This window comes from Euphorbia lathyris, chromosome 7 (assembly GCF_963576675.1).
Source record: "Euphorbia lathyris chromosome 7, ddEupLath1.1, whole genome shotgun sequence".
Taxonomy (NCBI): Eukaryota; Viridiplantae; Streptophyta; class Magnoliopsida; order Malpighiales; family Euphorbiaceae; genus Euphorbia; species Euphorbia lathyris.
Window position 1 is genome coordinate 47,060,334 of NC_088916.1, and position 64,071 is coordinate 47,124,404.

Sequence of the window (64,071 nt, forward strand, 5' to 3'; positions counted from 1 at the left end):
CGGTTGCTAAAAGATGAACTGCCACTAGAAGACAAACCTGCAGAAAAAGACAAGCCTGACATCTGCCTGATTCAGACGACAAGATTGGCCGGCACACTGAAGCTGACTAGAACGTTGTCTGAAGATAGAGCCGTTTGGATTCAACGGAAAGATCTTGTTAAAACACCTTTCCACAAGATTTTGATTTGACAAAATCATCCATGATTAATAGGCAATTAAATTTCGATGCTTTGATTTAATTGTACTAATATGTTTGTTATATATTGAGTGCAAAAATACATAAAGTAAAGACAGGACAAAAGTCAGCACAAGCGAAGCTGAGTAGAACGGAACTCAGCATGACAGAATGGAAGCTGAGTGGAGTAAAATTCAGAAACAAAACGAAGCTGACTAAAGTTGAAGATTTCTTCAAAAGCGGTTAAACAAATTGGAGCTGACCTAGAAGGAACTCAGCATGAACATTGAATACTCGAAGAGAACAAATGAAGCTGAGTGACAGTCAGGACAGCATAAAGGATCCATTCACTAAAGGACAAAGTCTGCCAATCCTCTGCACCAATAATTGGAACCTCGAAGACACCTAAAAGACTAATTCCAAGAGTCATGGGACGTTGGATTATTGGAAACAGACAACTGGCACAAAAAGACAAACCAGACGCTAGAAGACAAACCTGACGCCTGAAGAAAACAGAGAAAGGGAATGGCGGTGCAGTCTGAAGATGTCCATAAATTGTTCCCCAAAAGAGCCGTTTTGGTGTTAAGGGCTAAGACATTTCAAAACGATCAAATCTACAGATTTCCTTCTATAAAAGGACAATCGATGAACTTGGATCACAACCGAAGCATCGAAAGAAAAATACAATAGAGAAAGTTTCAAAAGCACTCAAATACAAAAAGGATCTTACACCAACTTTTCTATTCTATGTGTAAATGCTAGATTGATTTGTAATCATCTAAAGTGTTCTTTAGTTCAAAAAGAACAAGTCTGTGATCAATAGGAATATTGAGAGTGTTAAGCTGAGTGCTTGGCTGTAAGCATTTCAGTGGTAGAGAAATCTAGGTGCTGGGTTGTAGCACTTAGTAGGAGTTGAGTAGACGAATAGAGGAAGGTACTCTTGCATATTCAACTGCCTTGTAATTGGTTTGTGCTCTACCTTTAAAGAGCTCAGTATTGGATTCAAAAAGCCCGGAGGACTCTGGGGACTGGACGTAGGCAGAGAGGCCGAACCAGGATAAGTGATACTGAGTAATCTCTAAACTCTCTCTTATAATTGCATGTGTTGTTTGTTTTATTTACTCAGCATATATAAATTGCCTAAGCTGATCTTGAGTAAGTAAGTGGTGCTGAGTTAGAAGCTGACCTCCAAGAGTGTCAATTCTTAACTCTCAAGAAAACAACTTTGGTCAACATCTGACTAAAGCTGTCCTGAGATATATCTCACCAAGCTGACCAAAGGCTAAGTTAATAAATTCTCAAAATAACTTCCAGTCAGCTTAATTAAAACCCGAAAAAGTTATATTAGTTCCTAACCCCCCCCCCTTGGAACTAATTACCAGGGACCAACAAGTGGTATCAGAGCCTAAGCTAACTACTCAAAGATTTAACAATCTTGAGCTGATCCCTAAAAATGGGTGAGAATAGCACTCGATTCCTTCCAGGAAACCAAACAACACAGATACTCCCTGAGGGACTATCAATCACTAGACCTCCCCTATTCTTTGGGTCAAATTATACATTCTGGAAGAATAGGATGAAAAACTTTATTCAAGCCACAAACATGAGTGCATGGCTTGCAATTGTTCAAGGTCCACATGTGCCATACAAAACGGTTAACGATGAGAAAATTGTTAAAAGTGAGGCTGAGTGGACAGAGGATGGCCTCAGAAAATTACAAAATAATGCTTCGGCTATAAACATGCTTCACTGTGCGTTAGATGCTGCAGAATACAATAAGATTTCAGGTTGCGAGTCAGCACAGGAGATTTGGAAGATGCTTGAAGTAACCTATGAAGGCACAAGCAAAGTTAAGGAGTCTAAAGTCAACCAACATATGAGACTCTACGAGCTGTTTGAGATGAAGGAGAATGAAGACATCTCAGAGATGAATGCAAGGTTCATAAACATTATAAATGAGCTAAAAAGGCTTGGAAAGAACTTCACTGAAGAAGAACATGTGAAGAAAATTCTAAGAAGTCTGCCCAAGAGCTGGCAAGCAAAGAAAACAGCCGTAGAAAAAGCCCAAGACTTGACTACCTACAAATATGATGAGCTGATCGGATCCCTGCTGACCCATGAAATCTTTATGAAAAACTTTGAAGCCAAAGAGAAAGAAAAATCAGAAGATAAGAAACAAAAATCCCTTGTCATAAAAGCTGACTCAACTGAAGCGGAGTCAACTGATGATGAGGAACTGGCCATGTTCACTAGAAAGATGAAAAAGCTGTTCAGGAGAAATGACAGAAACGGCAAAAGATCATTTAGAAGAAATGATAAGTACAAAGCTGAGTCAAGTGACAAGTATAAGAAGGACAACTCGAAATCTGTCACATGTTTTGAGTGTCATCAAACCGGGCACATCAAGTCAAGCTGTCCCAACCTCAAGAAAGAGAAGAAGGGAAGCAAAAAGGCTATGGTAGCCACATGGAGTGACAGTGATGAGTCAACATCATCTGAAGCTAAGCAAAATGAAACAGCCAACATATGTTTTATGGCAGATGATGGAGCTGACCAATCCCAATCTGAGCATGCTGACCTCTCTGATGAAACTGACCAGAAGAGTCACAACATTGAGGTAACATCCTTACTTTTGCTTAAAAACGAAATGGTAAATGCCCTGAGTGACTTATATACACTAACTAAGAAGTGTAACAAAAAGATTAAGGCACTCAGCAGGCGTTGTGATGAGATTGAAGAGGTCAAGCTGAGTGACCTCCGATATCTTCTCCAGGACAACTCTAACTTGCATACCAACATGCAAATCTTACATAAGTTTGTCACGGAGGTTTAATCTGAGTCAAAGAAACTTACAAAGGATATCACAATGTTACAAAGTCAAGGGAAGGGCTCAAATAGAAATAAACCCTGTGCTGAGTACGCAAATACTAGTCAGCATAAGCAATTCACTCAATGTGAGTGTTGTGGAAAAAGGGGACACACAAAGGATGTGTGTTGGCATAACAGGCGGACTGTCCAATGTGACTTCTGCGGAAGAAAAGGGCATACCACAAAAGTATGTTGGCATGCCCAACACAATAATGCTGACCATACTCAGTTCAACCCACAAAGGGTACCTTTTTGTGATTTCTGTGGTAAGCCAGGCCACACCATAAAAGTATGCCGTCACAAGTTAAAATATGACTTTGCACCTGTTTACACTAACAAGAAAGGACCCAAAAGGAATTGGGTACCTAAAAATGAATAGTTTAAAATGCAGGTCAGCTTGACATGCGTGGAGAAGTCAAAACTATGGTATATAGACAGCGCATTCTCAAGGCATATGACAGGTGATGAAACTCAGTTCATCACACTAGAGCTTAAACGAGGTGGAAGTGTAAGCTTTGGAGACAACAAGAAGGGTAAGATAGTCGGCTCAGGTACTATCGGAGGTAACCCAACTATTGAGTATGTCTCCTTAGTTAAAGGTCTCAAATACAATCTGCTGAGTGTAGCCCAGCTTTGCAAGAGCGGCAGAAGGGTTGTATTTGATGATACTAAGTGTCAAATACTCGAGGGAAATACAAATGAGTTAATTTTAACTGCCCCTCGTGTAGAAAATGTATACATGTTAAACTTAGAAAAACAGTTTTCTAAAAACATATGCTTAGTGTCTAAAGAGGACAACTCCTGGCTATGGCATAGAAGACTTGGGCATGTCAGCATGGACCTTCTTGCCAAATTAGCTAGAAAGCAATTAGTTGAGGGATTACCCAAATTAAAGTTTGAAAAAGATCAACTGTGTAAAGCTTGTCAGCAAGGCAAACAAACTAAAAAATCATTTCATAGCAAAAATATTGTCTCAACCAAAAGACCATTGGAATTACTACACTTGGATCTTTTCGGACCTATCCAACCACTCAGCTTGGGAGGTAAGAAATTTTCCTTGGTTATTGTAGATGATTTCTCTCGGTACACTTGGATCATCTTGCTGAGTAGCAAGGATGAAACCTTTGAGATGTTTACCACATTGATCAAAAAGCTTGAAAATAACTAAGACCTAAGAGTAGCTCACATTAGAAGCGACAATGGTGGAGAATTCAAAAACCAACAGTTTGATGAATTCTGTGAAATCAGTGGTATTGACCACAACTTCTCTGCTCCTAGAACACCTCAACAAAATGGGGTCGTTGAAAGGAAAAATATAACCATTGTCAAAATAGCTAGGACAATGCTGAGTGAAAATAGGCTTCTAAAGTACTTCTGGGGAGAAGCTGTTCACACGGCATGTTACATACTGAATAGGGCTCTAGTGAGACCTATACTTAAGAAAACCCCATATGAACTTTGGAAAGGTCGAAAGCCCAACATTGGATACTTTCGTGCCTTTGGGTGTAAATGCTTTATACTCAATACAAAAGACAACCTTGCTAAATTTGATGCTAAAGCTGACGAGGCGATCTTTTTAGGGTACTCAACAAACAGTAAAGCATATAGAGTATTTAACAAAAGAACTCAGGTTGTAGAAGAGTCTGTACATGTTGAGTTCGATGAAACTGATCCTACAGGTAAGTCAGCTCAGCCTGAAGAAGATGAACCAGGCTCAGCTTCCGCTGATCAACTAGAAGCCTCTGTGTCAACTATACAGGAGCTGACCCAAGGTAAGCAAGAAATTGAAATATCATTTGCTGACCAATCTATTCCTGTAGAGATTGTAGAAACACCTCTTCCAAACAACTCAACATTGCCCAAGGAAATAAAGATCCCAAGAGGACATACAGAACAAGCCATTCTTGATGCCGCCAACAACAAATTAATGACCAGAGATCAGCTTAGAAAATACCTCAGCAATGTTGCATTCGTCTCAATACATGAGCCAAAGAACTTTGCGGATGCTGAGCAAGATGAATATTTGATCAATGCTATGCAAGAAGAGCTTGACCAATTTACCAGAAATGAGGTATGGGATTCAGTACCTAAACCTAGGAATCAAAAGCCCATAGGAACCAAGTGGGTCTTTAGAAATAAGCTAGATGAGCATGGAAATGTGATTAGAAACAAAGCTCGACTTGTAGCCCAAGGCTATAGTCAGCAAGAGGGTATAGACTATGGAGAAACATTTGCTCCTGTTGCTAGATTAGAAGCTATACGTATATTGTGTGCCTATGCTAGTTACATGAATTTTAAACTATATCAAATGGATGTGAAAAGTGCATTTCTTAATGGCTTTATAAACGAAGAGGTATATGTTAATCAACTTCCTGGGTTTGAAGATCCAAAATTTCCAAACCACGTTTATAAACTCAAAAAGGCCCTGTACGGCCTAAAGCAAGCTCCAAGAGCTTGGTATGAGAGGTTGACCAACTTTCTGCTGACTAGGAACTATGTCAGGGGAAAAGCTGACACAACCTTGTTTATTAAGAAAAAGGGTAAACATACCCTACTTGCACAGATATATGTAGATGATATAATTTTTGGTGCTACTGACGAATCTTTGTGCAAAGAATTTAGCCAACAGATGCAAACTGAGTTCGAAATGTCCATGATGGGTGAACTCAACTTCTTCCTTGGACTTAAAATCAAGCAAGGAAAGAATGACATCTTTATAAATCAGTCTAAGTACACCAAGGAAATGTTAAAGAAATTCAGCATGGTAGATTGCAAACCAATATCAACCCCCATGGGTACTGATACTGTCCTATGCAAAGATGAGAAGAGTAAGTCAGTTGATAGTAAACTCTATCGAGGTATGATAGGTTCTTTACTCTATCTCACTGCCAGTAGACCAGACATTCATTACTCAGTATGCTATTGCGCTAGATATCAAGCTGACCCCAGGGAATCTCATCTAATTGCTGTAAAAAGAATTTTTAGATACTTGCAAAGCTCAGTTGATGCAGGTCTATGGTATCCAACCTCAAATGACTTCACACTCATTGGATATACTGATGCTGACTATGGACGAGATAAGCTAGAACGGAAGAGTACTTCAGGAGGATGTCATTTCCTTGGAAGCTGTCTAGTATCTTGGTTCAGCAAGAAGCAATCATCCGTAGCTCTGTCTACAACTGAAGCTGAGTACGTGGCTGCTGGAAGTTGTGTTGCACAAGTCCTATGGATAAAGCAACAGCTTGAGGATTACGGAGTCAAAACAAAGACAATAGAGATCAAATGCGACAACAAAAGTGTCATTGATCTATCTAAAAATCCAGTTCAACACAGCAGGATGAAGCATGTTAGCATAAGGCATCACTTCATCAGAGACCATGTACTAAAAGATGAGATCAAGCTGACCTACGTGCCAACAAATGATCAGCTTGCAGATATCTTCACAAAGCCCTTAGCACGAGAACAATTCAACACACTAAGGGAAGCAATTGGTATATCAAATCCACTCTAACTAAATCTGTATTGAATAATTGTCATATGAGTGGAACTTTGAATAATTGTGCAAATGCCATGTTGAGTAAAATATCACTCCTTACTAAGCTTGAAAATGAAAAAGCCACCCTATGCTGAATTGACATATATATGAGTGATGATACTGAGCAGGCATAAAAGCTGAGTAAACATCCTATGCTGAGTAGATAAACATATTGAGTAATCACTCTATGCTGAGTAAATACACATGCTGAGTGAGTAACTTATGTTGAGTTAATCAGAAATAGAGAAATTATCTTCACAGAAGTTAGGCAATCAATATCGTGGATGCTTCGAATTCTAGCAAAACCTAGTAAAAACCCACTCGCGTAAAGAGAACCTACACGTGTAACCTCTGGCACCTTGGGAAGATGCACATTAATGGCAAATCCCATGTGCCGAAGATGTCATAATTGACAGAATTTTTATCGGTTGAACGTCCCTAGGTAAAAACGGCTAGTTAATGATTAAGGGCCGACGTAAATTTATATAAAAAGTGGAAGAATCCCCACTCTTCATTCCTTACGCCTGTAATCTCCTGAAATCGAACTTCTTTTTCTCTAAGAACTTCAAAACCTTCAAAAATGGCTCCAGGCAAAAACCAAACCCCTAAAACTCAAACCACAGATAAACCCACTGACCACGCGGGTCCTTCGATGGAAATAGAAAGGAAAATGATCAAGGTACACTCAAAGGTCAACAATCTGGAGGTTTTAAAATGCCGATGGTTTTCTCCAAGTTTTGTCTCGTCTGAGAAACCATTCTATGAATGGATCGAGAAGAACAAGTGGAAAGGTCTCTTCTCTCTTTCAGGAACAACCTATCCCAGGTTAGTACGGGAATTCTACTCGAATCTACGTGTTGATGCAGATGACTGACTATTTGGAGAACACTGTTAAAGGTCAGAAAATCATTGTCACCCCTGCCTATCTAGCAACATTGCTAGACTTACCAGACGAAGGAATTCAATTTAGAACGACAAAGGAGAAAATACAAAAAGCCACAACTGAGAAGCTAAAGGGGTTCTGTAAACCCAAAGATCATAAGGGGGAAATACCCAGCACCTGTATGGGTAAAGAACAAAAGATGGTCCACTTCATGCTGACCAACTTTATCTTCCCCAAACTCAGCTCAGCTTCATCCGCATCAAACTTCGAACAGTGCTTCATCTGGCACATGTTGACCTACACTCCGTTCAATCTTCCCGTCTTTCTAGTTGGAGCACTTCAACGAAGTGGTAAGAAACTTCTCTTGGGCTCACTCATTACAAAAATTATTCAGGACAAGCAAATAGAGACGGTGAATGAAATGAGTACATTAGGAAGTGAAATCACTGCAGTTCTACTAGATGGACTGTTGTACAATCAACCTTTGAAGGGATATGAAGGAGCTGGAGATGCTGAGGAAGATGAAGAAGCTGAGCAATAAGAAATTGAGCCTGAAGCTGAGCCTGCAAAAGATGTTGAGGCTCATGCTGAGTCACCTGAGACAGCTCAGCCTGAGAGGCGGAAGAATAGGAAGGCTGTAGAAACCTGCTCAAAAGACATTCATGTTGTCCCCAAGAAAGTAAGGCTATCATCAAAAGAAAAAGCTAAAGCTAACAAGGCTAAGGAGCAAGCTGAGTTAGCTGAGAAAAGAAAGAGGCAAGAAGAGCCTGAGGACGAGGAAGAAGATACTTCAGAATCCCCTTTAAAGAAAAGGAAAAAGGGTAACTCCTTAAAGATAGTGGAAGCTGTCCCACTAGCCTCTACTCAACCTGAAGGTCATGGAACTGACCTAGAAAAGGATGTTGTAGGAGAAACTGAGCAACATGCTGAGCACCAAGAAGCAAATACTGAGCAGGAAGAATATCCCAATGTTGAAAAATCTCAGGATGATGCTGAGCAGAGAGAAAAAGAAAGTAATGATGTTGAGGGTTCTGTTGAGCAACTTGTAGAAGAGGCAGTTGCTACTGAGTCCAGTGAAGGTATTCGAACTGACCATTCACCGCCAAGAGCTGAGACACGGCGAAGACTCAAAAAGAAAACGCAAAAGCAAATTGATCTCATGGATGACTTTCCCATTAATGAGCTTTAAACTGACCTCTCTACAATTCAGTTCCAGTACTTCTCCAATGAAACTGAGTCACCACTAGAAAATCCAGTGGAAAAGCAAGCCTCTGTTACTCAGGATGAGGAACAAGCCAAAAACCCTGCAGATCCAATTCAGACTACTCAAGTTGAGCCAACTCATGTCTCAACTCCACCTCCAACACAACATGTTGATGACTCAGCTCATCCAATCAATCAAAATCCAGGTACCAATCAAGGTACTCAATCTGGCAGAGAACCAACTCCTCCACCTCCATCAAACTCTGTACCAGCCTCTGAGTCTAATACTGCTAAATTTGCATACTTGAATGCTACTGAGTCTGGCCGACGGGTCATTGCTTCTGCTCAGTCCTTGCTTCAAGATTTCCATACTACTCAAGCTGATGGTCACCAATCTACTCAAGCTGAGTCCTCCCACCTGTCAAGTATTACTCAGCTTCTGAATGAACTTCGAGGACTAAAGGATCTGGTTAGCGTTATCACTGCGGTTCAAACTCAGTAACGAAATCAAGAGCAAATAGCAAAACTAACTGAACTAGTGCTTACAATGGCCACCCATATGAATTCGCTTGAAGGCAAAACTACTTTGTTAAGCTAGCAGCGGAACTGACCACCTTTAGAGCAACTGCCAATCCTGAGTCTGTTACGTATGCTGAATTGCAAGACTGTTTTACCAAATTGAATGCTGGGCTGACCAAATTAAGTCCATCCGGCAATGCTGAGTTTGCCACCTCTGCCGAACTTCAAAAATGTTTCACCCAGTTTCATACTGAGCTGACCAGTACACGTGACTTAGTATCCTCCTCTTCTCAGTGTACTATTGACCAATTAAGTGAAGCAGTCAGACTACTCAACATCGACAGAGCCCAGATGGATGTTGATCCCATCTCCAACACTGAACTCATGAGCTTTTCACAAGCTATCATGAAGGCAATGCGCATCAACAATGGCCAGTGTTGGTCCCTTGTAAGGTTGCAAGTATAGTTCCAAGGGGGGGTTAGGAACTATTTAAACTTTTTCTAAATTAGGGCAGACTTCTTTTTCTAAGGAAAAAGGTTTTAACAGCGGCGCTGAGTAAACAACAAGATACTGGCTTAGTCAACTGGTGACTAGATCAGTTTCTTAGCTTGAGTCAGGAGATAGCACTTAGAGTCTATTCCTGAGCTCAGATGTTCAACACGCACAACTCAACTTGACCTCTTTACTTAGTCAGTTTTTGGTTATTTTAAGCAAGCAATATATATAAGGAGTTAAAGGTAAGAAATACTTTACTCAGCAGATTTATCCAGGTTCGGCTTCTTCTAAGCCTACGTCCTGTCCCCGGAACACGTTCCGAGATTTCGAATCCTCTACTGAGCTCTTTAAAGGTAGAGCCTCAAACCTTTTACAATCTTAGCAACTGAGTATGACAAGAGTACCTTCATCTATACCTCTACTCAATCCTAATCTCTTGCTGAGTACTATAACCGAGTACTCAGCATCTCCTTTCTATTCTCTAGAAATGATAAGTGTTTTGTCCTATACAATGATTTGTTAAGACACTTTAGACGATTGAAATAATCACTCTAGACTTTTACACAAATGTATGAATTGTAGTGTAAGATTTGCTTTGCTTCTTGCTTGCAGAACTTGTGTAGAAATTTGGTCAGCGTAATGGCTTGATCAAGTTCTGTGTTGAATGAAGCTTCTGATGGCCCTATTTATATAGACGTCTGGGCATCGGTCATTTCGAATTTCGAAATAACCGTTGGAGGGAAACAGCTTCCTGTCGTTGTCATCCTGACTTGCTCAGAGCTCTCAGCCAATCAGATTTGTGTATCTTCTGTCCTCGGTCAGCTCAGCAGACTGTCTCTCCTTTTATGGTAAAGTCAACTAGACAGCATACTGTGTCGTCTGAACTTTACCCAAAGTAGAAATACTTTATCTGGAAGTTTTCCTTAACCAGCTGCTGTCTTATACGCTTTGTCGAGTCTACTCAGCAGCTTCATCTTGAAGTTGTTCTCGAAGGTCTTCTAGATCCTTCTCTTGCTGAGTTGCGTTTTGTCCAAAGCGACAACGTTTTAATAAACGCGGGCCGAGTTGTACTGAGTTGTTTGACTTGGGCATTGACTTCCGTATTGGGCTTGGGCCTTTTAATTTGTGTCTTATAAACAATTTTAACTCAACATTGAACAAACACATTAGTAGAATAAATCAAAGCATTTAAACTTAGTGTGTTTTAGAATATGTATTTCAATTATACTTAAACAATTTTGTCAAATCAAAATTATGTGGAAAGGTGTTTCAACAAACTCCCCCATTTTGATGTTGGCAAAACTATTCAGCGAGGAACTCAGTATTGAGCTCCCCCATTATAGTTGACCTAGTATAACTTAGCAAACTCCCCCGTAAGGGTTGAGCTACTGACTTAGTTTTACTCTAAACATTTAACGGTTTGATCGAGTAAGTCTAAGGTCAGTTTTCAGATATAGGTCAACTTATTCAACATATTCTATTTACTCAGTATTAAGCAGAAGGTTTAATCATTTAGAGTGCGCTGAGTAATTTGTTGGTTCAATGAGTTTTATAAGACAATGTTTTATAAACATATAGGTCAATGTCAAACATGTTATCAGCATTTGATTCAATCAATAAGTTTTATAAGTATTAAACATGGCTGATTAATTGAAGATACATAATGACTTAATACTTGGCATCAAGGTAAAATAACTCATAACTCATATAATGAACGATGCAAGTAATTATATAAGTAGTCAGTGCATTAGAAATAACAGAAATAGGTACAAGGGATAACATAAAAAAACGTTCTAGTTCTAGCCTATCTCTATTACTTTTTCTTTTGTTGAGACTGACTACGCTCATGCTGAGCTCTAACTGCTTGTTCTTTCTTCCCCATTTTGTCAGCATCAGGAGGAGGAAGTCTGAAGGCATCAGTTAAGATAGCTCGAGTCAGTTCTTGGGACAGCGCCTTAAGTTTCTCAGCGCTTTCATTGACGCCGTCAAAAATTGCAACTCCATCAGTGGATACCTCTTCGGGTATGTTGAGTTCAGCAGCACTGATCATGTTGACGTTAAACGCCTGAGCTTTGCCTTGCCAGATGAGTGCTTCAGTAAGACCAGCAAAGACTTGGTGAAAGGTCTTTAAAAGGGCTGTGTCGTAATACTAACGTTGAATATTGGTATGACGAATGTGGTTGAAGGTTTGTCGTGTGATAGACAGCATCTCATTCTGTTTCATTGCGTCAGTATCCATCTCTTGCTTATTCAGATTCAGCAAGCGAATAGCCTCACCAATTTGCTCTACTGAGCACTGATTGTAAGAAACCATTTGCTCATTGGTCTTGAGTTGCTCTTTGTGAAGCTGAGCAAAGAGCATATTGACTTCAGATGAAGTGGCATAGTCGGGGTTCACAGCTGACAAGTTCTGAATTTGTTGTTGTAAAGAGTTCAAGTGTTGCACAGTTGTCAGTTGGATCTCAGCCAGCTTGGCGATTGAATCCTGCTTAGCTTGATGTGCTTGAAAAGAAATGATGATGTTCAGCAGGTCCTTGAGTCCCTTAACTTCGTTGAGAAGCTGAGTGACCTGGGAAAGCTGAGTAGTCTCAAGAGTTGATAATCCAGCGGCAGGAGGAGTAGATTGTTGAAGGTCTCTGATCAACGCTTGCACTGAGTCAATTATCCTTTTGCCAGACTCAGTGGCATTCAAATAGCTTTGAGAGCCTTCAGGGACATCAGTGTGACCGGAAGGAAGAGGAGTGAAAGGAGTGACCTGGTCAGTGGCTGGAATAGCGTTTTCAATCTGCACTTGAGTTTCAGGTATAGTTGATTGATCGACAGATAGATGAGTTGAAGAAGTAGTAACTCGAATACTGTCTGTGCTGACGGGGGCAGATATGTTTGGAGTCAGCACCATGCTTGGAGTAATAGCATTAACAGTAATCGGCTCAACCTGACTTGTTGAGGTGGCAGAGGCATTTTGGTCGGCATGTTCCTGTTGAGAAGCAACAGAGGCTTGCTTTTCTAAGGACGCCGATGCTGTAGAGGTTTGTTGGCGTTTGAAAAATTTCAGTTTGACTGTAGAGGGGTCCTTAGTTGGCTTTGAAATAACAAAGTCAAGAAGAGTTGGTGGTGGCACAGGAGGTTCACTGACAGGCTTCTCACTGGCCTTAACCAACTTTCTTCTTCTACGAGGTGGAGTGACAGTTTGACTAGGATCTCTTGAGTGAGAAGGAGAAGATTCTTGTTGCTCATTATGAGGCTGGTCAGCTTGCACTTGGACTTGATCAAAATTGTGTTGGTCAAGTACTTGCTCTTCTCCAGCAGCCAACACAGTATTGGCCTGCTCAGTCTCATGTTCACTAGCTATCTCCTCAGTGTCCTCAGTGTCATCCTGACCGCTGGCCTCTTCTTCTTCTTCTTCTTCTGTACTGTCACCGTCGAGTTCTTCCTCTACTTGGGAGATGAAATGATCATCCAGTTGTACCTCATGTTCGTCATGCTCAGCTACTGTACCTTGACACTGGGTGAAGTGGGAGTCACCAGGTACAACAAAGTCTGTAGGTATGGCATTGAGGGGAGTCAATGTAGAAGGCTTCTGCTTCTTCTGAGGTTGCTCAGTAGTTTCCTCAGTTCCAGGCTCACCTTGCCTGTTTCGTTTCTCAGCTAACTTACCAGCTGACTTCTGCCTTTTAGCTGGAGACTCAAGATCTTTGGAAGGAGTCTCAGCAGCCTTTCTTTTTCGGGAAGCTGGGGCCTTAGTCCTTCTCCCTTTCTTTGGGACAACAGTTTCCTCAGCTTGTCCAGCAGCAGCAGCAGCTTTACCTTTCTTCAAAGGCTGTCCAAATTTTAATGCTCTCAGCGAAGCCGCTGTGATCTCAGATCCTCGAGTCATCTCCTCATCGACAAGATCAACTTTGTGGTCAATGAGGATTCTTGTGATGATTGATCGTAGCCTCAGTGTACCAGTACTCCATAGGAAGCCAGCGACAAGAAAGACTGGCATATTGATTGGTGTGTACGTCAGCATATGCCATATAAAGCATTGCTCGAAGTTCGTTGCTGAGGTAGTGCAGTTGATCTTCGGGTAGATGAAGTAGGTCAGCAAGTAATGAGCCATCTTCTGGTGCTGACCCATAGATGAAGCTGAGACTTCTCCTGAGTGACCCTCAGGTTTACAGAAGTTAGTTGCATACCCAGTTCCATCCTGATCTCCAGATCTCCTCAGCCTTGCTCCCTCGATTTTTAATTTGAGCAGATTTCCTAAGTAGAGAGGGTTGATGAAGATGGTTTTCTCTTTCACCACTGTACACAGATAGTCGGGATTGTCATTTGCAACACGGAGGTTGTGGTAAAATTCCTTTACCAGGTTAGGATAGGTGTAATCCCTAATCGAAAACAGCTCAGTCCATCCATTCTGTGAAATCCACTCACAGAAGGGTTGTTCGTTCTGTACGAAGGCTTCAGATACCCATCTTGAGGGCTCAACTTTCCATTCCCGTACGTTTTCGAAGACCTTTGTATAGGTCCTGACATTCTTGCCCTTACCAGAAGAGGAATGGCCAGCTTTTCCTTTGCTGGGTGTGGGAGGATTCCATGTAGGTTCACCGGAGCTGGACTTTTGGTGGCCGGCACCGGAGATGTTGTAGGAAACCTTAGTCATAGTTGAGGATGGGAAAGCTTAGAGGGGTTTTTAGAGAGAAAGAATTTCTTTGCGAGAGAGTTCGATAAGCGTAAAGAATAAAAATGGGGAATTACCCATTATTTATAGAGGTGAGGAATGGATCTTATCGAATCCATGTATCAGTTTTGCCTCGGGATTGTGAACCGACAATAATCCTGGCATTTATGACACATTCGGCGCGTACGTCATCCTAGGTGGCTATACGCGTGCTTTTGCAATTATTCTAACGGATCTAACACTCAACGTTTAGAATGCCAAGCGTTTGATATTCTAAGTGGTCAGTATTGCATAAAGGGATGATTTCTAAGTTTTAAGACTAACTAACTCAATGTGCAAGTTTACTCAGTATTTGCTGTTTAATTGATTTCAATGAGTACACAGCAAAAACAATCATTCAGCATAGTAATTCACTCAGCATGCATATTCATTTAGTTCAGGAATTTACTGAAGAGGATTAAACATACCAATAGCTTCTCTCAGTATGCTGAACTGCTCACGGGCCAGTGGCTTCGTGAAGATATCCGCAAGCTGCTCGTCCGTTGGGACAAAGGTCGGCTTGATCTCACCTTTGAGTACATGGTCTCTAATGAAGTGATGTATGATGCTGACATGCTTCATTCTGCTGTGTTGAATTGGGTTCTTTGAAAGATCAATTGCACTTTTGTTGTCACATTTGACTTCAATTGTCTTCGTTTGAACACCATAGTCTTCAAGCTGTTGCTTAATCCATAGGACTTGAGCAACACAATGACCAGCAGCAATGTACTCAGCTTCAGTGGTAGACAAGGCTACTGACGCCTGCTTTTTGCTGAACCAGGATACAAGACAGCTTCCTAAGAAGTGACATCCTCCAGAGGTGCTTTTACATTCCAGCTTATCCCGTCCATAGTCAGCGTCAGTGTATCCGATGAGTGTGAAATCATGAGTATTGGGATACCATAAACCTGCGTTCACTGACCTTTGCAAATATCTAAGGATTCTTTTTACAGCAATGTAATGAGATTCCTTAGGGTTAGATTGATATCTAGCACAGTAGCATACTGAAAACTGAATGTCTGGTCTACTGGCTGTTAAGTAAAGTAGAGAGCCTATCATACCTCGATATAATTTGCTGTCTACTGACTTACCATTCTCGTCAGCGCAGAGGACAGTGTCAGTGCCCATAGGAGTGGATATTGGCTTGCAATTCTCCAAGTCATATTTCTTTAATATCTCCTTGACATATTTGGCTTGACTGATGAAGATGCCATTCTTTCCTTGTTTAATTTGAAGACCGAGGAAGAAGTTGAGTTCTCCCATCATGGACATTTCAAACTCAGTCTGCATTTGTTTGCTAAACTCCTTGCACATTGATTCGTTAGTTGCACCAAATATTATATCATCAACATAAATTTGGGCCAGCAGGGTATCTTTACCCTTTCTCTTAATGAATAAGGTTTAATCAGCTTTGCCCCTAACGTAATTTCTAGTCAGCAGGAAACTGGTCAGCCTCTCATACCAAGCACGTGGTGCTTGCTTGAGGCCGTACAGAGCCTTTTTGAGTTTGTAAACATGGTTAGGGAACTTATGGTCCTCAAAACCTGGAGGTTGATTAACATAAACCTCCTCGTTTATAACTCCATTAAGAAATGCACTTTTGACATCCATTTGGAATAATTTAAAGTTCATGTAAGATGCATATGCACATGGAATAATTTATAACTCCTCGTTTATAACTCTAGCCTTGCCACTGGGGCAAAGGTCTCACCATAGTTAATACCTTCTTGCTGACTGTAGCCCTGAGCTACAAGCCTTGCTTTGTTCCTGACTACATTTCCTTGTTCATCCAACTTGTTCCTGAAGACCCATCTTGTTCCAATGGTCTTTTGACTCTTTGGATGAGGCACTAGCTCCCATACATCGTTTCTTCTGAATTGATCGAGCTCCTCTTGCATTGCGTTCATCCAGAATTCATCGTACTCAGCTTCAACGAAATTCTTCGGTTCTTGAACTGAGACGAAAGCAACATTGCTGAGGTACTTCCTGAGTTGATTCCTCGTCATCAGGGTATTCCCAGCAGAATCAATGATTGCACTTTCTGAGTGCCCTCTTGGAATCCTTATCTCTTTAGGTAGATTTATGTCTTGTGCTGTCTGTGTTTCAACAATCTCTGCAGAAGTAGATGGGTCAGTAAAAGTAATCTTAGGTTCACTCTTACTCTTGGTCAGCCTTTTCGTGAACGACTCAGTAGCTGGTTCTTGGTCAGCGGTTACTGAGTGTGGATCATCTTCGGTCAGCGGCTGGTATCTACCTGCAGGGTTAGTTTCGTCGAACTCTACATGTACTGACTCTTCTTAAACTTGAGTTCGCTTATTAAAAACTCTGTATGCTTTGCTGTTTGTTGAGTAGCCCAAAAAGATAGCCTCATCAGCTTTTGAGTCAAACTTTGCTAAGCTATCTTTGGTATTTAAAATAAAACATTTACAGCCAAAGGCACGAAAGTATCCAATATTGGGCTTTCGTCCTTTCCAAAGTTCATAGGGGGTTTTCTTGAGTATAGGTCTAACTAGAGCCCTATTAAGAATATAGCACGCTGTGTTAACAGCCTCTCCCCAAAAATACTTTGGAACCCTATGCTCATCCAGCATTGTCCTGGCTATTTCAACCAGAGTTCTGTTCTTCCTTTCTACAACCCCATTTTGTTGAGGTGTTCTAGGAGCAGAAAAATTGTGGTCAATGCCGCTGGCTTCACAGAATTCAACAAACTTTTGGTTTTTGAATTCTCCACCATTATCACTACGGATGTGAGCTAATTTTAGGTCTTTATCATTTTCAATTTTTCTAACCAAATTTGAATTTTTCTCAAAGGTCTCATCCTTGCAGGTCAGCAAGATGACCCACGTGTACCGAGAGAAGTCATCTATAATGACAAAGGAAAATCTTCTTCCACCCAGACTCAGCGGCTGGACTGGACCAAAGAGATCCAAGTGTAGTAACTCTAACGGACGCTTAGTTGAGACAATATTTTTGCTGTGAAAAGATTGTTTGGTTTGTTTTCCAGCTTGGCAAGCGTGGCATAATTGATCTTTTTCAAATTTAAGTTCAGGGAGTCCCTCAACCAATTGCTTTCTTGCTAGTTTGGCCAGGAGGTCCATGCTTACATGACCAAGTCTCCTGTGCCATAGCCAGGAATTCTCTTCCTTTGATACTAAGCACACAGTTTTTGAAAACTTTTTCTCTAAATCTAGCATAAAGACATTATCTATGCGAGGGGCAGTTAAGATTAACTCATTTGTTTTACCCTCGTATATTTTACATCCAGTAGCATCAAATATAACTTTTCTCCCATTATCACATAGCTGAGCTACGCTGAGTAAGTTATATTTGAGTCCGCTGACTAGGGAGACAGATTCAATAGTAGGATTACCTCCGATGGTTCCTGACCCTACTATCTTACCCTTCTTGTTGTCTCCAAAACTTACACTTCCTCCTCGTTTACGCTCAAACGTGATGAAATGAGTTTCATCACCAGTCATATGCCTTGAGCATGCACTGTCAATATACCACATCTTTGACTTCTCGGCACATCTCAGGCTTACCTGCATTGTAATTAGTTACTTTTAGGTACCCAATTCTTTTTGGGTCCTTGCTTGTTAGGTGCAATAGGTAAAGCATCATATTTTATTTTATGGCGACATACTTGGACAGTATGGCCATTCTTTCCACAGAAGTCACAGCTGACCTTCTGTTTAGGATGTTTCACTGACTTGTCAGCACCCCAGTGCTGAGCGTGCCAGCACACCTTAGTGGTGTGTCCTTTCTTCTCACAAAAGTCACACTGGACTTTTCGCTGGGGATTCCATCTCTGCTGAGTACCTTGGTACTGAGTTCTCAGAGGACTGTTTCTTTTATTTGGAACCTTTAGTTGGTTATGGATAGTTGTGACGTCCTTTCTCAATTTCTTTGAAACTGATTGGACTTCAGAGACAGACTCATGTATGATCTTCATGTTATCATGCAGAGTTGAATTGTCCTGAAGAAGGAATCTGAGGTCGCTCAGTTTGACCTCTTCCACTTCATCACAGCGCCTGCTGAGTGCTCTAACTTTCTTATTACACTTCTTGACAAGTGTGTAGAGATCACTCAGGGCATTAACCATATCGTTTCTGAGCTGGGGAAGAGTAATTACCTCATTTGATTGCTCTTCATCATCTGATGCAACGGATGGGTCAGCATGCTCAGGGACGCACGACTCAGCAAGTTCGTCAGCCATGAAGCATATCTTCGCTGACTCGGTGGCCTCAGTTTCCGTAGATGAAGACTCATCACTGTCGCTCCATGTAGCCACCATTGCCTTTTTGTCGTTCTTCTTGTCTTTCCTCAGTGTGGGGCAGCTTGACTTAATATGGCCGGTTTGATGGCACTCAAAGCATGTAATGGGCTTTGAGCTGTCCTTTTTGTATTTGCTGTCGCTTGAGTCAGCTTTATACTTATCAATCTTTCTGTAAGGCTTCTTAGAGTATTTGTCATTCTTCCTGAATAGCCTTTTCATATTCCTTGTGAACATGGCCATCTCCTCATCATCAGTTGAGCTCCCGTCAGTGGAGTCAGCTTTCATGACAAGGGATTTCTGCTTCTTGTCTTCAAATTTTTCCTTCACCTCGAAGTTTTTCATAGATATCTCATGCGTCAGCAACGAGCCGATGAGTTCGTCATATTTGTAGGTGGTTAAATCCTGAGCTTCCTCAACGGCTGTCTTCTTTGCTTGCCAGTCTTTAGGAAGACTCCTGAGAATCTTTTTGACTTGTTCTTCCTCAGTGAAGACTTTCCCAAGTCTCTTGAGCTCATTAATGATGTTGGTAAACCTTGCATTCATGTCTGAAATGCCCTCATCATTGTTCATCTCGAACAGCTCGTACAGTCTCATCTGCTGATTCACCTTGGACTCCTTTACTTTATTGGTTCCCTCGTAGGTGACTTCCAGCTTTTTCCAGATCTCTTGCGTCGACTCACAACCTAAGATTTTATTATATTCTGCAGCATCGAGCGCAAAGTGAAGCATATTGATAGCCGAAGCATGATTTTGGAGCTTCTTAAGATCATCCTCTGTCCATTTGGCCTCAGCTTTTACAACTGTTTGGCCAGCCACAACTTCGACAAGTACAGATGGGCCTTGGACTATAGATAGCCAGGCACTCATGTTTGTAGCCTGAATGAAATTTTTCATCCTATTCTTCCAGAAGGTATAGTTTGACCCGAAGAATAGGGGAGGCCTAGTAATGGATAGCCCCTCAGGCAATATCTGAGTTGTTTGGTTTCTAGGGAGAAACCGAGTGCTGTTTTCGCCCATAGTAGGGATCAGCTCAAGGTTGTTAGACCTTTTACAGTGAGCTTTTAGGGCTCTGATACCACTTGTTGGTCCCTTGTAAGGTTGCAAGTATAGTTCCAAAGGGGGGTTAGGAACTATTTAAACTTTTTCTAAATTAGGGCAGACTTCTTTTTCTAAGGAAAAAGGTTTTAACAGCGGCGCTGAGTAAACAGCAAGATACTGGCTTAGTCAACTGGTGACTAGGTCAGTTTCTTAGCTTGAGTCAGGAGATAGCACTTAGAGTCTATTCCTGAGCTCAGATGTTCAACACGCACAACTCAACTTGACCTCTTTACTTAGTCAGTTTTTGGTTATTTTAAGCAAGCAATATAAATAAGGAGTTAAAGGTAAGAAATACTTTATTCAGCAGATTTATCCAGGTTCGGCTTCTTCTAAGCCTACATCCTGTCCCCGGAACACGTTCCGAGATTTCGAATCCTCTACTGAGCTCTTTAAAGGTAGAGCCTCAAACCTTTTACAATCTTAGCAACTGAGTATGACAAGAGTACCTTCCTCTATACCTCTACTCAATCCTAATCTCTTGCTGAGTACTATAACCGAGTACTCAACCTCTCCTTTCTATTCTCTAGAAATGATAAGTGTTTTGTCCTATACAATGATTTGCTAAGACACTTTAGACGATTGAAATAATCACTCTAGACTTTTACACAAATGTATGAATTGTAGTGTAAGATTTGCTTTGCTTCTTGCTTACAGAACTTGTGTAGAAATTTGGTCAGCATAATGTCTTGATCAAGTTCTGTGTTGAATGAAGCTTCTGATGGCCCTATTTATAGAGACGTTTGGGCATCGGTCATTTTGAATTTCGAAATAACCGTTGGAGGGAAACGGCTTCCTGTCGTTGTCATCCTAACTTGCTCAGAGCTCTCGGCCAATCAGATTTGTGTATCTTCTGTCCTCGGTCAGCTCAGCAGACTGTCTCTCCTTTTATGGTAAAGTCAACTAGACAGCATACTGTGTCGTCTGAACTTTACCCTAAGTAAAAATACTTTGTCTGGAAGTTTTCCTTAGCCAGCTGTTGTCTTGTACGCTTTGTCGAGTCTACTTAGCAGCTTCATCTTGAAGTTGTTCCCGAAGGTCTTCTAGATCCTTCTCTTGCTGAGTTGCGTTTTGTCCAAAGCGACAACGTTTTAACAAACGCGGGCCCAGTTGTACTGAGTTGTTTGACTTGGGCCTTGACTTCCGTATTGGGCTTGGGCCTTTTAATTCTTGTGTCTTATAAACAATTTTAACTCAACATTGAACAAACACATTAGTAGAATAAATCAAAGCATTTAAACTTAGTGTGTTTTAGAATATGTATTTCAATTATACTTAAACAATTTTGTCAAATCAAAATTATGTGGAAAGGTGTTTCAATAGCCAGCGCATGTTTTATGATTCTGCTCTGCTCAAGCTGTTCCATCAAGCTTTTGGTCAGATCACAAGCTCCCTCAGCTGCCTGAGCAAATCTCATGAATGCCTCCTCAGCATGATCAGTAGCTCTCTTCGGGTTCCTCGGCATATCCAAGACGATAGTGTGCCAGTAATTGATGGCTTGGGAGAAAGCACCAAAAGGCTCCAGCGCTACTCTCATTATCTCTCCTCCGCAGCACGGAATGAAACTTTCCTCTACAAACCCGATGCTGGCAAAACGGGGGAGACGAGTCAAGGAGGAACTCAAGAAGGAACTCAGCCTGCAGGTTATGCTTCTGGAAGCAAAGAGAAAGAGAAAGGAAAAGGCATTGCTCACGCTGATCTCTCAGCTCAGAGAAAGAAAAAGTAAAACCAGCTTAAGACTTAGCTTCTAGCTTAAGACTTAGCTTCATATCCTGTCTTTAAATCCTTGGTTGTTTGTTGTTTAGGTTAATATGTTTTTTTTGTTGCTTAAATCAATATAACATGTATTAGTTTTCTTCCTGATCTGACTAATCAAGTTTGAACAAACAAATCAAGAAGTTAAAAACACTCAGTATGCATTAACACCAAAACACATTAAAAATAAACTGAGAGACAGCATACTTCCAAAACTGACTTAAATCCAAACTAAAGCTTAGTCAGTATACACAAATGTCTTAAGTCTAAATCAAATTAGATCTTGGAATGTTAATAATAAAGTTAAGACAAAATGTGTGCAACCCTTACAGGGGAGTCATCTCAAAAATATCAATCATAGGGCAACTTATAACTGAGTTCCGTAATTATGTATTTTGCCAACATCAAAATGGGGGAGTTTGTTGAAACACCTTTCCACAAGATTTTGATTTGACAAAATCATCCATGATTAAGAGGCAATTAAATTTAGATGCTTTGATTTAATTGTACTAATATGTTTGTTATATATTGAGTGCAAAAATACATAAAGTAAAGACAGGACAAAAGTCAGCACAAGCGAAGCTGAGTAGAACGGAACTCAACATGACAGAATGGAAGCTGAGAATTCAGAAACAAAACGAAGCTGACTAAAGTTGAAGATGTCTTCAAAAGCGGTTAAACAAAACGGAGCTGACCTAGAAGGAACTCAGCATGAACGTTGAATACTCGAAGAGAACAAACGAAGCTGAGTGACAGTCAGGACAGCATAAAGGATCCGTTCACTAAAGGACAAAGTCTGCCAATCCTCTGCACCAATAATTGGAACCTTGAAGACACCTAAAAGACTAATTCCAAGAGTCATGGGACGTTGGATTATTGGAAACAGACAACTGGCACAAAAAGACAAACCAGACGCTAGAAGACAAATCTGACGCCTGAAGAAAACAGAGAAAGGGAATGGCGGTGCAGTCTGAAGATGTCCAGAAATTGTTCCCCAAAAGAGCCGTTTTGGTGTTAACGGCTAAGACATTTCAAAATGATCAAATCTACAGATTTCCTTCTATAAAAAGACAATCGACGAACTTGGATCACAACCGAAGCATCGAAAGAAAAATACAAGAGAGAAAGTTTCAAAAGCACTCAAATACAAAAAGGATCTTACACCAACTTTTCTATTCTATGTGTAAATGCTAGATTGATTTGTAATCATCTAAAGTGTTCTTTAGTTCAAAAAGAACAAGTCTGTGATCAATAGGAATATTGAGAGTGTTAAGCTGAGTGCTTGGCTGTAAGCATTTCAGTGGTAGAGAAATCTAGGTGCTGGGTTGTAGCACTTAGTAGGAGTTGAGTAGACGAATAGAGGAAGGTACTCTTGCATATTCAACTGCCTTGTAATTGGTTTGTGCTCTACCTTTAAAGAGCTCAGTATTGGATTTAAAAAGCCCGGAGGACTCTGGGGACTGGACGTAGGCAGAGAGGCCGAACCAGGATAAGTGATACTGAGTAATCTCTAAACTCTCTCTTATAATTGCATGTGTTGTTTGCTTTATTTACTCAGCATATATAAATTGCCTAAGCTGATCTTGAGTAAGTAAGTGGTGCTGAGAAGCTAGAGTGAATTTGTATTCATCTAAAGTGTTCTTCTTCCAGCAAGAACAGTTTTTGTATCAATTGTAAAGATTGAGAGAGTCAAGCTGAGTACTCGGTTTTTGTACTCAGTGGTAGAGAAAATCTGAGTGTTCGGTTATAGCATTCAGTAGGATTGAGTAGACGAATAGAGGACGGTACTCTTGCATACTCAATTGCTTGTAAAGGGTTTGTGCTCTACCTTTAAAGAGCTCAGTATTGGATTCTAAAAGCCCGGAGGAGTCTGGGGACTGGACGTAGGCGAAGAGGCCGAACCAGGATAAGTCATACTGAGTAATTTTTAACTCTCTTAATATATATATGTGCTTGTGTTGCTTGTTATATTTACTCAGGATATAAACTGTTTAAAGCTGGCACTGAGTAAATTAGAGTGCTGAGTTCGAAGCTGACCACAAAAGTGTCAATTCCCAACTCACAAGTGAAACAGTCTTAGTCAACATCTGACTAAAGCTGTCTTACACTAAGATCGGCCAAACTGACCAAAGTTGAGTTAATAAACTCACTAAAATTATCAAGTCAGCAAGATTAATTAACGAAAAAGTTACATTAGTTCCTAACCCCCCCTTAGAACTAATCACACGGGACCAACAAGTGGTATCAGAGCCATAATAGCTCACTAACTCAAAGATCTAACAATCTTGAGCTGATCCCGAATAAATGGATGAGAACAGCACTCGTTTCCTTCCCGGGAATCAAACAACATAGATACTCCCTAAGGGATTATCAATTAGTCGGCCTCCCCTATTCTTTGGATCTAATTATACATTCTGGAAGAATATAATGAAGAACTTTATTCAAGCCACAAATATGAGTACATGGCTTGCAATAGTTCAAGGCCCATACGTGCCATATAAAACTATTAACAATGAGAAAGTTGTTAAGAGTGAAACTGAGTGGTCAGAAGATGACCTTAGAAAACTTCAAAACAATGCTTCGGCTATCAATATGCTTCACTGTGCTTTAGATGCTGCAGAATACAATAAGATTTCAGGTTGCGAGTCAGCACAGGAGATTTGGAAAAAGCTTGAAGTAACCTACGAAGGCACAAGCAAGGTCAAGGAATCAAAAGTAAATCAGCATATGAGATTATACGAGTTGTTCGAGATGAATGATAATGAGGACATCTCGAGAATGAACGCTAGATTTATCAACATTATAAATGAGCTGAAAAGACTTGGAAAGAACTTCACCGAGGAAGAACAAGTGAAGAAGATCTTAAGAAGTCTTCCCAAAAGCTGGCAGGCCAAAAAGACTGCAGTGGAGGAAGCTCAGGACCTGACTACGTATAACTATGATGAGCTGATCGAATCATTGCTAACTCATGAGATATCAATGAAAAACTTTGAAGAAAAAGAGAAGTCAGAAGACAAGAAACTAAAATCACTTGTCATGAAAGCCGACTCCACCGAAGCTGACTCATCTGATGATGAGGAAATGGCAATGTTCACGAGGAAGATGAAGAAGCTGTTCAGGAAGAATGATAGGAACAGCAAAAGGTCATTCAGAAGAAATGACAAATACAAAACTGAGCCCAGTGACAACAAATATAAGAAGGACAACTCAAAGCCTGTCACATGTTTCGAGTGCCACCAAACTGGGCACATTAAGTCAAGCTGTCCCATGCTGAAGAAAGACAATAAGGGCAGCAGAAAGGCTATGGTAGCCACATGGAGTGATAGTGATGAGTCAACCTCATCAGAAGCTGATGCAAATGAAACAACAAATATATGCTTCATGGCCGATGATGCTGATCGCACTTATTCTGAGCAAGCTGACCTCTCTGATGAAACTGACCAGGAGGAACACAATAATAAGGTAACATCCTTACTTTTGCTTAGAAATGAGATGATAAACGCCCTGAGTGACTTATATGTGCTAACTAAAAAGTGCAATAAGATAGTAAAGGCACTCAGCAGGCGGTGTGATGAGATTGAAGAGGTCAAGCTCAGTGACCTCCGATATCTTCTCCAAGACAATTCAACTTTGCACAGTAACATAGAACTTATGCATAAGTTTGTCTCGGAGGTTCAATCAGATTCAAAGAAACTGAAAAAGGATGTCACTACCCTACAGAGCAAAATAAGAGGCTCAAATAAAAATAAATCCCATGCTGAGTACTCAAGTACTAGTCAGCATAAACAGTTCACGCAGTGTGACTGTTGCGGAAAAAAGGGGCACACAAGAGAAGTGTGTTGGTACAATAAGCGGATTGTCCAATGTGACTTCTGTGGAAAGAAAGGACATACCACTAAGGTATGTTGGCATGCTCAGCACAATAATGCTGACCTCACTCAACATCACCCTCAAAGGAAAATTCACTGTGACTTCTGTGGTAAAAGTGGCCACACTATAAAAGTATATCGTCACAAATTAAAATATGACTTTGCACCTGTTTATGCTAACAAACGAGGACCCAAAAAGAATTGGGTACCTAAAGATGAATAGTCTAAAATACAGGTGAGCCTGAGATGCGTGGAGAAATCAAAACTGTGGTACATAGACAGCGCATGCTCGAGGCACATGACTGGTGATGAAACTCAATTCATCACACTAGAGCTTAAACGAGGTGGAAGTGTAAGCTTTGGAGACAATAAGAATGGTAAGATAGTCGGCTCAGGTACTATCGGAGGTAACCCTACTATTGAGTCAGTCTCCTTAGTTAAAGGTCTCAAATACAATCTGCTGAGTGTAGCTCAGCTTTGCAAGAACGACATAAAGGTTGTATTTGATGATACTCAGTGTCAAATACTCGAGGGAAAAACAAACGAATTGATTTTAACTGCCCCTCGTGTAGACAATGTATACATGCTGAGTTTAGAAAAACAGTTTTCTAAAAATATATGCTTAGTGTTAGTATAATAGATTTATGCTAGTTTGTTATGGTTAAAAGTACCCGATGCGGAGGAAAATGATGAGGGAAAATGATATGGGAAAAAACTAATAAGTGTTTGGTATGTACATAATAAAAAAAATTTAGAAAGAAAAAAATAAAAAGAAATTGTAAATTATGTTATATTAAAAGTGAGAATCATTTTTGTAACAAAAAAAAATTAATATAAGTTTTTCTCGATAAGTTGTGAAAACTACTTTATCAAAAGATTACAAATTGTAGCGTTTTTAAAAAATATTTTTTCTAGCTTTCTCAACTTTTAAGAAAAATAATTTTACAATTACCAAACACCATTTTTAAATAGAAAATATGGAAAACTATTTTTAAGAGTGAAAATTATAAAATTGGGTTAAATGGGAAACATATTTACATATTAAACCCATTTACTCAACCTACTACATATCTAAACTATTTTTATATGATTTTTTCAAAATACCCTTACCCTTTCATCTTTCCCCTTCCCCTTTCTCTTTCTTGGCGCACGGTTTCTCTTCCCCGGGAGATTCCCAGACTTTTGATCTTCCTCTTTTCCTTTATATTGCGAAATTTGCACCATTTCTCTTCATCACAATGTCTTTCTCTTCTTCCTCTTTTGATTCTCCATCTTCATATTGCTAGAAAATTAAGCCATGGTTCTTCATCTTCCTCTTTCTGTTCGCCTCTTGGTTTCTTTCTTATTGTGCGGATCGAAGAAATCGTTATCTTATATTATTTTCATCGTTTTTCTGCGTTTACCATATGGTTATTGACGATTTTAATGGTAAAAGGTGGAAAAATGTAAGTATACTGTTTTCTCTTCGTTTTTTTTCTTCAGAAAATCACTTCGCATAATCTGGTTTCGTGAAGGTATGCGAGGAGAAAGAGTTTGAAACAGACAATTTTACTTCGCGAAAACGGATTATGCGAAGTCTGCGAAGAGAAATGTTCATGATTTTTACCTTCGCAGACTCCGCATAACCTGTTTTCACGAAGTAAAATCATCACATTTCTCCTCACAAACTTCGTGAAATCCTCTTTTCGCAAAGCCAAATCGTCATTTTTCTTCCTAACACGATTAAATTTTTCTGAAAGTGGTTGAATACATAACATCCCTTTCAAGAAGGCGGTTGTAGAGGAGAAATTTTTCTTGGATTCTCTTCTGATACTGGGAGAAATTTCCATCAAAACTGGTCACGTTGACTTTGAAAAGATTGTAATGTTGTTATTGTGACAATCTTATTGTAAATTTTGATAATGTTATGATTTTAATGGTGTTATTGTTGCAATCTTGTTGTAAAGTTTGAAAATGTTATGATTTTAATGTTAGAATCCCTTGTTGTTATGTCTTTTTCTTATATACCACTTCGCAGATTTCACAATATGCGAAATCTGCGAAGATAATACTGCTTAAAAATATGTCTTTTATCTTCGCAGACTTCGTATATTGCAAAATCTGCGAATTAAAATCATCTACTGAACCAAACATTATATTCGCAGGCTTCGCATATTACGAAATCTGCGAAGTCAGACGGAAGGGAGAAAGAAGAAAGACTAAAAAATTTCTAAATGTTATGTATATTAAGGGTATTTTGAGAAAGTCATACAAAAATAATCTAGATATATTATAGGTTGAGTAAATAGGTTAAATGTGTAAATGAGTCTTCCATTGAACCCAATTTTGTAATTTTCTCTTTTTAAGATCTAAAAAAGCAGTATTAAACAAATTTTAAGCAAGTTGAAATGTGTATTAGCAATTTCAGCCCATTCAATCAATTTAAACAAGGTTAAAATTAAGTTCAGAAACCTAACTAAGAAATTTAAAAAAATCAGGCATTTCATCATTTTTTTTTTCTAAAAAGAGAATAGAATTATCAACCTTTTTTTTTTTTAGAAAAAAGAAAATAAACACAAAACAAACACTTAAGAATTACCAACCTACTAGCATAACAGCTTTGATATTAACATCAATGTATTTTTAATTTATTAATATTAAATTTATTAATTTAATTTTTTTAAAATATTATTGATTGATGTTAAGAGACTTTTTTAATATTTTGATTCTGTTTGGTAAATAGCTTTTTGAGATAGAATTAGAGGTTTGTATCACTTTAGAGGTTTTGACTAGTCAAACCTCTAATAATGGTGTATGATGAAAAGATGTTTTGAAAGAGTTGATTGAGTTCATAAAACTAATTTTGAAAGTGTTTATGAGTTTTTCAATTAGTTTAGGGTTAAGGTGCAAAAATACTCATAACGTTTTTGGTTAGGAGCAATTTTACCCCTAACGTTTAAAATGGTGCAATTTTACATCTATCGTTAGAAGCCGATAGCAATTTTACCCATAATGTTGATAAATTAGGTCAATTTCATAAATAATTCATCAAACTATCTTCTCGATAATGAATTTTGGCATCTACACTTCACAAATGCGTCATTTTATCAGTAACAAATTACAAACATATGTTGGGATATGAAAAAATAATAAAAAATATACTATGTTTTTGTACGAATTAGACAAAAAAAATTTCCAAAAATTCACCGAATTTATAAATATTAATCTCCAATTCTATTTTTAAATTATAAAAAACATGAAATCATTTTTTTTAGAATAAATTGTTATGCAATTGGTACCAAATAAGGAATAAAAATATATGTGTTTTATAATAGTGTCTGAAATTGATCCAATTTATCAACGCTAGGGGTAAAATTGTTATTGGCTTCCAACGTCAGGGGTAAAATTACACCATTTTAGACGTTAAGGGTAAAATTACTCTTGACCCAAAACGTTAAGGGTATTTTTGCACCTTAACCCATTAGTTTATTTCTCCAGCTTTTTTGAAGGACATTTTTTACCCCTAATTACTACCATTTAACCCCAAATAAACTCTTTATCACTTTAGATAAACAACTATCTCCAATGGTTTATACACACAACCACTCAATATATACGCCACATCATCAATTCATTATTTTATTAAACTATCCAACTCCAGTGGTTAAACTCTATAACACTCAATCATAATGGATCTACCAATCACAAAGAATCCACCAATTAATTAAATCAATCGTAATGAATCCATCAATTAATTAAGCCAATCATATTATTTTAAAAATAAAAAAATATATATAACTAATCAAAAGCTGAATAAACATTAAGTGATTGATAAAAACTCAATGTATTAAACTCATTCTAAGAGCATCTCTAATGGTTGATACTCACAACCACTCAATATACATGCCACATCATCCATTTAATAAATATCATTTTATTAAACTATCTTTTTTTTGGTGAAATTTTATTAAACTATCTAACTCCAATGGTTAAACTCTATAACCACTCAATCAGAATGGATTCACCAATCACAAAAAATCTACCAATTAATTAAACCAATTGATGCGCCCTCACCTAACTCGAGATGAGAACTAACTAAGGGATAAGTGTACCCTGTCGTTATCAAGTAATAAATTTCTGGTTTAAGTCCAGGTTATCGTCCACAGGATTTATTTCTGCAAGTACCGAGCTACTCGATCTCGGATGTTATCTAGGCTTAGGGGGTTTTGAGTTTGTTTGATTAAATTAGTCTACTCCTAGGTTGAATTACGCTACTCCTAGCTAAGTTATCCAATTCTAACTAAGTTATTCTACGCCTAATTAAGTTACTCTACCCCTAATTAAGTTAAACTACTCCTAAGTGATCTTTTACCAATGCAATTAACCGAAGGAACATGAAGGGATACGATGATAATGAAAATATAATGTTTAAACAATTGAATTGAAACCTAAGTCACTTGTGTCCAAGGCGATTAACCCGACCTATCCTCCTAAAGTCCCTAGTTCGTGATTCCCTTGTAAGGCCGAAACTAGCTCTAAGGCTCAGTAATTTGGGCTTAATCTTCTATAGGGTCGTCAATCCTATAGGCACTGACTAGGTCAGATTCAGCTCGAAATATGTGCCAACCTAATTTTGGGATTATCGAATGAGTTAAACCAATCAGACAAAGCGTAAGACAAAGATTAAAACATCAAAACAATTGAATAAACAAGAACTATAGTATATATCAAAGATGGAAACATTGTCACGAAGTTACAATAAACCTAGAATTCATAGCATGTATTAGAGGCTAGACAGAATGTAAAAGAAGAAAAATCCCTTTCAGGGAACCTGTCTACCAATGCATGCGTCTTTCTAGGATTTAAGGATGAAGCTTGAACAATCCTCGGTGAATGGAGCTTCGAAGGTGTCTTCAATGGAGGTTTGAAGGATATGGAGGAGGTGGAGAAGATTTCTCAAGGTGAAAAGCTAAGAAAATTACAAAGGAAAAAGATATATAAATTACAATGGAAAAATCCTATTTATAGACGCGGCTCGGGCCTCGTTTTGACCTATTTTCGTGTCCTTATTGGTGTAGGAAGACGTGGGGCCAATCGTGGCTTCGTGGGGGCGGAATTGGTCTTTTTGACCAATTCCCGCAGGGCTGCTCGGCGAGCAGAAATGGCCCACGGGGCCCTGCTCGTCAAGCGTTTTCGCCCGGAATGCTCCCGAAGCGTGCCGAACAACCTCGATGTCCTTTTTCGCCCGAATTTACACCTGCGCACGTATAGAAACTCCAGATAACATTAGTCCAAAAGCTAAATTGATCCGTCAATCGCTTATTTTGAGTAAACGCTTCGTTTGGTGCTACTTTTGACGGACCAATTAGCTTCAAAAGATAACGGAATTATACTATGCATGTTATTTCGGTCCTATTTGCCTAAATTGATCACAAAACGAGCCTAAATGGCGAAAAGTAAATAGAACGTTTCCAATTTCTAACTTACTCACACAAAAGCATTTAAATGCGAGAATTGCTCGCTTATTAACTAAATAACTCTATCCTAAAACCGTACCCAAAGATAGGGGTTTTTGACCCCTATCACCAATCATAATGGATCCACCAAATTAATTAAACCAATCATATTATTTTACAAATAAAAAATATATAATCAAAAGCTCAATAAATATTGAGTGGTTGATAAGTGCTCAATATATTAAACGCACTCCAATGGGAAAGAGTTTAATAAAAGAGTATAATGAGTGGTTCATTATACTCCATTGGAGATGCTCAATCAGCTAAGTTTTACCAAACAAGTTTACATAACTAGCTAATTAAATCAGCTAATAAAAAAAAGTAATCAGTTACCAGCTATTTGTCAAATATGCCATTTGTGTAATTTCATTCTCTTCCTTTGGATTGATATTAAAAAAATATTATTATTAATACTAACTTTTATTACTCATTTTAGGGTTAATACACATATTTATCATTGTTTTTGTCCGTTTTAGCACATATACCCCTATATCAAATAAACATGCAAATATATCCTTATATTTTTCAAATAACACCAAAAATACCCTAATCTAACAGACATCCTATTTGGATAACACTGTTTTTTTCGAGGGTTGTGTTTTGCTGATATGTAAGAATAATTTTTTTTAGATAAAAACGTCTTTGGTTGTAATCAGAATTTAAATGTGTAATTGTAATACTTAGTTTTGTAAATAAAATATACTACAGACATTTATTGGTAAACTTTTAAACCACATATCTCTGTTTGTAAGTTGGGCAAACGACAAACATTTTTTTCATACTTTTCCCTAAAAAATATGAAATAAGAATATTTGATAAAATACCACAATTGTTTTGAAATGGGGAGACTAAAATATTTTAATATCTTATACTAATAATTTTTACATAATTTTGTAAACTTATAGAACGAATAAACTTTGATTGAAATTGATGGATTGAATAATTTTGAGACCCGCGCTGGCTTGTCCAGTTGTTTTAAGGCGGTATCCAAACAAAATGAAATTAAGAGAAGCCAGCGCGGGTCTCAAAATGTAAAAGAAATTGAAATAATAAATGTAAAAATTTCAGTTTCAGATTGGAATTTCAAGACTGAAAAGGCGAACCCCCTCTTCCAAAATTCAAAGCCTCCAAAATTCACTGAAACCTATACAAACAAGCGCCAATTTCCCAGCTTTTCAAAAACAAAAATGGCGCTCCCTCCTTCAGTTTCATTCCTTCCCCTCCCTCTCTCTCCTCCATTACATATTCCCGACTCATCTCCACCCCATTTACCTCAACCTCTTTCCCTCACTCTCTATTTCCAAACCTCATCACCACTCAGGAAATAGAGAGCGATTCATTCCATGGCTGACCAGGAGAACTGTGTTCGTCTCACTCGTGCTGCCAGAAAGAGGGCTGCTTCCGGTTCTTCATCCTTTGACCAACCCCTCTCTAAGAAGAGGGTTGTTTTAGGAGAGCTGTCTAGCCTCTCAAACGTTGTCGTTCTGGACTATGTTACTGCTTCTGCTGCCGCTCCTCGCAAGAAGATTACCAGAGCTAAGCCAAAGGCTAAAAAGGCTACTGTAGCCAAGAAGGATGATGTTTCAAAGATCAATGCTTCCAAGGATCATACTGATGGAACCCTTGATGATCCTCAAAATTGTGGACCTTATGCATCTGACATTTATGAATATCTTCATAAATTGGAGGTAATTTGTTCTGCATTGCCCAATTGGAACTTTTAGATTTATAGATACATCTTATTTTCTTATGCATGTAGTTTCTCAAGTGAATCGACACTGCTTCAGTCATTTTTTCGTTTATATCTGGAAATGGCTACAACAATTAGGAAATAGAAATGACTATAGGAACTGGCTTTCTTGGAAAACAACTTCACTAATTTTAAAGCCTAATTCTAGGGCTGATGTTTATGTCAATTGGGGGTTAATTGATGGATTGTATTTTCAGGCGGATCCAAAGAAGAGGCCATTGCCTGATTATATTGAAAAAGTCCAAAAGGATGTTAACCCCAATATGAGAGGGGTTTTGGTGGATTGGTTGGTGGAGGTTGCTGAGGAGTACAAGCTTGTGCCAGATACTCTATATATGACTATTTCCTATGTTGATAGATTCTTGTCCTTGAATGTCCTTAAAAGGCAAAGGCTCCAGCTTCTAGGTGTTTCCTCAATGCTCATTGCATCGTAAGAGCTTGCCTTTCTTTTTTTTTTTTTTTTTGGTTTTTGGGTATCATTTTTCAATTGGTGTGTGCATAGTTTACTTATTTCATTATTCACTCTGGTTGCAACATCAGAAAGTATGAAGAAATTAATCCTCCAAATGTGGAAGACTTTTGCTATATAACCGACAATACATACACTAAGGAAGAGGTATTTTCTTTCATCCTTTTGTCATGCATTGTGCTTCTTCTTCCAAATTGTTGTTCCCTTTTTTTTTTTTTTTGAGTAAAAAATTGTTGTTCCCTTTTGCTATAATTAATGGTTGCTTATTATGTAGGTTGTGAAGATGGAGGCTGACATACTCAAGTCTTTGAAATTCGAATTGGGCAGTCCCACAATAAAGACATTCCTTAGGAAACACACTAGAGTTGCACAAGAAGATTACAAGGTAGGCATAGTTTCCATGGAGCTTTAATTAGAACGTTATTATATTTGTTTCTGTTTTACATCCAACAAATTTCGGGAATACACGTTTCTAAGTCTGTCTTCGTTCTCTTGCAGAGCTCAAATTTGCAGCTTGAGTTCATGGGATACTACCTTGGGGAGTTAAGTTTGTTGGAGTACAATTGTGTGAAATTCTTGCCATCTTTGGTGGCTGCATCTGCTATCTTTCTTGCAAGATTCATGATTAGACCAAAGATGCATCCCTGGGTAAGGATTCTTGTTTTGGATAGCATTGTCATTTTTTTTTGTTCATACTTAGTGAGTAATTCTTCATACTAATTTATGGTTGTGCAGAGTACTTCCCTTGAACAGTGCACTGGATACAAGTCATGTGACTTGAAGGAATGTGTTCATATCATACATGACTTGGTTTTGAGTAGAAGAGGAGGTGGACTACAAGCTATAAGAGACAAATACAAGCAGCATAAGGTAACATTTCAGTTCGGCATACATAGCATTTTGATTTGATTTATGATCACCAAAATTGCAATCTTATTTACATCAACTTGCTTTCTTGGGACAGTTCAAATGTGTTGCTATCATGCCATCACCTCCTGAGATCCCAGCTAGTTTTTTTGAAGGTGTTAAAGAATGAATATAGATTGGTATTTAATGTTCAGTAAGTCCACAAGTGGCAATAGACCTTGTTCTGCAGAATGTTGGAGGAAGAAGGATCCTTTCACCATCGACATGACATTGGTTTGTGACCTTCAAGTGGACTTCTGCCATGATTTTTTGGCTTGGAGGTTTATAATTCCGATGAAGAATAGCATTTGCTGATACAAGTAGCTGTTGACTGCGACTTTTTTTGCTTTAGAATCTAGAAATCTGAATTCGTATAGGAAAAATATTGTAAATATGGTTGATAAATTTAGTTTGTCATCATAGATGCAAAGAATAGTAAGCAATGAGCCATTGAGATAGTTTTTCTTTTGTTCAAATATGTTACTGAATAACTTGTTCACATTTGAGCTACAAGAGAAGTTTTTATAGTGAAAGTCTCTATATATTTTTCCAATAGATGGATTTTGAGTTTTTCCACAAGGATATTTTGTAGTAGTGATTTTTGAGCAAAGCAAGTGAAAATTAAGTCCTTAAAGCCCTGTGGTTATTTGATTGCCTTACATTCTGTTCCTCGTCATCTGAAGAAAAATAAGTGGAAGTGTTCATTTGAAAGAGTCTGTCTTTTCTCTTCAATGGGTTTCAATCATATTACTCAGCTGTTAAAGTAGTCTGAACTAATGAAATAGGTATGTGAGCAGCTGAGATGGACATACATACTAAAGCTTTAGGGTCAAGTCAAGTTGAAGGTCTAATGGCTGTTTGTGATGATCTGAGGGCAAGCGAGAACTTCCGGCCACTTTGCCATTGTCTCTTTAGGTAGAACCGCTGTCCATTGAATTTGAAATTCTAGCTTTGTGTCCATGTTTCGTTTTTGAATAAGTGAATGTGCCGAACTCCAAGTGAGAGTGCCATTGTGTTTTCTAGCATAGAAACAATTTGCTGTCATTTGTTTCTCATATTCGACTTTTCTATATCTTACCTTTTATTTAATTAGCTTTTATCTATGATTAACAAGCCTTCATTTAATTAATTATGTAAATGTAATAATTTCCGTAACAGTGTTTACAGAGAGTGAACAATCTTAAAAAAAAGCAAAACTTTAGATTATATTTGGTTTTAGCACAAGCTTTCTCATTTGTAGATGTACACTTCTGATACGTAGTGAACATCTTGAATTCCATTGACTTTACTGATGTGAATGACTGAACCTGAAGTGTTGGATTTCATAGGTTTTTTTTTTTATTTTCATTTTCATCTTCCTTCAGACTCCAGCTGCTGAATGCTAAATCTACTGATATATATTACTTTTAGTTAAAAATGCTAACTTCCCTGTGCTAGACTTCACTCTATTTTCTTACAATGTTTCATTTTCTTTTTGTGGTGATTTTTCTTTCTTATGGTTTTAGTGGAACAGCGTTGCCTGCAGTAGTTGTAGGTCCTTTTCTTATAGGTGAGTCATCATTGCAACCGATTTCTGATCATCATGAAGTAAGTTTTTCTTTCTTTTTCCTTCTGTGTTTGTAATATTTGGAAAGTACCTGCAATGCGAACAATGTAGCTATAAGAAACTCCCATGGCACTTGAATAGCCAAGGGATAACTTCTGGATGAATTTATGCAGACCTACCACATTGAGCTAAATAGAGCTTAAACCTCACTGATTTGTTAATGTATGCTTTAGGCTGTATGATACAATTTCGAACTGTCACATTAATGTTACAGTTCAATTTTCCATTAAATCTCCAATAATTTTATTCCCTTTTCAGAAATTGTGCTCAGCAACTGTTTTTATAGGTCTTTCCATGCGATTGGTTTCAATTTCAAGAGATTTATTCAATTAAGTTAGCTATCCAGGGAGCTTTGATTGTAGCCTCAACCTCAAATATATAAATCGTCCTGGGTTTGCCAGGTTCATTCCTATATATTAAAGTATCTCTTCATGTTAAAATTTAAAATGAAAAATTTATGAATTTACCAGTGATGATATCCTCTGTGCAACAATTCTATTATATGCAGTAGTTGTATTTAGATAGAGGCCATTATATTCTGGTACGCCATAGCTTTACTGTCTCTTGTACATTTGTCTGAGAAAAAAACTGCATTTCTTTCATGTTATGGTTAATTTTGCGTATCAACTACCCATACACTATATTCCACTCTGCTTTTCCTTATTGTTTGTATCTGGACATATAACATGGCTTTTATGAAAGAAGATTTGATGTGTGATGACTGCTAGAAAGATGTCAAATCCTAGAAAATGAATTAGCTTAACTCTTTTTTGTTTGTTAGACATCTGCTTTTGTTATACATTTAATTAGTCTCACCCTTGCACTGCACGATTTTACTACTCATTTTGGCTATAACATGTTCAGCTCCACTATGAAAATCTGCGTGTCCTTAAAAGTTGCACATAAATTTACAAGGAGTAATTGGTTATTGACCTCTTTGGCACCAGGCATAGATTTCAGTTTCTAGATGGCAATTTTTATTATAGTGAGAATCATAAAGTATGGATGTAACTTTAGCACTTATAATAATTACTTTTAATTGTTAATTAATAGATTGTTAATGTAATATAGGTAACAGTCCTTTCAATCCAAATTTTTATTTATTTTAAATTAAGGAATGTTTTTATTTCAAGTAATTACTTTCAATCAGAAAAGAATTAACAGCATCCAGTTACTGAAATTCGGTTGGTGATATAACCGACCAAATTTTGGTTGTAGTCGATAATGACTGGTGTTTGTCGCCAACCAAGTGAACACCGGTCACGCACCGATTTTTTTGCATTACAAATCGAATTTTTGTGCATCACTAATTTAAATTTCAGAAGGTAGTGTCACAATTCATGATACAAATCACAGACAAACCCATTATATTATATTTTATAAGAATTGAACTTAAAATTATCAACCTCGAAAGTAATTGGAAGTATAGTTGTTAAAGGCACGCCTGAGGCAAGGCTCATGGGTCAGCACCTCTCTGTGGGTGAGGCAGGCGATGTCAGCCAGGTGCATCCCTTTGTGCGCCTTGAGTGGGGGTGAGGCGGGCGATGTCAGTCATAGAAAGTCTTTGTGATGAAGGGCTCAGATTAAGTTAGAAAAAGAAAAAAATGAAAGGAAAGGAAAGGAAAGGAAAGAAAAGGAAAGAGATGACCTGCAATTCTAAGGGACAGAAAACGCAAAACAAACAAACACACAATGAACTTGAGAATGAGAACCTTGAAAAAGAATTTGATGATGGAGATGAAGTGATGGCGACTTTGATGATGATTAGGGACTAAAGACTAAAGAGTTTAACCTTGCTTAAGGAAAAGTAGTTATTATTAGACTATTAGTTATTAACTTAGTGTTTAGTTGAAGTTGAATTTGAATTTTGTCTTTAGATTTAAATTTTATCATGAATATAATTATGTTTTAGTAGTTAATTAGAATTTATCTCATGCATTTTATGGTTAAGATTGTTGTTATTTGACTATATGTGTCATTTTAGAAATAGTAAGTGTTGCTATTTATAATTTTATATGTTATTTTGTTTTAGTGTGACTTATGTCGCGCAGGTGCGTGCAGCCCTTGCGCCGAGGCTCCAAGACCTCCTTGGGCCTTAGTTCGTCTTGCGCCATTCACAACTATGATTGGAAGGTTTTTATCTGATACATATTTATATACTCATATGAAGCAAGTGAGGTTCGGTTGCTCGTTTGATAAAATTGTCTCCAGTATAACAAATTTAAAGAAAAACTTATAGTATGGTTGGAAAATAGATAATTTATGAACCTAATTTTACAATTAAAGTTGTAACGTTATTTGTTAATTTCATGAAATTAACTCGGACGAATTTGTCAATCTCAGGTTCCCTGTATCTTTGGCATGATGAACAATAACTATAGCTCATTAAGGACATGAATCAAGGACTCGTGTGGTTTGCATAACGCTTCCAATGGCTGAGCTTTAGGCATGGTGAGTCCTGTTCCTTCAGACATATCTACTTGCTCATCACTAAGTCTTTTCCACTGAAAGCATTGAATTAATGCAGCTAATGTCCAAGCCACCACTCTATTTGCAAGGCCAGCTCCAGGGCAAGCCCTCCTACCCATCCCGAATGGAACAAATTTATAAGTTTCGGTATCTAAACCTTCAAATCTTTCCGGCTTGAAACTTGTAGGATCATCCCAAACAGTTGGATCCCTATGAAGGGCCCAAGCATTGACCAACAACATTGTTCCTGCCGGTATGTCATAGCCACCAATTGTGCAGTCTGCTGATGATTCATGCGGTACTAGAAGTGGTGTTACTGGATATAGTCGAAGAGTCTCGTTAATTATACTATGCAGATATGGAAGTCTTGAACAATCAGACTCATCCACTAGTCGATCTTTGCCAACAACTTTGTCTAGCTCTTTTCTGGCCTTCTGTAGCACCTCTGGATGGTTCAGCAGAAGTGACATAGCCCACTCTAGTGTTGCTGCTGATGTATCTGTGCCTGCAGCTACCATTATCTATTTACAGAGGTAACTTAAACTTACTCAAGGAAAATTAAGCAATTTGGGCAAATTGAAAAATTATACTTAGCTAGAGACAACATACCAGTATTTGGCCTTTGATGATTTTGTCAGAATAGGTTTCAGGTTCAGATTCTTGCAAAGATAGCATGTTATCAATGACAGTGTTGGTTCCTTGTCCGAGATTCCTCTTTCTCCGATGCTCATCTATCAGACCTTGGCATAATTCATCTGATATTTTCTCCAATCTCAGGACCCTTTTCTTTGCTCCTTGATAATCAATCCAGCGAAGGAAAGGCAGAAAATCACCTGGATCTGATGTTCCACCTACTAGGAAAAACTCTTTTAAAAAATCTCTGAAACGCTTAGCCTCCTCCAAATTTTCCACTTCTGCACCAAAATACCGTTTGCCTGAAATCATCCTCATGATGATATTAAAGGAAAGTTCTGATAGTCTTGACTGCATCTCAATCTTAGCAAAACTTCTGCCAGAATTTTCATAAAGACCTCTCAGCAAGACTTTAACTTCGTCCGCTCTAATGCTTACAAAAGAGTTGAGTTTATTAGTCGATAACGTTTCAACTGTAGTAAGGCGACGGAGGTTACGCCAGTGATTGCCATAGGAGCAAGCACCTAGAGTGGTATAGTTATAATTAAGGTGTTTGCCTACGAGAAGACGAGGCCTATTGGCAAAGATAATGTCATTTTTAGTGAAACATTCGTGGACTAAGATAGGCGATGAAACTATGAGGACCTTGCGCGAACCAAATAAGAGAGTTAAGATTGGACCATACTGAATTGATAAATTTTCTAAAGTTCTATGAACAGGTTCTTTTAAGAGATGGAGATGGCCAATTATGGGAAATGCAGGTGGGCTTGGTGGTACATTTTTGTGCCGTTGTTTCGATAAAAAGAGCTTCTGCAGCTGAAATATAAGCAAGAAAATGGCGGTAGAGAGGAAGTAAAACCATGTAGCTTGATCCATGTTCATCACATTCAGAGCTATCTGGTATGTTTATTGGTATGAAGGAACCTACAACTTATATATTTTTCTGGTAAACACCTACACTACATATATATTATTTTGGTAAACACCTATACTATATAAATATATATATAGTTCTGTTATGATCATTGGTTAATTTCCATCACAAAGGAATTACATCATCTTCTAGCTTTTTATGTCTATTTAACAAAAAGATATTCAATTTACCTTTCGTCATTCACTGGTGGCTAACGAGTTGAAGAATTAAAGCAAGATCTTATATATATAACATAAATTCTTCAACTTCTCACCAAATTATAAATATAAAATGCTCAAGTTAATTATGCATTTTTAGCATAATTGATGTTGAAGTTTCTCCTAACAAAGTTGAGCATTCAAAATGTTTATATTCAATTTTCAGTTCCCCTGCTTTTAATTTCTCATCTGTAAAATAAAACTTTAAATTGGAGTATTTTCTTGAAAAGAAGATTATGTTTTTGTTTTCTTTCCATGTCTGACTTGTAAGTTGTAGTTTAAGCTTGGGCAAAGTGATAATATGTGGTTACCAGGTGGGGAAGTAAATTTGTTTGATGGGGGATTTATGATATATAACTTATTTATCCATAAAATATCACAACTAGTTCCAATCGGATACAAGTCAGAGGTGTTACAGAAATGATACATTATAAAACAACGCATTTTAATTATTTATAGACGTATTAGTATTGTTTATACAATGTAAACTGATATTTGTGTGTCCCATAGTCAAATTTCAATTGTCTGTCCCAAAAGTTAGATTTGCTGAGATTTAGCACATAAAATTTTAGGGTTAATTACATATACATACTTTGTGGTTTGACCGATTTACATATTGGTGTTTGTGATTTTTCTTTTTGCAACCACAACCCTGTGGAGAAGAAGAAATAGATTCCCAAAATACCCATGTGTCACATCACCAAGTCAACAGATTCTATGGTAACGATGACAACCACAAAATTGTGTTGTACAAAAAAATACCACTGATACCAATCTGCAAATCGATAAATCAGCCAAATCGACTCTCAATGGATGAAAACATCATTTTTGAAGGTCAAGGAAAATTTATACATCCCAATCTTTTCGATTAATTTCGGGTGTTACCAGAGACAGTCCAACCCCTCTTTTTTTTTTTTTTTGCTAGCACGCCGCGGCTCTCCTTCACCTTCACCTTCACCTTCACCTTGGCTTTGCCTTTTTCTTTTTTCTCTCATCTTCATAATTTATTAAATCTCAAACTTTTTTCTTTTGCCGATCTATGGAAAGAAAGAAATTTGTCTTTCTTCTCCCACTGATTTAGTTCTGTCACATTTAAAATGTTTTCTTTTATTGATATTTTCTTTTTTAGGGAGTTCTTATATTTTTATAAGACCTCCTTATTCATTTGAACTTTACCTACTTGCTGTAATTCTTTCATTTATAAATTTTTTGAAGTTAGTAAGAGTAGAAATGATAGACCTTGTCAGTAGAAACAAATAACTTAAATCCAAATGTTCAGAATAACCTAAATGATAAAAATTGGATTACAGTTTTTTTTTTTTTGTGGATTTTGATTTATGAGAAGTATATTATTTATAGGTTGTTTATGTTAATTGTACCATTTATGACTGTTATTTCTTATTGTGGTTTTGTTTCTTATTGTGATTTTGTTTCTTCCGTGGATTTTGTATTGGCTTATCTACAAATGTTTTTTTGGATTAATGTGTTTATTGCTGGGAACCTTAACCTTTTAGTTGTAAGCAATGCTTACCGTTGCACCACTCTTTTCCTTGCAATTATTAGTTTCAGAATATATAGTTATGTTATAAATTAAATAATTAAAATATTATTTAGTATTATATATTTTTAATATTTTTATATTTAAATAAATATTATAAAAAAATTATTTTATCTTCTCGATGTTAATAGAAGTGGCATACATATTTTATTATTTTATTATATTTACATATTAATGATATAAAAATTAGGATAATTAATTTATTAGTTCCTATATTTTGACAAAACACACTGTTTAGTCCATGTGTTTTAAAAAACACACGGTAAGACCTCTAAGCTTTTTCTCGGTGAATTGTTTAGTCATTCCATCTGTTTGTTAGATTTTTTACCGTTTATGAATTCGAAAATAACTATAGTACCATTTACTATTTATCAGTCAAAAGCAATTCATACCTCTATGTCTTCCTCTCACAACTGGCGCTCACAAAAAATGAAGAGAGGATTGAATCCCTAACACATAAAGGAAAGGAAAATAAAGGAAAAAAAGAACGCATAGATGAGAAACAATGAAGATAATGGTCTTATATATTTGATTTTATGGTAAATGGTAGTTAAGACATTATTATTTTATTTTAAATAGATTTTGACTCAAATCTAAATTGGCTAACAGAATCTCCATGAGAGTTTAACAGTAGGGACTAAACAGTTCACCGAGAAAAATGCTAGGGACTAAACAGTTCATCGAGAAAAAGATTAGAAACCTTACCGTGTGTTTTTACAGAGACTAAACAATATATTTTATCAAAATATAAGGACTAATAAATTAATTACCCTAAAAATTAATACTAACTATTTAGTTTAATATATATATATATATAATCAAATACAAATAAAACTCACCATAAAACATAAATAACTAAATATTAACTACTTATATTTAATATGATAAAACCATGGGAAATATATATATATATATAAAATAAAATGTATATTTCAAGATAGAATAAAATAATAAAAAGAGGTTTACTATGTCTATATACAAAGCCAACATTTATATACATGTACATATATGTATAAGTGGATATAACAAATATAGAATAGTTAGTATTTTTTTTTTCTTACCAAAAAAAGAATAGTTAGTATTTTTATATATATATGTGGATGATTTCTCGTATATCCACGGGTATTCTCGATAAATGTGTTAATTTATTAAGTTTAACTTGGAATAGCAGGTTAACAACCAGTTAAACAAGTTAAAGTTCTTTTTTTTATTTCATTATATTTTTCTTTTCTTTATTCCCAATCGTTCTCTCTTTCTCCTAGAGTTCCACTTAATTGGTTTCTCTCTCTTGGAGTTCATCTTTTTCTTTGTTTCTCTCACTAGTCTTTCCAGATTGTTGGTTTTCTTCTTAAATTCTCTTCTTCGATGTGTTTTCTTCGTCTGACTTCTTCTTCAATTTATGTTTTCTTCATTTGGCCTATATCCTTCATCTGTTGGGCTCGATTCTCTGCTTCGTCTGCTTCTTCCATGGGTATTTGTTTTCTTTTTCTGTTATAGGTGCTTCTCCTTGCTGTGCTGATTAACGAAATTTAGAACTTGTAGACGATATGGACAGATGGATGGAAGAGTTGCATCATATTTTGATGCTAACTCATTGAAGATTTAGCTTCAATTGGAAATAAAAAAAAAAAATTCCCAATCCCCTAAAATTACTCTTAAATCCCTAAATTCAGATTTCCATATTTTGAGTAATGCTACTTTGGTGAATATTAAGTTCTGAGATTTACTATTTTCATATGCTTTTCTTCTTTAATCTTTATGTTTCTTCTCATTTTTTGGGTTTTTTAATCTGATTCTGCAATTCCTTCCCCTCATTTGTTTCTTTATTTGTTGTTTCCATTTCAAAGTATTTGTGAATCGATTCATAGGTAAGAATAGCTTTACAATGCTAAAAATGTGGACAAAAATGGAGAACTTTTACTTTCTGAAAGGAGTAGTCTCCCAACTAGGCAGAAACTTCTATGCGAAGAAGAAGATCCCATCTTCCTGAAAAAAAAAAAAACAAATAGCTGAAGGATAAGGCTTATCGAAAATAAAATAGAGGAAGAAGGAAGACCAGATAAGACAAAAAAACTGTTTAAGAAGCCTTGATGTAAAATATTTTCAGGCAAACTAATCCAGATGACCATAGTGTGGAATTTATGAGTCAAGTAGAGTTTCTTGAAAATTGCATTTTAATAATCAAATTACCACAGCGAATATGATGTGTAGAGAGAAGAAATAGACCAAAAAAAAAAAAGTTATATAATGCATTTTTAAATTATGGCTGGTCTTTGAAATTTGGTTCTCATTTGTTTTTTTTTTTTTTTTTGTTGGAGTATACATTAAGCCTAGGGGTAGATTATTAGCATTGCACCCATTTTTCTTCCTCAAACTAAATTTTAAAGTTAATAAGTATCCTAAACTATTAAAATCATCTATTAGATCCATAAACTAATTAAAAATCATTAATTAATTATTCGTCATATTCTAAAATCACAAATTGTGACTATTTCATATAGACTATAATAATCTTGGTATTGGTTCAAAATGAGTTTGAAGAAAATGGTCTAAAACTATTCAACCAAATGAATTTCGACAAGACTTCAATTAATTATTTTTATTTAAAATAGGGATTCAATTGATGATTTTTGCTTAGTACATAATTAATGATTTTGATAGTTTAAGATCCTAATTGACTTTGAAGCTTTAGTTGGAGATTCAAATTAATATGATGCCTAGATTATTTCATTGTTAATTTAGTGTACGGGTGAACTGATCATCATAGATAAATGAAATAAGTTGCAAAAATAACTTAGGACTAATTTTACACATAACATTTAAAATAGTGTAATTTTACTCCTAACATGCAGCTAATAGCAATTTTACCCCAATGTTTGAAAGTAATTTTACCCTCTAATATTGACAAGTTGGATCAATTTCAAATCTATTTATAAAACACAAATATTTTGTTCATTATTCTTATTCTACACCCAATTACATAAATTGGTTCTAAAAAACGATTTCATATTTTTTGTGATTTAATAATAGAATCAGATATTAATATTTTTAAATTCGGTGAAATATTAAATTTTGTTTATCCGACTCGTACAAAATACAATATATTTTTTTATTTTTTATTTACGTCTAAACATATGTTTGTGATCTATCACTAATTAATAATAAAATTACACAAATGTGAAACTCAGATGACAAGATTCGTGACCGAGAAGGTAGTATATGATGAATTATTTCTCAAATTGATTAAATTTATCAATGTTAGGGGTATAATTGATCTTGGCTCCAAACATTATACGTAAAATTGCACAAACATTAGAGGCAAAATTACTCATCGCTACAAATATCAAGGGTTTTTTAATTAATAAAATTACTCATGGCTACAAATTTTTCATTTAATTTAAAATATCAAGAAAGAGAAACAAAAACAATAAAAAAATATAATATATGTCTCACACGCTGGTTGTGTTTGAAAATCAAACTCTATATTTAGGGCCCGTTTGGTTCAGCTGTTAGCTAATAGCTGTTACGGTTGCTGTTAGCTGTTTGCAGTTGCAGTAAGCTGTTAGCTGTTGCTATTAGCTGTTTGTTATTAGTTGTTTAATTACTAGTGTTTGGTAAAATTATATTGAACTATTGCTGTTCGGATTTAAAATGTCTAAAATGGACATGTTTTAAATTAATTAACGATGAAATTATAAAAGGAAAAATGTGAAAAAATGCACATAACGTTTACAACTAGAAATAATTTTACTCTTAATATCTAAAATGGTGCAATTTTATCCATAACGCTGGCAGTTAAGAGTAATTTTACCTCTAACATTGGCAAGTTGGGTCGATTTCAGATATTATTAGAAAACATAGATATTTTATTTCTTATTATACACCAATTGCACATACAAGTAGTTTTAAAAAAGATATTTCATATTTTTTGTGATTTAATAATAAAATTGAAAATTAATATTTATAAATTCGATGAAATATCAGAAATTTTTTGTCCAACTTGTACAAAAGACAATATTAGGGTATTTTTGCACCTTATCCTATTATAAAATAAAAAATGTGTTACACAAATTAATAAAAATAATCTTTATAAAAAATAAAAAATTTATTGAATTCAACAAAATCTTGTTTTCCGGTAATTATGTTGTAGAAATATAAATAATGTTAAAGAATAAACATATTTTCTGGAAATAAGAAGGATAATTCTGTCAATAACAACTAACTGCAAACAGCTGTTTATGAAAAGCTCCAAATAGGAGCTTTTCGTGAAACGCTCCAAAACTCTGCAGTTTTCAGAGAAAATGCTAAACGCTGCGGTTATATAAACCTAACCAAACGCTATATTTCCTGCGGTTTGGAGTGAAACGCTAAACGCTCTTCCGAAAAGCTAAAACAAACACCCTCTTAATACTACGAACTTAACAAAGAAAGACATTAGAGTTACAATATACTATGTAAGTTGTGGTGTGTGACTAGGACTGTAATTGAATCAAGCCGAGTTCAGATTTGGTCTGCTCAAGCTCGGCTCGTCATAATGTTAAATAATCTCGAGTTGAGCTTCGAGCTCACTTAGAGCTCAAATTTGTGTTTGAGCTCGGTTCATTTAGAAGCTCGTTTATTCATGACCTAGCTTATTTAGTTTATTCACAAACTTTGTTCAGGAGTTACTTGTTTATTTTATTCATGAATTTGCTTGCGAGCAGCTCATTTCTTTTGTTCAAGAACGAAATAGTATCAGATAAAATAATTCCGCTTTTATATATAATAAGAGGCTTATAATATTCCACTCTATTATATAACTCGTTTTAGAAACTATTTTTTTCCAAAATATAAATTGTTTTAGAGGGTGTTTGTTTCAGCTTTTCGGAGGAGCGTTTAGCGTTTCACTCCAAACCGCAGAAAATATAGCGTTTGGTTAGGTTTATCTAACCGCAGCGTTTAGCATTTTCTTTGGAAACTGCAGCGTTTTTGAGCGTTTCACGAAAAGCTCATATTTGGAGCTTTTCATAAACAGCTGTTTGTAGTTAGTTGTTATTGACAGAATTATCCTTCTTATTTCCACAAAATATGTTTATTCTTTAACATTATTTATATTTCTACAATATAATTACTGGAAAAACAAAGTTTTGTTGCATTCAATAATTTTTTTTTTATATAGATTATTTTTATTAATTTGTGTAACACATTTTTTATTTTATAATAGAATAAGGTGCAAAAATGTAATACCCAAATTATATATATTTAATCTATTTGCTAAAATGAATTAGTTAGAAGGAGTTAAGGCTAAAGTATAATTACTTTTGGGAAATTTTTTAAAAGCTATTATAAATGTAGGGACTAATAGGAAAACTTTGACAATATTAAATTAAACAAATGGAGCTGCATACGCAGACTCCATTGTTGAAAGGTGAAGAAGCTCTTCTTCTTCATTTCACATAAACAACATCAACACTATTCTTCCTCATTTCTTCACCATTTCTCACGATTTTTACACCGAAACGAAGCTCTCAACTCCAGCTACGCATACATGTAAGTTTTATTGTGAGATTTTGAGTTTTTAAAAATTGTTTAGAGAGAGAAAATTCGTCACTTTTGCTATTCTCTCCATTACTCGGTCCTATGTTCATTATTTTGCAATTCTAACACCAAAAATGGACTCAGGGGGTCGATTTACCTATGGATACACTAGATTTTGATGCATGCAAGGAGTTTTGAGGTGTAATCGGAGCTACACCGAAAAAAAGTAAGAAATCTAACCAAAGTTTAATTTTCCGATCGAATTTGAGTGTTTTGAGAGTGATTCTAGACTCCTAGAATCATAAGAAACAAAGTGATATAATTAATTTCTCAAAATAATCAACTTTAAGTTTTCCGATAGGCGGATCCGACCACCGGTGATATTTTCCGGTGATATATGAAATAAGTGCAGAAAAATTATTTTGTTAACTCCAGAATATTCTAAATATTATTTGGAGCAACATTAATTCTTGGACATTGGTCAAATTCCTTACCGTTTAGTTTCTATAAATTACAAAAGTATATATTTGGGTGAAATTAAAGAAAATAAATTAAGTTGGGTTAAAAATGATTTTTGGATCCTTATTTAAATAAATTTCAGAATATATAATTTTAAAAATAAAGGTTGAAGGGAGATTGGACTAAGCATAATTAATTAATTATGCTCTTAAGATTATTGGTTAGTTAATTTGGTTGATATAGGTAATATGAAAATGAATTATAAGTATATATGTTTACATGTTATTTGATTATGAGTAATTTTGGAAGTAAAGTATTGGAATTACTGACAGTTATGGAACTGTCGGATGATTGATGTCCAACCGGGTTGATAATTGCAGTCTATGGGTACCGGTTTGGACTTTGGATATTTTTTAATATAGAAGTGTATTTTATTGCAGGGTTGACCCTAGTTGTTACTAGGAGGATGTTCGTTTTATAGGGGAGACTCTGCCGAATTTTTGGTAGACAGTCCGTAAAACGAGACAAAATAAATTTTAATATTTCCCTAAACTTATATAAATTCTAAAAATAGTGTTATCTCTTTTAGATACTCAACCAGTAGGAGGAGGAGCAGTACCTGAAAATTAGGACAGTCGGCTATGAGCAATTTGTGAGTTAATTATATGTTATGCATTTTTAATTTAGCATTTGCATTCATAATAAATGATTTCATGGTATTTCAAGTAAAGTACTATTTTTACTTATAAAAGTGTTATTGTTTATAATAATTTATACGTAATTATTTGTGGATAAATACGTGTTATGGACATGCTTCCTGGTGAGCGGCATCAGGACCTTGTGCGCACAAGTACTATCGGGTTATTGGATATTAATGATACTAATGTTGTGAATGTTGTGATATATGGATAAGCTCAGTTGAGATATTCTCGGGCTATATGATATGTGGATTTTGGATTTAAGTGAGGCTGGGTACGGAATCGGTTGAGTTATTCTCGGTCCTCCAGCTAACTGGGCGTGTGGTCGGTTGAGTTATTCTCGATCCCCCAGTTATTGGATATGAGTGAAATGGTGATTATTGGTGGATTATTATATTGGGTATTGAGGTTTAGGGTCCAACACACGTATTAAACCATCTATCTATTTATTTATAAGACAATTTTATGAAAAAGCATATTGTGTGATCACTTATATTATATATTATGATTATTATTATTGTGTGTGACATAAATGTTAAATTACTCATGCATTGCATATAATTAATTCACTATTGGAGGTTTGACTCCTTTAATTTTTCAGGTGACTAGAAGTCTGCTGCAGCCCATGATCTTTCTTCCGGGCGGCACACTTATTTTTATTTGATTAATCCTTCTAGCTAATATAAAATTCTAATTCTAGACCGCGGGTACCAGATATACGAGTAATTATTAAATTATATTATGACTTAATGTTTAATACTTTAAAATATTTTATTTAAAAATGAATTTATGTAATCGATTAACTAAGTTAATTTAGGCTTGCTACGGGTTCCGGTAGCTTAAGCTTACCCGTTCCCTAGCGCCGGTCACGGTCCGTGGGATGGGTCGTGACAAAAAATACCCCCGACATTTATAGCTAGGAGCAATTTTACCCTTAACGTCCAAAATGGTTCAATTATACCTCTAATTTTAGCAGCCAAAAGCAATTTTACCCATAATATTGACAAGCTGGGTCAATTTGAGAAATAATTTATCAAATTGTCTTATTGGTCATGAATATTGTCATCTATACTTCACATGTGCACGATTTTATCATCGTTAGTAACATATCACAAATATATGATTAGACGTGAATTTTTTTTAAGAAAATAAAAAAAAACATTGTCTTTTGTACGAGTTGGACAAAAAAAATTCTAATATTTAATTGAATTTATAAATATTAATTTTCAATTTTATTATTAAATAAAAAAATATGAAATCTCTTTTTTAGAACCACTGGTATGTGCAATTGGTGCATAATAAGAAATAAAATATCTATGTTTTCTAATAATATCTGAAATCGACCAAACTTGCCAATGTTAGGGGTAAAATTGTTCTTAGCTACCAGCGTTATGGGTAAAATTGCACTATTTTAGACATTAAGAGTAAAATTATTCCTAGTTGTAAACGTTATGTGCATTTTTTCACATTTTTGCTTTTATAATTTCATCGGTGATTAATTTAAAACATGTCCATTTTAGACATTTTAAATCCGAACATCAACAGTTCAATATAATTTTATCAAACACTAGTAGTTAAACAACTAATAACAATCAGCTAACAGCAACAGCTAACAGCTTACTGCAACTGCAAACAGCTAACAGCAACCGCAACAGCTATTAGCTAACAGCTGAACCAAACAGACCCTTAGTTTTATAGGAACTTTTCGTTTTATTTTTCGATTTAAGCGTTGAATTTTTATATTGGTTTTCAATATATCCATATATTTTTAACATTCAAAGGCTTATTCCCAATTATTACATAAGAGAGAATTTTTTTAAGTTAACTTATGGAAATTCATTGATTTATCTCTATATTAATTGTATTTCTTAATTTGTGTGAAATACCTTAAAATGACTTATATAATTAGGGGTAACCGAACCAGACTGAAATAACCAATCAAACCAATGCATTTCGGTTTTCCGTCTATTACGTTACGTTACAGTATGTTACGTTAAATTAGGTTATGTTATGCGAGATGCCATGATGTTATGTTACACGATGTTATGTCACGTTACGTGATGTTACGTTATGTTACGCTAGTTTCGTTACATTATGTTACGCTAGGTTCGTTACATTATGTTACTAACAATAAAGGATTTATGTAAAATTTAAAGGTTTTACGTGAAATTTGATTTTTTTGCAAAGTTAGTAATTATTATTTTTTATAAAATAACAACTTATATAAATTAAGTATCAATTCACGTAAATTATTTCTAACAATAAATGATTTTTGTAAAATTCAAAGGTTTCACGTGATTCGATTTTTTATGAAGTTATTTTTTTAAAAGTAATAACTTTATGTAAATTGAGTCTCACTTAACATAATTTATGTCTAACAATAAATAGTTTTCATGAAACTCAATCTTTTGTGAGGTTAATAATTTTTTAAGCTATTAACATTACCTAAATTAAGTATTACGATGCATAAATTATGTCTAAAAATAAAGAATTTAAGTAAAATTCAAAGGTTTTACGTAAAATTTCATTTTTCACAAGTGGTGATTTTTTTAAAGTAAAAATGCTACATAAATTAAGTATCAATTCACGTAAATTATGACTAATAAAAAAAATATATTCGTAAAATTCAAAGAGTTTACGTGAAATTCAATTTGTCACGAAGTTAGTGATTTTCTATGTAAAGTAATAACTTTTTACAAATTAAGTCTTACTTTACATAAATTATGTCTAATAATAAAGATTTTTCTTAAAATTCAAAGGTTTTACGTGAACTTCCATTTTCCCCGGAGTTAGTTTTTTTTTTTGTAAAATAACAATTTTACATAAATAAAATCACTTTACATAAATTATGTCTAATAATAAAGTATTTTCGTAAAATTCAAAAAATTTACATGAAAATTCATTTTTCGTAAAGTTTGTGATTTTCTTAGTAATATTTTTGGCATAAATTATGTCCAAACTACATGAATTTCATAAAATTAAAAAGTGGCCTAATACATCATTCCTAAACTTAGCTGAAAAAGTTGATTGATCCTCTGAACTTACAGAGTGTCTTGTTAGCCCCTCAAAAAATTTATATGTCAACTTTGAGTAAACTAAAAAAAGGATAAGATGCAAAAAATACTCTAACATTTACATCTATGAGCAATTTTACCCGTAACATCTAAAATAGTGTAATTTTACCTCTATGTTTCTAGCAAAAAGTAATATTACCCATAATGTTAACAAGTTGAGTCAATTTCAGATATCATTATAAAACATAGATATTTTGTTCCTTATTTTGCACTAATTGCATATCCGTTGGTTCTAAAAAAAAGATTTCATATTTATTGTGAGTTAATAATAGAATTGGAGATTAATATTTTTAAATTCCATAAAATATTTGAATGTTTTTTTTTGTATAATTTGTACAAAATAGAATATATCTTTTTTATTTTATTTTTCATGTCTAATCATGTATTTTTGATATGTTAGTAAATAGTGATAAAATGACGTAGATGTATAAGCCTAATTCATTTAGCTAAATTTTACAAGTCTAATTCATATAGCTAAATTTTACAAGTCTATTTATAAAATATACAGTGTTGTTCTATAATTCATGTTATATTTTCCTTATATTAATTATATTTTTATTAGCCTATCTAAATTTAATGATAAAAATTCTTTTCTAATAGGAAAAATTTGAATAAAAAATAAATTATAAAAGCATTAATTATATATAAAATTTAAATAAAAAATAAATTATAAAAGCATTAATAACAGTATTAATTGTTTTTTTGGAAAGAACAGTATTAATTGTTTGTATTTCATTAAGCATTTAATACATAGTAATTCGAAAAAGCTTATTTATGGGTATTTAGAAAAAAAAAACACAGTAAACAAAGAGTTTGAGTTATTGCTTGGCTTGGCATGAAGTTAGGCGGTGGTTTGAACTAAATTGGAGTGAATTTTAGTTTTTAAATTATTTAATTAAATTATTAAGTGACTGCCATGTTATCAGGTGACCATTTTATAAATTTAAAAAGTCAAATTTAACATTAATAAACAAACTTAAATCTGAACCATTGAATCTTGATCCAATGGCTATTAAATAGTACCCATAGATGGTGATAAAATAGCAATACCCATTAAGAGTTAACATATATATATATATATATATATATATATATACACGTTAAAAAAACTATATATTAACCATTAGATAAAATAATTATAAAAGATATCAAACCATATTAAAACCCATGACTAATATATTTCATTCACCAAAAAAACCCAATAGGAGCTCAAAAGGATTTTTAGAAGATTCTCGCAGATTTAGATGGAACATCCGTCACTAAACTCCATTTCTGACAGAAAACAACACAATCTCAGAAGCAGTCCCTCAATATTCAGATTTAATGAAAAATAGTAGATCTACTATATTCTATATCGTTTTAACCCAAACTACCCAATCGGGCCATAGTTCGCAACAGGGAGTTCCAAAAACGACGTTTTATTGAAAATAACGGTTCAAAACATTTATAAATACACGGATCTACGACGTTTAAATTCCGAACTACCCCTAAATCGGGTCACGATTCGTATTAGGATTTAAAACGAAGTTTTTATTTCAAAATCGAAACCAAATATTTATTTAAATGCAAAATGGAAATTAAATAAATAAATTCGAATGATAAAAAAAATAAAGAAATTAACAGGTCTAGTTTCTCAGATTATTACCTCTTAATCGGTAACGGAGTCCAAATCAAGTCGGTTGATTAGCGTATAGAGTCGTTTTTTGTGTTTTTTCCAAGTTCGAGTCTCGTCCAAATTTTTTAGGGGTTCGGGGTAAAGAATTTCGGTCCGTTATGCCTCGGGCTTCGTGCTATTTATAGACACGGAGCCCAAGATCCATTTGCACCCATGACATCATTTGCACCCATAAAATAAAAAATAAATAAATAAACTCAAATAGGAATAAAACTAACAAAATCAAAATTGATTTTTACCAAAATCGATTTTTACCAAAATCAATTTTATAAAATTGTTTTCTATAAAATTGTTTTATTTTTTATTTTTTGAAATCTAATTAACCCCAACGACCTAAGGTTTTATTAAAATTAACATTTGAAATAAATTGGAACAAAATAACCCCAAACCCGGTGCGAGGACGATTCGCGGAATCGATTCGACCGTCGTCTCGATTTAATTTTAGAATTCAATCGAGTTGGTTTTAACGGTTCCTCCGAACGGCATTTTTATTTATTATTTTTATTGACTCATTGTTTATCGATATTGACTTATTTGGATTCCTTTTAATAAATTTTCTTCATGGATCCTCCGACCCTAATGTCTACGGTGGAGAAGAGACATTTTGCCATTAAAAAGGGACCAGCCATTCCTGAAACAGAAACAGAAACTGATGTAGGGTCGTTTTCAATCAATCACTTTGGACAAAAGAAAAACAAAGTTTGTTATACATTAGGTATATTAATTAGAGCAACAAACTCCAAAGTTAGTTAAAGTAGTGCTATGGAAGCAACTTAATTATAATTATCAATCATCATATCAACCTCCAATTCTTATGCTTCTAACCACTTTATTATTTTTCTTCCTATGCTGCCTACTCTACTCTACTTGTAACCCTTCCAGTAGAACACAAGCATTCTAGAGATTGAAGAAATTCAATCAATTCTCTACAACAACTTATATGGGCTTCAAACATTACATACCCTCTTATCCTTATCCTCTACAACAATTACTAAACTACCCTTCAATTTAATATAATAGTATTTCTAATATCCTCCTCATACTGGATGGTGAATACTGAGTAAATCCAATTGCTCAATCAAACTGGTAACTGTTTTGTGAGTATATTTAGGGGTGTTCAAAAACCGAACCGAATCGAAATAACCGATCGAACCAATGAATTTCGGTTTTTCTATTCGATTTTTGGTAGATTAGGTTCGGTCGGTTTTATTTTTATAATATTTCGGTAATTTCGATTGGTTCGGTTTTCAAATCAAAATTACCGAATTAACCAAATAGACCGAAATAAATTAAATATAATTAGAAATTAGATTTATTACATAATTAATGTATGTTATTTATTATTGTAAGTTATATTTGATTTAGAATTATATTATTAGATTATTTGGTTAGGTTCGGTTTTTATTTTTGAGGCTATTCAGTTTTTGGTTATTTCGGTTCGGTTCGGTTTTCAGACCGAACCGACCGATGAACACCCGTAGGTATATCTGTTAACTGATGCTTGGTTGCAATGTGCAACAATTTCACAAGTCTAAATTGTATCTTTTTTCGTAGAAAATGTCAATCAATCTCTTTCATGAAAGGTGGAATTGTGTGCCAAATAAACTGCAGTCTTATTGTCACAATATGTAATAGCATGTTTATAAGGAGGAAAACCAACAACTTGCAGTAAATAAAGTAAGCCATTAGATTTCGCAGGAAGTTTTTGCAAGAGCCATGTACTCTGTTGTGAGCACGAACTTTTTCCGGCCCTAGTAATGAGTCTATGTTACACTCTAGCTAACAGTTGGTGTAGGTGGGCTTCGCACAATGCGTTGTGCGAGATAGGATCTAAGGACCCGGACCCCCTTTGCTGAGGCGTTTTAGTTCGTTTTACTTTATTCGACCAAATTCTATTTTGATTTATCATTTCTATATTAAAAAATACTCGAAGTAAAAAAGGACCTTCGATCGAGGACCTGTTCCCTGATCGGGGATGGGGGTCTTCAATCGGGGATCCTTGACGGTTTCGGACAGTTTTTAGCCAGTTTTTTGATAGCCAGGACGGGGGGGGGGGGGGGGGGGGTACAGAAGTTCAGAAACATATTTTGAGACAAAAAAAAAGAAAGAAAGGAAATTAAGTGAAAATCATTTGAAACCAAGTGAAAGTGAGTGAAAATGAGAGGTTTTCCTACACAAATCTTACCAAAACGAATCATTTTGAGAGGTTCAAACACCCAAGCACATATTATTTCAAAGATATTAGTCGAAGAAACACGTTTCCTACAACAGTTCTTCACTAATTTGTCAATTCTGAAGTTATTACACTTACAAAATTGATCTTTTGGGTCAAATCTACTTCAAATTGGTAGTTTTCGGTCTAGTCTAGTGGAATGCCACATTTTGATCATGTCAATTGCTTGCTGCACGGGTCTGGGTTGTTTCTCAAAGTCACAATCATGCGTACGTCGGCCTACCTAACACAAAAACTGGAAAAGCGTTCCAGAGGTAACATCTGAAGGGTTTTAAAAGCTCGTTCCCTACTATTTGCTCATTGTTTTATTAATTTTGTACATTTCTCCCCTTGTTTTCTGGTTCTGACACTAAAACAGAGGCTCTGCCGAAAAGGCAATCCTCAATCGGGGATACCTTCCTTGATCGAGGACCCCTGTTACCGACCGGGGATCATCCTAGTTCAGTAACATGGAACTTTTCGGGCAGAAAACTGTTTTCTTGTTCGGGTAGTTTAGATTTCCATTTTTTGGTAAATTTAATACATTTTGTCCACTTTTGCAAATGAAGATAAAAACAATCACGGGATAAGGGTATTTTGGGCATTTTTATTAAAATCCATTTAGACGACTAAATTAGGCTTCAGAATAATTGCATGCTACATGTTAGATTTTAGGAATAAATGAGTCCCATTTGATTGAGTCCGGTGACGTAGTTTAAATCTAAAATACGGGTCCCAAAGCACCCGCAACTAACGTTTATTGTCTTGCAGATTTAATAGATTTATTTCCTAGGGCTAGATTTGATGTATTATGGCTATTTGTGTCATTGGTGAAAATGATGTAATAATTTATATTTCAGTATTTATTTATCGCTTTCGAACGTTCAAAACGATATATAACTGAATCTGGAATAGAAATATTATGCTATTTTAATGAAAGACAAGTCTAAGCATTTATTAATCAGACCTTTGAACCGTGTAAGTCCCGAACCTAACTCTGAAGAGATAGCATGTTGTAAACCCGTGTGCTAACTAATTTTTTGACATGTTCCCGAGCATTAAATTCGGGTGGCGACTCTGATATAAATACTTTAATCTAAAATCATGATAAAAGATTAAAGTATAAACATAAAAGAATGCATACACCGGAAGGGACACGCTAAGCATCGTCCTTAAAAACAGAAAGTGACGGTGATATGTAAAAATGGAATCCCACTTGCCGGAAATCCATCCTCCCTCGCGAGATTAAAGGGTAATCGGGTTCCGATGCCGCTCACAGTGGCGACTCTGCTGGGGATAAAGTAAGAGACTTAAACAACACTAAGGGTCTAACGATTAATGAGCCTAAAATTGTCTTATATTAAAATATGTATGTTGCATCACTTCAAGACATTTGCACAGTTTGCACCATTACCCTATTAGCCCCGTTTTAACGATGTGTACATTCCTCGTGTTCATGGAAGCCTTGGGTGTGCATGTTTGTAAAACACTCATAGTTGTACCCCTACAAATCGCTAGAACTCCTAAACAATGAGAGACATAGGATAAGTATATCGTGTTATAGGAGCCTATAAAAGTACCCTCAATCAGGTCAGTCTGAAGCTCATATAAGCAGTCCTAGTAATTTCCTTTTAGGATACCAAAACTTGCATTCGGTTACTATGAGAGAATGAGTTTATTTGTCCCCCGTTGATGAATAAATAAAGCCAATTCCTAGGAAAGATGAATTGACCAATCGATTTGGAGAAATAAGGTTGGAAGGGAGCGAAGTCTAAAAAATGCTTAAAACGTCTCGTTTCGCTTTTTACTTCATTTGCAATTTATGATGTATTTTATTTCCTGATGTAAAGTACCTTTCGTTTTACACTTGTAAATAATATCAACACATACAAAGCATCACATAAAGTCATCACTTAACGTGTCCATGCTAACGTCTTTTTATGTCAGGACAAAGTCTTAGAGTTAGGTCTTTATGTCCATAAATTGAGAATCAAAATCGATCTTGTTTGGAAATATCCTTCGAGTCTGGAGGCATATCATATATGTTGTGACATGACAATATGTCTTTACCTAATAAGTTTTTTTGAGTCAATTTTCATCAAGTCAATTAGGCATACCCTGGATGCCATCAACGACTTATGATCCTCGAGTCAATTTTCATCAAATCAATTAGGCATACCTCGAATGTCGTCAACGACTTATGATCCTCGAGTCAGTTTTCATCAAGTCAATTAGGCATACCCAGAATGCCATCAACGACTTATGATCCTCGAGTCAATTTTCATCAAGTCAATTAGGCATACTCCGAATACCATCAACGACTTATGATCCCCGAGTCAGTTTTCATAAAGTCAATTAGGCATAGCTAGAATGTCGTCAACGACTTATGATACTCGAGTCAGTTTTCATCAAGTCAATTAGGCATACCCTGAATACCATCAATGACTTATGATCCTCGAGTTAGTTTTTATCAAGTCAATTAGGCATACCCCGAATGCCGCCAACGACTTATGATCCTCGAGTCAGTCATATAAAGACATTCAACAATGTCGTCTCATCATATGACAAGTTAATCGTCGAATCCAAGTCCTATTTAGATTCATGACAGAATTTCATGAATTTTGTCCATCTCGTTTATGGTACGTAATACCTATCTTAGTCGTTTGGTTTACTCAAATTCCAGTAGTCCAAGTCTGAGGATTACTTATACCTACTAACATCAATGAGATGAACAGTTGACACTTAGATAAATCTATCCATACTGTTACCTCAAGTCGGGTCCCAATCCTAATGAACTCTTTCACTGGATCCATGTAACTGTCTAGATATCTCCATATCTAAAGCTTGTGAGATCAGCTCTCTGTCTCGACAGAAAACACTATTACATGCAAGTCTCAACAGTAATATGTCAACCCCTTTAACATATTACTTGACTTGGGTTGATTTTAAGTTTATTGACTTATTATAAAGTATAGTCTCACTTCATGCTTGTATGAAAACTTTATAACTACTTCAAACAAACTTGGGATTGTTTTTACTTATAAAAGATTAATGCCTTCATATATAGTTAATCATACTATATCTTATTAAAACAAACGATTTAAATAAACAATTTATTCATTAATATTTATATCCTAAAACAATTGTCTGTAGGACATAAACCCCAACAATTATTACATGCAAGTCTCAACAACATTATATTAATCCCTAAACATATTACTTGACTTGGGGCATCTTTAAATTTATTGGTTTATTATAAAGTATAGTCTCACTTCATGCTTGTATGAACACTTTATGATTACTTAAATAAACTTTGGATTTCCTTTTATTTAACCTGATTAGTTGTGATAAAAGCTTTAATGCCTTTATATAGTTAATCATACTATATCTCATAAAATAAATAATTGATAAAAGAACAATTCATTTACAAATAGTTTATATCCTAAACAATTGTCTATAGGACATAAAACCCTAACATCTCCCACTTGGACTAAAGCCAATTGTTTCTAAAACTAATCCCATAAGAATTCAAATGATGACCATGAACTCTTTGGGTTAAGGCCTTCGTTAATAGATCTGCAACATTTTCCTCTATAGGTACTCTTTCTATTCTCACATCTCATATGGCTATAATATCTCAGATAAGATGATATCGCTTGAGATAGTGCTTGGATGCATTATGAGACTGTGGTTCCTTTGCTTGTGCAATGGCTCCATTGCTATCACAGTACAAAGTAATATGATTAGCAATGTCAAGCACCAGTCCTAGTTCGGTCATGAACTTCCTAATCCAAACTGCCTCCTTTGCCACTTTCGCAGATGCGGTGTACTCTAACTCGTTTGTAGAGGAGGCAACATTTTCCTTCTTGGAACTATTTCAATTGGTTGTGGCCCCATTTAGAATAAATAAGTATCTTATTTGGGATCTGAAATCATCCTCATCTGTTAGATGCACTACACCAAATAGCCTCTCAGATGACGGTTAAAAACCGTCGTCCCGCGAGATATAAATCTGTCACAGGGTTCGCTGCCGTCTGTTGCACCTTCAAACGACAGTTAGGTTCTGTCATATTACGGCACGGCACATAACATTAGCCTATTTGTGTACTGTCATCTTACTCTTGTTACGATGCAGCTTATTTAGTACTACCGTTACCTTTAATGTCATCACATGACATACTAATAATTAAAACTGCCAAAAAAGGACCATGTTATACGCCATTACAAAAAAATGGAAAATGACTTAACACCGTTTAATTTGATGACGTGGCAAAGGGTAAAACGGGAAAAACCAATTTTTTTTATTTTCTTTCTCTCTCTCTCTCCTTCTTCTTCCATGGTTCTTCCTCCTCTCCTCTCTCCTTCTTCTATTATTCTTCTTCCTCTTCCTCCTTTCTTTTCTTCTTCTTCTTCTTCTTCTTCTTCCTCTCTCTCTTCTCTTCTTCTTCTTTTTTTCGTCTTCTATTTTTTTTTTAAATTCTGAAAGGGGTGTATTTGAAATCAGAATCAACTACCCTTCGAATTTCCCAAACAGACCTCCAACGGTAATATTAACTTATCTCATTAAGATATATAAGCCTACATGACATTGTATACACATACACTAATCAATGTCTCTCAGTTTCACTTCTGGAATAAGATCTATCATCTTAACGTGGCTCCTCAAGGGATGATTTATCTTCCCCGTCTCCTTACTCACCCTCCCTTTCCCACTGCCACGGTATAGATATGCCACCATTTATCTATTTCATTTGATAAATACTTAATCATGTTTGTGATCTAATTATTCTATGCATTTTGTATCTGATGTGGCACATATATGATCTACTACTACAACCCCACATTGAGGCACCATTTCCTGGGTAAGAAGCAGTTGCTGAGCAATACCTCAGCAATAAGGAAGAGTATGAGGGGCTCGCCTGGAGATGGACTGAGGAGTATGCAATGTGGATATGAGGGGCTCCAAATGTGGTTCTCCTTTAAATTCCATATCTCCTAAACTATCTTGACTAATAGAAAGGAGATTTGGAATTTGAAGGAGAATCAAAAGGCAACACTCAACCCCCCCTTTTGTAATATAACTTAAAGCTTGTTATTCAGTTCATATGTATATCTATATTCAAGTCATATCAAAAGACATCTTATCATTTGCAAGGCATATCAGAACATGCAAGTATCCTAAATTGACCCTTTTACAATGTTCCTCCCACTTGGATTGTACTCATTGAACAATGAACTTGGTAATGAGGTTTATGATGCTGTCACCACAAGGGACTCTCTTTGTGCTGAATGCATCATAAACCTATCACCATGATGAATGCTTTTTTGTACGTTAACAAGCCAAGTGAAAAGGAACATTATAAGAGTATTCACATATCACAATGAACATTCATAGCTTTAGACTATGCCTAAACAGCTACATGCCCAATGAACATTCATACACAAACTCAATCAGTTCTAGGTTCCTAAACAGAACATAAAACAAGCCAACATGCTTTATACACATACACATACTCAATCAGTTCTAGCAGTATCGCTCATAGGTATAAGAGTATTCCCATATCATAATGAACATTTATAGCTTTAGACTATGCCTAATCAGCTACATGCCTAATGAACATTCATACCAATGCACATACATAACCCTTTACAATATAATTGCCACTTGGATTGTACTCGTTGAAAAGTGAGCACGGTGATGAAGTTTGCGATGCTCTAACCACAAGCTCACAACTTATGCTGATAGCATCGAAAACCCATCACCATTGTGGATGGTTTCAATTAGATAACGATGCTCGCAAAATATATGGCATTTAACAGGACAAGTGTACCCTATCGCAACAAGTAATAATGTGCTAAGTATGAGATCGAACACAAGGACTATTCGTTACAAATTGATAAATCTAACAGGGTAGAAGGTGAATTAATGGAAGATGTTGTATCCTTAATGGACTCTAGCAAGTGCACTAGATACAAGTAATAAAGTGATAAGTCAAGTATCGTATCCACAGGGATTGATGTCCAAAGTTTATGAGAAATACTTTATGAACAGGGTGCTCGTAGTGTTTGATTCTTTTGTATTGACAGATGTTGGTAGTTGTGAAGACTAATGACTAAACAAGTTGCTTGACGTGTGAAAATGATTGATTGATGATGATAATAAGGAGAACAGGCTAAGCACAGCGGAACAGGTTACTGTAAGCTTCACAACAATCAAACAAATCATGAATGATGCAACTGAAGCCAAGGTTTCTGTTTTAAATCTCACTTAAGTCAACTCTCGTGTGTTCTTAAGATTCTAAAATTTACTAAAACCCGTAGCGTCCTAAAGGTTTGTTCTTTCTTGCAATAAGATTGAAACAACATTTCTTATGAGAAAACCCTTGGTAAAACCACCTAACATTTCTGCTTCGGGGTTGGATGTTTGATAGAGAGTTCAGTGAAGATGAAAGCAGTTTCCTATCATTCATTTAACACAAACATACATGCTCAAGCATTGGAATATAAAGCTTCAATAAACACTTCATGCATTAACATCATTCATTCATTGCTAGACTTGGAAAAACTTACATTACCGGCCCCGACTGGCCGAGCCCATTCAAAAGGATTACTCACTCATACAGGCGAGTGAGCAATCAGATAGTTCAAAGCTCTGAAACTCCATCTATGCAGCTCTCTCTCCTTCCAAAAAGTCTATCTTTTTTCTTTTTTCCAATCTCTGATACCTTTCCTTCATTACTACCTCTATTTAAAGGAAAGGTCCGAGTCTAAAACGGTACTTGGTAAGTATCCGCACAAAATATATTACAAAACAAAGTCAAAAGTTCAGAAATCTAAAAATTGCTAAAAGTGGTTGAAGATCATTTTGACCCTTGAACACTCAAGGGTCGAGCTTTCTTTTCATCTTGTTACTTTATGCCTTCACTTCTCCGCCTCTCTGCCAGCAGCTACTGTCGTACCTGCTTCCCGTCTAGTCGCTGTCCATCATCAGGGGTTCCAGCGTTTGATCGCTGGATCAAAGAATGGCATAATCTCCTCTTGGTTGTGCGAACAGGCTGCTTCCAGTCTATTCGGCTAAGTCTTTCCTTATCTGCATACAAACACCTATAAGGTCTTCTTTCATGTAATAAAGCACTACAAACACCCTTAATTCATTATAATTAACACCTTTTAATGTAGTCAATTTCATGCCTAATAGAAGACACAATTTAGGATGAGGGATCCTTTGATTAAATCCTATGTATGGTTTCAGGGGGGGGGGGGGGGGTTCAGGCTTATGTTCTTGTTATAGAAGTGGCATTCTTCTTTGGGCTTCTTCACTTGCTTACTTTTGGCTTGACTTGGTTTCACGCCCTTGTTCTTCTTGGAATCTTTAGAATTTGGAAACTTCCCTTTTTTGTGAGATCCCTCAATAACAAGTGCTGACATTACTTTGCCTTTCTTCAGATTGGGCTCAATAGACTTGAGCATATTCAAGAGCTCTTCAAGAGAGGTCTATAAGTCATTCATCTGAGAGTTCATAATGAACTGTGAATAACTCTAAGGGTAGGGACTATAGAACTAAATTGACACTGAATTCATGATCCATCACAAATCCAATGCTAGAAAGCTTGGTAATGACAATCATTTTGACACAATGTGTCATGACAGAAGAGCCTTCCTGCATCTTAGAGTGAAACAACAACTTCGCTATATCATAGCGTTTGCATCGAGTCTGTTTCTCAAACAGCTCCTTCAAGTGCATGATCATAGAATATGCATTCATGTTCTCATATTTCCTTTATAGCTCTGGTGTCATAGCCGCAAGTATGATACATCATGCATGTTCGTCATTTGATCGATGCTTCTCGTAAACATCAATCTCCTCAATAGGAGCATCATTAGCCGGAACGGTGGGTACAATATATCTAATACATACCCAATCTTTTCAAACTTCAAAACAATTTTGAGGTTGTGAAACTAGTCGATGAAATTTGAACCATTTAGTTTGTTATCGGTAAGAATATTACGCATATCCATTTTAGACATGATTTCAAGTATTTGATTTTATAACATGAGAGTGAGATAGAGTGACGAATGTTATTCATTTGTTTTAAGTGTTCAATTTAAACATAGTACTTTGCATGTGTAAATTGCTCTCACTATTTTACCAAATTAATAACCCTCTATATTAACTCGAAGAATTTCACAAACTTTTTAGTGAAGTTTCGCCTAGAATGAATCAAGCAGGTTAGCTTTATTCAATAGGTAGATTCATGTAATCAATCACATCAACTATATGATTCCTAAGTTGTTGGGTTACTAACCACATTAGTAACTATATGTTTTAATATCAATTCCAACACATATTGTCCACCAACTTCAAATAATCTGGATGACTCGCTCAATTACTCTAGACTAGTTTAAGTCGTTAACCTTATATTCGTGAAAAAAAAAATTCAATTCAGGTGTTATCCATTGAACCCCGAGTGTTGAGACTCTCAATCACCCTAAGGCCCCCAAATAGTCGTGCTGAATTATAATATTAGGGGGAAACCGATTTATAACTTATTTATTGACTTAGCTTTTGTTTAGTGAGGGACTTATTAAAGTCTCATAATCTACCCTAGTTTTGATTTACTTTAGCATGCGTAGACACACAAAAATTACCATTGGCCGTTATGAACATATTATCTAAATTTATTCTGTTCAGCCAGAAACGGAATGAAAAGCCAACTCTAGGGAAAAATATACTAACTATTACATATTTTGATCCTTTAGGTCCTCCGTCTTTTCCTAGACACCTTGAAATTACAACAATATCAATTTTTATACTACTAAAATAACTTCGGCTAATTTTAAGCGATTTAAGAGATAAGGCACGACATGCATGCCCTGTTTTCCAAAATACCAAAAGACAAAAACAACAATTATAGAGAGGTCTAATAATGTCCATAACGTCAATCCTGGCAAGACTCAATTAAATAAATTTAATTGGTTAATTACATGAAACTATTTTATGTAAGTTTAGTTAATCCAAATTAACCGTTTAATTAATTCACAAT

The 64,071-nt window shown here is 35.8% G+C and overlaps 2 protein-coding genes and 2 long non-coding RNA genes across 4 annotated transcripts; 3 read left to right on the forward strand and 1 right to left on the reverse strand.

Annotated features, from left to right (window-relative positions):
• The first annotated feature begins 32,205 nt into the window (after window positions 1-32,205).
• On the forward strand, window positions 32,206-34,861 carry LOC136235841 (putative cyclin-A3-1). The gene is made up of 7 exons (XM_066025904.1): window positions 32,206-32,558; window positions 32,818-33,050; window positions 33,161-33,236; window positions 33,364-33,474; window positions 33,588-33,737; window positions 33,825-33,959; window positions 34,054-34,861. Exons 1-7 carry the CDS (start codon window positions 32,214-32,216, stop codon window positions 34,123-34,125), a joined length of 1,122 nt encoding a protein of 373 aa, XP_065881976.1. The 5' UTR covers window positions 32,206-32,213; the 3' UTR covers window positions 34,126-34,861.
• An 18-nt stretch (window positions 34,862-34,879) lies between these two features.
• Window positions 34,880-36,004, forward strand: LOC136235842 (uncharacterized). The gene is made up of 3 exons (XR_010691963.1): window positions 34,880-34,910; window positions 35,501-35,582; window positions 35,888-36,004. It is a non-coding gene; the product is annotated as an uncharacterized lncRNA (long non-coding RNA).
• Window positions 36,005-37,976: 1,972 nt separating this feature from the next.
• Window positions 37,977-39,649, reverse strand: LOC136200997 (cytochrome P450 81Q32-like). The gene is made up of 2 exons (XM_065991526.1): window positions 38,680-39,649; window positions 37,977-38,591 (listed from the first exon to the last, which is right to left on the reverse strand). Exons 1-2 carry the CDS (start codon window positions 39,583-39,585, stop codon window positions 37,977-37,979), a joined length of 1,521 nt encoding a protein of 506 aa, XP_065847598.1. The 5' UTR covers window positions 39,586-39,649.
• Window positions 39,650-46,793: 7,144 nt separating this feature from the next.
• On the forward strand, window positions 46,794-48,789 carry LOC136235028 (uncharacterized). The gene is made up of 4 exons (XR_010691619.1): window positions 46,794-46,921; window positions 47,054-47,135; window positions 47,958-48,020; window positions 48,668-48,789. It is a non-coding gene; the product is annotated as an uncharacterized lncRNA (long non-coding RNA).
• The last annotated feature ends 15,282 nt before the right edge of the window (window positions 48,790-64,071 follow it).

What these genes read in the sequence shown, in the direction of transcription:
- LOC136235841 (XM_066025904.1), top strand. Translation starts at nt 32,214, where the DNA reads ATGGCTGACCAGGAGAACTGTGTTCGTCTCACTCGTGCTGCCAGAAAG. An exon ending in TCCTCAATGCTCATTGCATC is followed by an intron (nt 33,051 to 33,160) that starts GTAAGAGCTTGC and finishes TTGCAACATCAG; the next exon opens with AAAGTATGAAGAAATTAATC. An exon ending in ACAAATACAAGCAGCATAAG is followed by an intron (nt 33,960 to 34,053) that starts GTAACATTTCAG and finishes TTCTTGGGACAG; the next exon opens with TTCAAATGTGTTGCTATCAT.
- LOC136200997 (XM_065991526.1), bottom strand. Translation starts at nt 39,585, where the DNA reads ATGAACATGGATCAAGCTACATGGTTTTACTTCCTCTCTACCGCCATT. An exon ending in TCATCAAAGGCCAAATACTG is followed by an intron (nt 38,592 to 38,679) that starts GTATGTTGTCTC and finishes CTCTGTAAATAG; the next exon opens with ATAATGGTAGCTGCAGGCAC.